We start from the raw sequence: 72,089 nt of genomic DNA, 5'->3' as shown, positions 1-72,089 counted from the left end.
TGGGTTTTTGAACCTGGAAGTCCTCCCCATAAGCCCCACCCCCAGCACAGGGTGATACCTAGTGCGGGAATGCCACTGAGTTTGGGCACTCGGTCTCTAAAACGTTCGCCATCACTGCTCTGGCCTACTGGCATTGGAGCCTCTAGCTCCCACTCCTTGCATGGTACAATCAGTCTGCTGTATCCACAGATTCAACCATCCATGGCTTGAAAATATTCAGAAAAACAAGAAATCCCAAAAGCAAACCTTGATTTTGCCATTTTATATAAAAGACACCATTGTATTATACCATTATATTTAATGGGACTTGAGCATCCATGGATTTTGGTATCCATTGGGTGGAGGGGTTGTGTCCCTGGAACCAAACTCCAGTGGATACTGAGAGCCCACTGTATAAAACTTTTTCCAGAGCCTTTCATTCCAAATCTATAGTTTGTATAAAGAGATAATTGAGTCTGGTTCTTTTCCAGTCTTTACTAGATGATGCTTTTGCTGTTGTTGTGTGTTTTTATGTCTTTTCTGACTTATGGTGACCCCAAGACCCCCCCCCCCCATCATGGGGGTTTTGGGGCTGAGAATGTGTGACTCACCCCAGGTTACCCAGTTTGTGTTGATGGCTGAGCAGGAAACCAAGCCCTGAGTTTAATGCAGGCTCTATGATTACTCTAATTCTTCAACCTAGGAAAGACCATAACAAATATGTACATTATAGATATATTTCTCTTATCTGTGTCAGATATTAACTGCCACTTCTGCAAATAAGCTTCAAGAGTTTATTAATCCTTGGGTTTATGTAGACCAGGTGGGATCTAGGTAGCATATGCCTGGTTCATTTCAGAGTGCAATTCACGGTGCTGGTTAAGGCTTATAAAGCCCTATATAGCTTGGATCCAGGCGATCTGAAAGAATATATCTCCTGATATGAGCCTGCCAAAATTTCAAGATCCTCAAGGGATGGCTTACTTCTATCACCATCACAGATGTATTTGATAAGGGAGAGAGCCTTTGAGGCAGCTACTCTCAGGCTATGGAATTATTTTCCATGGGAGGCTAGAGTAACGCTCTCTTTGTTTTCCTTGGCTACCGCCACACTGCAGAATTAGTGCAGTTTGACACTGCTATAACTATAATGGCTCCATCCTATGGAATAATGGGATTTGTAGTTTGTTGTGGCACTCGAACTCTCTGACAGAGAAGGCCAGATAGCTCACAAAACTACACATTCCAGAATTCCATAGCATGGATTCATGGCAGTTAAAGTGGTGTCAAACTACTGTACATTAATTTTACTCTGTAGGTGCAGCCCTTCTCCCAGCAGGCAAAGGCTCTTGTGTTTACCCAGGTTTTTGGCTTTAACTGTTTGTTGCAGGAGCTCTTTCATTTGAGGCGTGCTGTATTTTTTTGGTCATTATTAGTATATTTTAATTGCTTTTTAAAACAGTTTTACAGATTGTTTGTTTAATTGTTTTAAAAACTTTATATTATCCATTGTTTTAGTTATATCTTATTTTAATTTATGTCGTCACTCACCTTGCATCCTATATTGAAAAGTGGGATATAAAACAAATAAGCAAATAGGCAAAGGGATGATAATCTTTCATTGGTTGTTAACTTTTAGCTTTGCATAGTGACAGTCCCAATCTGTCTTCCAATACATAAAACATTTATTCACTGGAAACTGAAAAAGCCTTTGACAAAATATATTGGCAATTTATGGCCCCATACAGACTGCCAAAATAAAGCTGCTTCGGGTCACTTTGGAGGTATGCTGTTTAAATGATGAATGTGTCCTAAGAGTCCAGAAGCTGCACCAAAGCTGCGCTCCAGTCTTTAGGACTAGATTGTGGCTTTGGTGCGGCTTCCAGACTCATAGGACACATGCAACATTTAAACAGCATACCTCCAAAGTGACCCGAAGCAGCATTATTTTGGCCTATCTGTATGGGGCCTATGTTTGTTACATAGGATACATTTGTTTTTCCTCAAGAAGATGTGAACTGAGTTTGGGTTCTGTATTGACTTGTAAGATGTAGAATATTTACTTATTAAGGGTTCCCCTTGCTCTCACACACACCTTATTTGCCTTTGAGATAGTCACTATGCAAGGATGCCTACTTCCTCAATGATATTTTATTTATGTTTGGAACATATGATTTGCAATATTAGACAAAAATCAAGGCTTTGTACATGATTCTTTACAACTGCATGATATATTATAATATAGTCTGTTATTGTTTATCTCAGTGCCTTGGTCAGCCATTCACTATTAACTGGATATTCACTATTTACTATTCACTATTTGCAAAAACGGTCAAAATCTTGACTGATGCAGGCGGAAACAATACATCACATAAAGTAATTGTTGATAAGTAATTTTGGTGGTACTGAGATGTTATTACTAATTTATAAATACTAATTCCCAAAGATATCCCCAAAGATATTTCTCATATGATTGAGAAAAAGCCAAATAAACTGATTAATGAGATTATCACTGGATCCAGATTTTTAAATTCGAGTCTTCGGGGAAAAATTAACAAATTCAACCATAATATTATATGTCTGATAATATGTTTTATGAGGTGATCAGGCAACTTGAGGACAATGTTCCTTGAGGACAATGCAGCTTAGTGTTACAGTTTACCAAACGGCAGAATGCATCATTGGTCCTATTTAGTTTCATGTACTACTCACTATGAATTTTATTTAAATTGAATCCTTCTTTTTGGAGTGTGCTGGAATCCTCTTCTCTACGTAATCAGCACTTGGGTCTACATCATTTTCCACTTGCAGCTTCTGCAGAATGACAATGTCTTCATTTACAATATATGTTGGTATGCAGGTGCAGATCTGCAGCTTTGAGTACATAAGAATCTTCTCCACATTTGGAAATAGTTGCTGAGTCTACGAAAAAGAAGAAACGTGTAATATTGATCAATATTCATTGTTGATAAATATCAGTGACAATCTGAGCATTGAGAACAATTGGAATGATGAGTCCTATTTTGTTAAACCAACAAATTGCAACTTTGCCCTCCATAGCTGCAATATCTATGGATTTTAAACTCGAATTTATTCAGGAAAAAAACTTTGTAATTCACAAAGTTTATTTACGAAATATCTTAGAATGTCTTCTAACTGCTGGTGCTCTAATTCTCCTCATGCATCTCTCAAACTTATGATCTGGTTATACACACTGGCAGTTTCCTTTTGGGGAATGGTTATCAGTTAAACTAATTTTATTTTGCAACAGTCTTTGAATTTTAGAGATTTAAATGTAGTCTTGAATTTCCCACATGTTGGAAATTAACTTTTAGCCACCAGAAATTGATTCTCCGTGCCCTCTAAGTGGCTACATAATACCTATGCTGAAGCGCTGGGAAGGAAAATGCTCAGCTTCTAATATTCCTTGGATAAAGGACTTCATAAGACTTTCAGCATATGGAATATAGATGCTAACTTTGCTTGGACATATACAGATATACCTCAGTTAACAAAGGAGATGTGATAATGGGCATGACTTCTTTAATAGAAAATTTGGTACTAGAAACAGAATAGCATGGAACAAACAGGGATCGGTTCAAATACCTCAAAAAAAAAAAGAAGAAGAAGAGCAGTTCAGCATATTTCAGAAAACCTTTTTATTCAAAACTAACAATATGCATATGTGAAATGAACCAACCAGGTTAAGTAAGACATGCATAAGTAAACCAAAAATTTTTTACTCTCCTAGAGAACCAAAATACCTCCTCTTTTCCTTATGTTTTCCATTTTGGTGGCCAAATCTATGGTTCTGTGCTTTAAAAAAAACATCCTGGGAGTAGTTGGTGAGGCAGGCTAATCTTCTCTCCCCCCCTTTTCTTCTGTTTTGTTTTTGCACATGTTCAGTAAGGAATTCTGGAGTCAGCTGCTGCTTACCTTGCCTGTTGTAGGCAAATTTCACATAGCTATGGTAGGATCTGCTAAAGCAGAATCTTGTTCTTTCCCGGCTGAAGTTTGGGAATGTTTGTTCACTGCAGAGATACAGCTGCAAAGTCTGTTTCTCCAGCCCTCTGTTACCATCCTCCCAATGCTAATCCTGGTAAAAAAAACTTTCTAGCTGGACAGAGGACAAGGAGAAAAAGGGGAGAGAGGTAGTCGTAAACAACCTTCATTTAAAAAAAGCTTCTTGGTCAGACGCTCTGTTCTGCAGTATTTATGCATTTTATCATCTTTTGTAGAAGTTTGCAAATAAATAATAGCATGGCTATCTTGGTTTTCCTTCTTCTTCTTCTTTTTATTATTATCTCTCTTACAGTAGTTCTTGGATATATTACAATTATGAGGAGCCCCACAGACACCGTCTCTGCCCGCAAAAGTGTTCTGTACAAGCTCAAAACCAACGTATTAAAAATCAATCTATTCCTTCCGCTGAGTAGGCCAAAAGGAATTAAATGAGGAACATAAGGCAAGTGAAATAAACTCGTTCACAATCAGCCCTTTCTACAACATGAAGTCATATCCACACAGGAGAGGCCTCCGGATGAAGGGATCATATTTTCCTTTTTGGTGTGTACACCGAAGGGAGAAAGAGAGAGAGAGAGCGAGAGAGAGAATCCATCTTATGAATGTACAGACTTTCCTTCTGTGAGGTTAACAAGTTAGCCCATGCTGATCACTTCTGGCCAGGTATTAATCACGTAGCAAGGAAACAGAAGCACAAATATGACTGTGTGTGGTTTTTCAGGAGACGGGTGGATGGGAGGCGAGGAGGATTTCTTGGGGGCCCCCCTTCTTTATTTTTTAAGTATCCCAAATGCTTTCTGTCTCAGCCTTTCACTAACAACAGCAATAGAGCGATGGAGAGAGCTCTAGTCTGGTTAGCTGGCAATGTTTGTGAGGGAGAGCTCATCAAAAGAGTAAACTGTTCCCTTTCACTTTGTTATGACAAGCTGGAAGCATGTCTGCCTTTGCAGGTCGGGGTGTCTGTGGATGTGCGATGTGGTGCCTTTGTTGTGGTGCAGCGGCTGGAATAGAATTACACAAAGAAAAAAGTGTGTGTATATGTGTGCATATGTGTGTGGGGGGAAACCAAGTTTAAAGTGCTGGAGTATTTGTATGTGGGGAGAGTGTGCATGTCGAGAGGGGAAAGAAACAGAGAGAGGGAAGAGATTTATTGCTTTATGGCTCACTCAAGAAACTTGGAAGAGCGGTGGGCCCAGAAGAGGGTGCCACAGCTCACAGTCTAACATGTGCCGCAACAACATTGCTACGATAAAGTCAGATTGCCCTATATGGAAGCTGTTTGATAGACTCGACTGTGCTCCCTCGCTCTTTTCCTCAAAAACGGCACACTCCAGAGGGAAGCCAAAGTCTAGTAACTGAGTGTTAATTATGTCTGAGTGGATGCTAGAGAAAAAGAAAACCATACACTGTATCAGCAGAGAAATGGTTTCGCTGTGAGGAAACTAATGATGCTTTTATCAGGAACAATATAAAGATTGCTTTTTTACTAGTGTGTGTCCCACAGGGTTTGGACTATGAGATATTTCTGTATCTGGCTTGAGGTTCCTCTGAGCTTTTACATAATCAAATCAATACAGCTATGATTCACCCTCTGGCAAGAACTGCTCCTTGCAAGTTGCTGCCGCTTCTTTTAGCGACTGAGGAGGAAATAAATAAATAAGGAGGAAAGGAACTTATTACAAATCCGTAAACATTGATTTGTTTGGGCTTAGGTTTGTACTTTCTTTAATTGCTAGGGAGTGAAAAAGAAAAGAGAAAAAAGAAAAAGAGAAGAGGGTGAAGAGGAGAAGATATACAAGGCCATGATCACTGGTCCAGGGATGTGGCTGGATATCAAGCGGAGAGGGGGAAGCGGAGAGGGATTAGGAGTTGATGGAGTGACATGAAGCAACCGGATGTATTGTCCAGACATGTCAAAGTCAAAGACAAGGACAAGAGCACTGAAGTCATGGAATAAGCCAATTCCCTGACCACGCATAAATATCTAATATCCTTTTGGTCCACAATCAAAGCTTGTCAAAGGGCAACGGATGAAAGGAGGATTCCTTGAGCGCAGGCCTGATTTACACAGGTCCAGATCTCTTACCAGTCCTGTATTCTGTATTTGTGCCAGGATCCCTGACCTGTTACACTTGCCTCTGTCACCCTCTCATTTCTTTTCCCTATTGTTTCCTCCTCTATGTTGAAATATACGCTGCACTCTCCATGAGGCAGAGACATCTCTCTCTCTCTCTCTCTCTCTCTCTCTCTCTCTCTCTTTTGCTTAAACCACTCTGTCTGGTACTATGTATGCTGACAGGACAATATTAATGAATAAAGAATAAACATAACAGTCCAGAGTGATTTTTCTGTCCTTTTAAGAACATGGAAGCTTTAATAATTCCTCAAAAGAATTAGTTGTTGTTACTCATTACACTGTTTAAAAAGTAAAATTGATACATTCCATAGTCTGTTACTCAGTACTCTTTGGTGACTTTCTGATGCTAATAGAGGATGGATTAAACTTGAAAAATCCTGTCAAATTATTCCTAAAAATGTTTAAAGTAAATTTAAAATTTAAAAGCAAAATTTAAAACTATTGTGAAAGCATTGCTCACTATGCCAATAAAATAATGCTCACTAGCATTATAAAATAACGCAACTACACCTACTTTAACATAATTACACCCTTGTTGCAAAAAGGGAAATGAGTAAATCCCATTAGAGGTGGGCTTCCAGACTCTGTCTAGGCTGCTTGGGTGGCTTCCCTTACAGATAGGATTCACAATGGAGTTGCCTCTGTTGTTGCTCCTTTGTAAAGCTTCACTGCTGGAAGAGTAAGCAAAGAATGGTCTGAGGATGGGAAGAGAAGCTGAGATCATAGAAACTCTTGATTCAACAAGTATGTCCCTTAGGGACAACTTTCTCCAAGGACCTGTTCCCACCCGCACATGATGTTCAGAGGGAAGGCAAATACCTGGCTACCAACAAGATGAAAAACAGCTTGCACTCAGAAAGAACTTCACAAAGAATGTTGATCCTTACCTGTTAGGTCTTTTCCTTTGTTTTATCTCCATGTCTTCCTTTTACCTTTATCATTCCAGGCATCTCAAGCAGTTTGTTACATTTAAGGATGAATTTTCTCCTATATTCTCTCTCTCTCTCTTTTTCTCTGCTGGATCATCTCTCTCCAACCCCCACCCACCCCACCAGCCTTCACCCTCTTTACTCCAGCCCCATTTTTGTTGCTGCTGGTATAGAAACTGAAATTGTACAGCAAAGCTCTGTCTAAATGACATCTCCAAGGATGTTGTTGTCTTATTTTCCCCTGGGGTGACACCTCTGTCAAGCTTGCAAAGAGAAAGGGAGACAGCAAAACAATCACATCTTTTAATTTGAAAGAAAGTTCCATTCCTTCCCCCCAAGATTTTTATTTCTTTTGCAAGATTTGCACATTCCTGTCTACATGGAAATTTGGACTAGCTATAATCTCTGAGGTGGTGGGTAGTGTACTATGCATAGCTTTACATACAAACGTAATATACCTGTTAATGTTTTAGTGGGTCAGTTTACCCAGATGAAAACTGGGATTAATAATCCTTACCTCCTGTGAGTGAATACAGTGAGGTTTAATTAATGTTTGAAAAGCATGTGGAGATCCTTTGATGGAAGTTGCTTAAAAACTGCTAAGTAAGTACGATGGTCCCTTAGGCTTTGTAATTATAAGAGAGAAAGGGAGCATCTTGATGTGATTTTTCTGTTTTCTCCCCTTGTAATGTATTGGTAATAGTGGCTGTTTTATTTTCCTCCATAGTGAACTTAAAAACAAACAAACACAAGTGGCCCATGAGTTTTACAAAATTACAGCTGTGTAATATTTTTCTTAGGATCACAGAACTGTGAACTTTTGAATTCGCCAGAAGTTTTTCTCATGGTAGGTGATACCAATAATAATAATAATAATAATGAGGAGAGGAGATGATATGACAGTAAGACCATTACTCCATTTTTCTCAGGTTGAGCATTTCGCCATCTTCTCTATGTAGTGACCCTACCATTTCCTTCTTCTTCCTTTTGCTACAGACATACCCCAAAAGCCCTTTTTATTGTCCATAACTTCTCTAGCAAGCCTGAACTCATTCTGTGCTTTAGCTTTTCTAACTTTCCCCCTACATGTGCTAGCTATTTGTTTGCACTCTTTTGTGCTTCCCCCCCCCCCTTCAATTTCTTATTCATGTCCCTTTAAAAATGTAGTTTATTGAAAGTTGTTTAGTCATCCATCCTGGTTTTTTGAGACACCTCCCATTTTTCTTCCTCATTGGAACAGTTTGAGATTCTGCCTTCAGTATCTAGCAAGAAATAGCAAGTACATTTCTATACCGTTTATACTACTGTTATACCAAGTGAATGTGGGTCTGAATTTGGATCCAGAGTGGACCCAAGGTTCAATGAATTCAATGGGATTTGGCATGCATATGGGTCCAGGCTGTTGTAATGCTTGGAGGGCGAAAGAGGGCTGAAATGCCACCCACTTTCTGTTCTTTCCTCTCCATTTCACCCATCCTTCCCTAGCCAATGCCACTCTTGCATTTTCTCTCTAAACTGAATGAGGTGGTGTTCATTTTCCTCACCAAAAAGTCAATGCTGGGATAAAGTTATGCCCAAACTAAGCTAGTCCTAGGCTTCCTACATGCATATGCTAGATTAGTCACAATGCTAGCACAAGGTTAGGTTGCTTTAGGCTAGTTCTAGGTTTCCACGTGCTTAGTCTAGAAGGGGTTTGGATTTAAGTCAGCTTCAGTGTGCCTAGTGTTAGTATAGCTGGCTCTGGGTCAGCTGGGAGCTTGCTCTTAGTTTGGTGTGCAGACGTTAAATTTGCAAGAGTGAACTGGGATGATTGTAAGACATATCCATGTTAATAGGGTGGGATATATGGGTATCTTTTTCTTTTCTTTTTCAAAATAACACTTTAGTTAAAGAGATACTGCGTTTTCAGAACAGTAAAGTATTATCACTTTTCTTCCTCCTTAAATGTACAGTCATTGCTACTGTGACTGCTGTGTTAAATGTGCATATGGAAAAAGCACTCTTATTTTTTCAGCCATTTGTCCCATTATTATTTTGGATATTCTCCTCCACCATAGTAACATGCTTTTCTTTTTAAAAGGAAAAAGAGATTGCACCATGTTTAGGCCTCTGAATTTAGTAAATGTAATTAGTCACAGTGATGCCTGTGAAGTTTCTTTAGCTTTTCACCAAGTAAAAAGCTAAAATATATAACAACTAGTAAGGCAGAACTGATGAAGAATGAAAACACACACTTCATATGAAGTTAATAAGGTGCACAGTCTGACCACATCTCACCATAAGCCAAAGGATCATGTGAACCAGTGAGCATTTCAAAACAAATCAAGTTTTCTTCCCAGCGGTATTTTTCCTTTGTTTTTGAGATTAAAAGGGAAATCTATAATGTGTATGCCTGAAAAGCAAACATAGAAAAACTACATCCTTCAAAAAGCTTCCAATCCATAACTCACAAGGCTAGATTAACCATTATGCTAGATGTGCTATAGTGTAGGGACAAACTGAATGTCCTTGCAATTATGTTATTAAAAGCATTAGAAATGGGAAGGTGTTCTTACAAAGAGGCATATTTAAAAACTCTCTACACATTGGAACATGGTGGCCTGTACCCCACCTTGAGAAGGGGTGGGAAAGAAATAACAACAGCAGCAACAACAACAATAATAATCCTCATCCTCTGGTGATCTAAGATGCAATAAATGCAGTTTACATTAGTATAATTAATTTTTCTAATATTGCATAAAGAGGTTCTCAAGTATCCCCTTTCACAACAGTTTTAACAGGTTGCCCAATGGTTTCCACAGGTTTCTCGATACAGCTCTGTCACCAAATCATATAGTCATTGATTATTTCCAAGGGTATGCTGAGATAGTTCCTCTGCCTCACCTCTCAGTTGGCCTCCCTTTACCTTTCTGGACCTCCATATAAACATGCTGATGGAATGTTATGTTATGCTCTGCTAGCATCAAACAGAATCTTAGCCATGGTCAAAACTCTGCGTATGTTGTTTCTTGATGTGACCAAAAGGTAGGATAAAGGTATAAAAGACAGAATGAGAAACTGATTTCTTTGGGCAAACCATATGCAGAATAGGAGGCTATCTCAAATGAAATACTAATTTTTCCTATCTAGGAGCTTTTCGTATCCATTTTTTCACCTGTGCCTACTCAAAATTCTCCTAGCTCAGGGTTAACTTTTCAAGCCAGATATCACCTAGTGCAGTGATGGTGAACCTTTTAGAGACCAAGTGCCCAAACTGCAATCCAAAACCCACTTATTTATTGCAAAGTGCCATGTCCTTCTGGCTTTCTAGTAACAGACTCTGGCAAACTCTGTGCTGGGGCGACGGCACATGTGCCCACAGAGAGGGCTCAGAGTGCCACCTATGGCACGCGTGCCATAGGTTTGCCATCACTGACCTAGTGTAAATGATCTGGAGAGAGGGAGACAATTGATGTTATCTGCTATGAGTATATTAAATCCGATAAAATGGTAACGTTTAATGCATGGAGTTGGGATGCTTGGCCTCCCAACTTCCATTATCCCTAATGACTGGCCAAGTTAGCAAGTTGATGGAGGATGAGGTCCAGCAATATCTAGGGGTAGTCACATGTTCCCCATACCTGGGAAAACAGAAAACACTTGCTATTTTATTATTATTATTATTAACCTTTATTTATGAAGCGCTGTAAATTTACACAGCGCTGTACATGCAATCTTTTTAGTTAGACGGTTCCCTGCCCTCAGGCTTACAATCTAAAAAGACATGACACAGAAGGAGAAGGGAGTGGTGACGGGAAAGGGTAAGAGGTCCAGCAGTTCCTCTCAACCTCCGAGGCCTGGACCAAGGCAGATGGACTGAAGGGAGGGCTTGGCTTCAAAATGGAAGGTTAATCATTATCCAGGGAAAATACATACTCACAAGTAGGATAATACATATACAGTACATAGCAATACAGGAAATGGATCGATAAACAGCCAACAACAGAACATCAGATAGTAAGCGACAATTATGCGATGCCTGGGAAGGCTTCTCTGAATAGGATGGTTTTCAACTCCGTTTTGAAGCTGGTTAAAGAAGTGATGGCTCTTGCTTGTGGAGGAAGAAGGTTCCAGGAGTGAGGGGCAGCAAGTGAAAAGGGGCGAATCCGGGATGGGGCAGAGGAAATCCTGGGCTGGGACAGGAACCCTTGACTACCAGAACGGAGGGCCCTGGTGGGAAGGTGAGGAGAAAGAAGGTCAGATAAGTAAGGAGGGGCCAGTCCATGGAGGGCTTTGAATGTCGACAGCAGGAGCTTATACTGAATGCGGAAAGGGAGAGGGAGCCAGTGAAGGGATGCCAACACAGGAGAGATGTGGTCAGAGCGGTGGGTGGAAGTGATAATGCGTGCAGCTGAATGCTGGACAGAGATTAAAGGACGGAGGTGAGAAAAAGGAAGCCCAGCCAGGAGGACATTACAGTAATCAAGTCGTGAGATCACTAGGGCATGGACCAGGATCTTGGCAGTAGAGGCAGTGAGATATGGTCGGATTTTGGCAATATTGTACAAAAGGAATCTACAAGCCTTGGCTGTGGTCTGGATCTGAGGGATACACGACAGAGAAGAGTCAAAGATAAAGCCAAGACTGCGGGCTTGCTGGACTGGTTGAATAGAAATGTTGTCCACAGAGACAGAAAAGGAGTGTTGAAGGGTGGGCTTAGGAGGAAAGACAAGAAGCTCCGTCTTATTTCTTATTAGTCAGTAAGATCTTATTCAAATTGTTCATTGCTGATATTAACAATTCACAGCTTGAAAATCTTATGGGGTTTTGATTTATAACTCCCAAGCTCTGCCCACTTTCCATCAAAATGCTTTACACATTCAGTTTCTAAGATCACCACATTTGTCCAGTAAACACATAGTTGAAACTTAGTTCAAAGATAACTTCATAAATACACCTGGAAGAACCTTCAGATTTTTGAAGGCAGTGATCCAATTAGATTATATTTAATCATGTTGAGATCTTTGGAAAGAACACCTGTACTAATTGACAGCAAATGCAATGCCAGCAAGAAGACTAGTGCTAATTCTGGTTGGGCCCACTCCATAAGGTGCAGCTGCAAATATTCCATTTATCTGGTTGGGGGTATCTGGAATCTATAGTCCAAAAAAAGTAAGTCCCCCCCCAAAAAAATTTGTGCAGTAGGACAATATGCCTGTGACCAGATGCCCTGCTCTTTTCATTTATACATAAAAGATTGTTGAGAGCACCAGATTCAGCAGCAAGCGGCAGACCTGGGAAGAGGCAGCATTTAGCGTTTCCACACTATTTTATCAGTCCAAATAATGTGTCCAATGCCTTTTGCCTTAAGATGTTACTAAAGTGTAAGTATTTGTAAGTAAACCTACTCCATTTTTTTTTTAAAATAAAGAAGACTAAGGTCTAAAAGAACACCGCAGAAATAATCCAGTTTGAGACCACATTAACTGTCCTGGCTCAATGCTAGGGAATTCTGGGAACTGTGGTTTTGTGAGACATTTAGCCTTCTCTGTCAGAGAGTTCTCATGCCATAATAAATTTGTTCCCAGGATCCCCTAGCACTGAGCCAGGGCAGTTAAAGTGGTCTCAAACTGGATTATTTTGGACCTAAGACTGCTTTATTTCTATGTAAGAATCTGTTTGTGTGGTACTGGTGTGGGGCTAGTTGTTGCTCACCTTCTGCTAATGAATGCTAGCTACCCTGCTTGTGAAATACACTGCCTTTTCTCATATTTACCAACAATATTGCTAAGGTATGCATGGATAGTTCAGTAAAAATCTTCTCTGCCTGCTAAATTTGATCTTCTCCCTTCCCCTGTCACCATTTAGTGCCACCAAATGCATCTGAGGAAGTAGACTGAAGTCTACAAAAGCTCCTGCTGCCAATTTCTTTCTTTGAGTTAGTCTCATGGGTGCTCTAAGATCTCTCTATGTACTGATTCTACAGACTAAAACAGCTATATCTTTTAATTCTACAATTTAGTGATGTTACATTTTACATCCCATATAAGCCAATGAACCTGGGTAAAATCATGGTGACAAAACAAGAGGTTGTTGTCAAGTCAACTCCGAGTTACAGTGACCCCTTGAATGAGAGATCTTCAAATCACAGTATCATTAACAGCCTTATTTAGGTCTTGTAGACTCAGCGCTGTGGCTTCCTTGACCGAGTCCTTCCATCTGGAATGCAGCCTTCCTCTTTTCCTACAGCCTTCTAATAAGTCATGTTTTCTTGTGATGTGTCCAAAGTACGACAGTCTCAGTTTAGTCATCTTGGTTTCTAGGGAGAGTTCCGGCTTGATTTGCTCTAGGAAACATTTATTTGTCTTTTTAGCAGTCCGTGATATTCATAGAACTCTTCTCCAGCACCACATTTGAAATTAGTTGGTTTTCCTCTTAACAGTTTTCTTCATTGTCCAGCTTTCATAACCATACATAGAAATGGGAAATATGATGGCATAGACAATCCTAATTTTAGTATTCAATTATGTATATTTACACTTCAAGGTTTCGCCTAGTTCCTTCACAGCTGCCCTTCCAGGTCCTAGTCTTCTTCTTAGTTCTTGATTATAGTCTCCACTCTAATTAATGGCTGAGTCAAGGTATTGAACTTCTTTGCCTGGTTTAAAGTTATGTAAATCATATGATGTCATTATAACATATTATAGTTGCTTAAATTAATATTATTTTTTGCTTAGTACTATACTTGTACACAAAATACCCTGAAGGCACCAGATCCCATCTGATTTTGAACACTAAGCAGGCTAAGGTATGATTAGTATATGCACAGGGAATCAATGAGGAATGAAAGATGTTGTTTCAGAATGGTAAATCACCTCTGAGTATTCCTTGCCTAAGAAAACCCTATAAAATACATGATTTCCCATAGGCCATCAGGCAACTTGAAGGCATATATGCACATATAGTTATACTTTTTTGTATTACAACTCCCATTGGCCACACTAGCTAGATGGTTTGTGGCAAAATCATAATCACGACTTGGCAGGATAATAGTGACGCCCAACTTTGGCAACTTCAGCAGATGACTGCTTGCTAAATGATAGTGTACATGTCCTATGCAGCCTGCCTTATGTCAAGAAGCACATGAAAGAATGATGTGAGGGTATGAGAAGACATTTATTTTCACACTTTCCTTGCACATTCAAACAAATCAGAGAATAGACTTTTAAAAAAATCTAATAAGGCTTTACACTCCTTGGGGTAGACAGATACGGGGCAGTAAACCAAAATAAGGAAAGCAATACATTAAAAAAGCCCTAATAAAAAAATCCCATAGGAAGGAAATGAAAACCACCCTTCCAACTTCTGAAATAAATGAATGAATGGACAAATGAAAGAAAGAAAGGAAGTTGGGCTTTCCTGGAAATGACTCTACAAGCTAAAGGCACATGGGACTGATGCTTGAACTGTTTTCTAAACACGTGTGTGTGTGTATTTCACCACTTTTTCCCAAAGCAGTAAAAAAAGAAGAAAAAGCCCAAATTCCTGCACTATAAAATTCAAATCCAAGGCCTGACTTTCAAGCAATCTTTAATTTGGAAGGTTTAGCTGGAATTGCCAGATGTCTCTAATTTTCAGTTATTTCTCTGAACTTCAAGAGTTGCTCCCTATTGCTCTACCTGGTAATCTTGAAAACTGCAATGTGCGGCCATGGTTTTGGAACTGTGTAATCCCAAAACAAGCTGCACAAGAGACACGATAGTTTCACAAATGTCCTTAATTTTGAGGGGAGATGTTGTCCCGTAAAATGCAGCTCAGACAGGGAACAATGCTACGACAGCATGTGGAAGAAGGCTGCTGCCCATTTTTGTCCTCCTTTGAAAATCCTGTCATACAATAATGTTTTGTTGTAAAAGCAGAACATCAGTGCAACACTGATGTTGAAACAGTTCTTGGGCTCAGATAAATTTAGAGGTGAACTGGGTTTCATCTTCCCCCTCTATCAGAAGAAGACATTAGAAGAAGAAAAACATACACTATGTATTTCAAAAATAGATAAAGATATAGGCTGGAATCCTGTCAATCCACTGAATCATTTCTTGAATGGTGACCCAACATATAGGTAAATCCAAGTCATTCAGTGGTTTTTCTCTGGTCAGGACTAACAATAGCCAACAATTTTTAAAAAACAATGGGATTGTATTTGTCATGTCTTACCTAAACAGCACTTAAATGTTTTTTCACTACAGAGACTTCTTGATTTCTGGATCAACCTGGATTTCAAAGGAGGTTTCTTTTTGTATTGCTAATGGACTTTAACAGCCCCCCCCCCACCTACAGGCCCATAGCCAAAGAGGAGGAATGGCCTCTGCCAACATGGATACCCCTCCACACTGCCTTAACTGAGAACAACTGTAACAACATCTTGACAAAATGTAGGACTATGACTCCAACATCAATTTTTCTTTCTCCTGTTTGACTTTTGACACTTTTGCTGGATGAAGAAACCAGTGGAGCTCTGAAAGCTTGCCTCATGCATTTTATGTCTTTTGGTTGGCCCCGTAAAAGTATCACTGTTTTGTGGATTTTGGGTGTTAATGTAATAGGATATAGGCTATGGTGTTCAGGTCTCTGCCACTTGCAGAGATGTGAAAATTGTTAGGGTATTCCACAATGAGCTTTTTGGTAAAATGTAGGCCATGACAACCTGAATACAAGTCAAATCCAAAACCAGAACATTTCTACTGCACTTCCAAAATAGCAGATCAAATTTTACCTCCAAAATTCTAGGGTACTATTCCAGTCCAATCCAAAGTTATATTGCTCATAGCTATATGCCACTGCAAACATTCATTGTTGTTATTGCTGTTGCAGTTGTTATTGTTGTGTGCCTTCAAGTCTTTCCCAACTTATAGTGACCCTAAGGCAAACCTGTCATGGGCTTTTCTTGGCAAGTTTCTTCAGAGGATGGCCACTGTCATCCTTTGAGTCTGAGAAAATGTGACTTGCCCAAGGTCACCCAATAGGATTCCATGGCTCAGTGGGGATTTGAACCCTGGTCTTCAGAGTCATAGCCTGATGCTCAAACCACTACACCACTTCGGCTCGCATAACCATGCATAGCAAAATATAATAAAAGAAACTATTATATATGTAATATATAAAATTGCATGATATACAGTAGTATAAATCCTAATATAGATCATATAAAAGGATTAAGAAGAAACAAAAGCTTAGGAACAATTTAGAGTTTCTAAAAAATAAACGTCTTGCAATTTCCCATATTAACTTTCCAAAGTGTCATACTTTCTTACTATTAAATTCAAACAAAAAATTACTAAGTGGCCAACACAATTACCCCTGCATTCTTTTGTACTTTTAGATACTGATGGATTCAGGGTTTTAATTCTGATTTTCTTTCCTGCAGTTGTAAACAATGCAATAAAATAAGAAATATATGCCCTCTTATCAGATAACAAAAAATGTACCGTACTATGTTTTGAGTTGGCCAGCTGCTGCATCGTGACATAAACTGTGACATAGACATCTCTAGGACCAGTGTGTAGTGAACAGCACAACAGATAATACATTAAATCTTCTCTGCAGCCATTACCACAGATACACAGTCAGTCAGCTATAGGGATGTGGAGATATCACCCTTCAGGAAAGGAGTTGAAGGTGTGTGGGCGCGTTCAAGTCTTCTGTTGACATGGTGACGCCATGAATTTTTCACAGGTTTTCTATGAAAACCCAGAGGCTGTTTTGCCAGTTTCTTTCCTCTGAAATATAGCCTACAGTACCTGATATACCTTGCAGTCTCCCATCCAAGAACTAACCAGGGCTGATCCTGCTTTGTTTCCAAGATCAGATAGGACCTTGTGTCTGTAGAGTATTAGGGCTGCTTATGGTTGAAGACACTACTCTGAAATTAAACACATATAGAAAACCTATGATAAACAGATTAACGGAACAGTTTGAAATTAGGGAATTTTTATGCTTAACAATCATAGCTTGGAATATGATTTTTTTTACTGCACTACGGACAGAGCAATAATTGTAGCAAGGATCAAGTTTAAAAGGTCATACAAAAGATAAAATGTTTGCTACAGAGTGGTTTCCATTGCCACTTCCACCTTGGATTTGGGGGAATTGACACTTTCAGTTGCAGCCAGGAAAGTATATTGAAGAAATCCAGTTTGGTACAGTGGTTTGAGAGTTCTGGATTAGCAATTTGGGAGAACAGAGTTTGAATTCCCATTCAGCTATGGAAATCCCTTGGGTGACTATGGCAAGTCACATTCACTCTCAGCCTCAGAGAAAGGCAATAGCAAACCTCTCTGAACAAATCTTGCAAAGAAAATCCCATGACAGGATCAGTTTAGGCATGCTACAAGCTGGAAATGACTTGAAGGCACACAACAAAGTATATTGAATCATCCATACTTCAGAGTACACATTTTGGCTATGAAAAACATGTATATAAAAGACTTGTAACAGCAAATATTCATAGAAGAGTATCAAGGAGATGACTCTTATGAATCTTGACCTCATTATTTAAAATGACCGAAACCATTGCTACCAGCACAAACCTGCTGTGTTTTGTTTCAAGCAATATTCTTTATGCAAATCTAGTAGAAATCAAGATGGATACATATCCTTCACAGCTCTTGGTATAAAGATGGAAATGCAGAGGCTTCATATGTCTGACGATGTTAGGTGAAGGACAACAAAATGTGAAGTAAAATATACTAATGGAGCCAGTGTGGTGTAGTGGTTTAAACACTCTACTATGACTCTGGAGAATAGAGTTTGAATCCTGGCTCAGCCATGAAACCCACTGGGTGACTTTGCCCAAGTCACAGTCTCTCAACCTTAGGGGATGGCAGTGGCAAACCCACTTTAAAGAAACTTAAGACCCCTTAGGGTCATCTTAAGTCAGAAATGACTTGAAGGCACACAACAACAAAATACACTATAAAGTGACAACGAAGTCAAAATAAAACAGCAGATGAAAAACAGTGCAAGATAGTGTCTGTTAAAAGATGTGAGTAAATAAAAAAGTAACATTGCCAGATGCAACACAAGCACACACTATTAAAATGGACATTCTGGGTAGAGCATTCCCCAAATGAGTTGCCACTATCACAAAAGCTGTCAAGCGGCAACAGCAACTATCTGATAGCCTATAAAAAAAAGAGAGGAAGGCAGAACTTAGGAAAGTTTCTTTTTATGACTATAGCTCCCAGAATCCTCCAGACAATAGGAAAGTTTCTTTTTATGACTACAGTATAGCTCCCAGAATCCTCCAGACATCATGGGCCTCCAGTGGAAATGACTACGTTTCTTCATCTAGAATAAGTTGCAGACTTTCTTGTTTAAAAGGGAACTAGGGGTTAGCCAACACTGGGCAGACACACTCACCCCCAGTTCACCCTGTATCCACTACAATCTGTTTACATGATGTATGGCTTGATTCACAGCAGATCAAGCTCCCTCTGGTCTTAATCTGTTTTTAAAAGCCTCACAGTTTACTCTTGCTTTCCCAAGGAAATCTGGAGTTTTCTGAGTGTGGACAGCCAGGATTGGGCTGGATTTGGGTCAGTGCTGCCTGCCACTGGTGGGAAAAAAGGTCTTCCTCCCTGGTAAACCGGGTTCACTGCCACCACCTTCCCAGGTAAGGACCCCTGCTCCTGGCAGAGTCCTAGTTTCATGTTGTTTGCCTGGCATCAAAATGAGGTTCCCAGCCACATGATCACTCTACCCCCTCCTTGGTGATTGCTTGGCTGGGTGCCTCATTCTGACCTCAACAGAAGCAACATCATCAGGTAAGCTCTTCTGCTAGGGAACTACTTTTGTGGTTGGTGAGATAGTAGCAGACTCCGATGAGACAGGACACCAGTGCTGATACACGGTTCAGATGACCAATCATCTAGATAGCAAAGTGACTTTGCCTCACTGTTGTGCCAGTGTGTGTGGCACTCACATAGCAGATGTAAGGCACTTGTGGCTGTGTCCAGATTTGTTCATCTGGTGTAGATACTTCCTATGGCCCTGTTTAAAACAGCCTGGTTGAGAACTCAGGGTAGAACTCTGAGGCTGAGCTGGAGCCTCAGCTCAAAACTGAGCCTGGCCCTCGTTCTGCTCTGAGAGCTCCAGCAGAGTCTGTGGCCTCAAAAGAGACTCAGCAACCAAACTTCCTAACAGCAGAGCTTCCAGGCACAGAAGACATACCTACCTTCAGCCAGAGAAGGTCTGAAAGGGCATGCCTCCACCAGTGGAGGACACTTTATGAGAAACACCAGTTAATCTCAAAACACTTGAGCTCATGAGAGCTGATTATATAAACAAGGGAAGGACACCAGACTGGTTATCAGATTGAGTTTGTTGGTGAAAGCATGCTTGTTCTTGACCTTCTCTTTGTCTTCTTGGCCTGGATCCCTGATTCTCAGACTACCTGATCATCTTGCCTCTCTGGAACCCTTGAGCTTGAACTGTTTGACTGCGCTTCTCTAGAACTCTTGATCTTGGACTGCCTGACTTCTCTCTTGGATTGAGACTTGAGACCACGGACCTTTGGTATGGGACTTTGCCTTTACTTTGGCTTTATTTTCACAAGCTCTGTGAGGAGTTACTTTGTTTATTGTTTAGACTGTGGCTATCAGCTATTTGGCTGCTTTCCTGGACAAACAGGGTGGACAATTTGGAAAGGTGTGACTTCTCTAGATAGGGCCAAGTCATAGGAGTTTATTACATGAGGAAAATTAGAAATTTAAAAGGGTCAGTTGTTCATCATATCAGGCACAATTGCGCAAATGGTTTTCAAACAACGTTGCATACAAACTGCTTAGAATGATACAAGAAAGTGACATCAACCAGGAAATAAGCATTTGGGGAAAAATATCGGAAATTCATTTCCATTTCATTCATGAATTTGCTTTTTTTGCACAATTGTGGTAGTGCGAAAGCGAAAGGAGAGGCCGCATGCCATCGGGCCGGAAGAGGAAGAGCCCTCCCCTCCCTCCTTCCAACTGTCATCTTCTGGACTTAGAGGGAGTGAAAGGACAGGCCCAACACCATCGGGCCCGGCCTCGATTAAGAAAAAGAGCCCTCCCTCCAGTTCATCTGCCTTGGTCCAGGCATCAGAGGGAGAGAAGAATGCTGTACCTGACCTTTCCCCCCCCCCCACCATTCCCTTCTCCTTTTGTGTCATGTCTTTTTAGATTGTAAGCCTGAGGGCAGGGAACCGTCTAATTATTATCCCCTCTGTTGTAAGCCACCCAGATTCCCAGTGATTGGGCGGCACATAAATAAATCCTATTATTATTATTATTTGAAGTTTATTCATGGGATTCTCCCTGTTTTTGTGTTTGTTGCCAGATTTCCCAAGGTTCTTTGGGGCAACTTTACTTCTAGTGGTACGGAATAAGTAAAATAATGCTTGTTTGAGTCCCACCGTGCTTCTCTCTCTCTCTCTCTCTCTCTCTCTCTCAATTTCTCTCTTTCTCTCTCTCTCTCTCGCTTCAGTTGCAGCGATCCCCAAAGTCCCCTTCAAGGGATTTTGGACTTCAGCTCCAAGAATCCCCAGACTATTGGCCAACATGGCTGAGTCTTCTGGGAGCTGGAGTCCTAAATCCTTTAAAGGGGACAGTTTGGGGATCACTTCAGCCTTCCCTGCAAGCCAGAGCTTTTAAAGAAACAGCTACTGAGGCAAAGACAGAGCAAGTGAGATAGAGAACAGGCTGAGTTCCCCCTTGCTCTTTCCTGTGTCTGTCTGTCTGTCTCCTGCTTCAGCTTTCCCCACATAGCCAGGGCTTTTAAAGGAACTGCTGTTGAGGGAAGGCAGGGACACAGAGAAAGAGAGACTTATTGCGGCCTATAAGTGAAAATCATTTGCACATTTGGTCACTTTTTCGGGATGCACACACTTTTATCATTATTGGGATGGAGGCACATTTGGTCCCATTATGTGAAAACCATTCACGCATTTGTGCACAAGTGCAGATTGATCTCAGATTCTGCACAGCATAACAGCACTTTGTGTGTGAAAACCATTTGCACAATTGTGAGTTAATGATAGGTTCTTATCATTTTACACTTCCAATTTTTTTCTGTGTGATAAACTCCATAGGATTGTAAGAGGTGTCTGCCCCAGACAACAAATTTTGGCTGTATTGAATGGGAAGGAAATTGATACTTATTACAATTATATCCTTGGTGAAGAGGGAAGGCACATATGCATTTTCCCATTTCATGTGCCAAAATAATTTGACTGGCCTAATACTATGCTCTTTGATTTTTGGAGTTTGGGTACCAATTGCCACTTTGCTTCAGACAGCGAGACATCTTGGGGTGGCCCTTTTCATAGAATCACTGCTGCTAAAGGCTGTTTGAATGAAACTATTTTAGGACAGCCTTTCCTGTGAGAAAATATGAATTAAACAGGTTAAAAGGCAGTAGAGGTAATCAGCACCATCTTCAGCCTATTTCTCTTCAGGTATGTCTCATTGACACTAGCTCATTTCTTCCCCATCTGGAAGCCAAACTGCTACTTTGGGTTGCTCAAGCATTTATGTATAGTCAGTACCTTCTTACTATCCTAATTTGGCAGGGACAATTCTGATTAATACTCCGTCATCCCACTTTTTCAGCTACTTTTAAAATGTCCCAGTTTCTCTCTCCTTCTACTTTCCCCTTTCTCCCCAGCTTACTACAACAAGTGGAAATTGATTTTGAAGTGCAAAAGTAGTTTACACTCCGTTCACTCTGCAGGAGCCAGAGGAAAGTTCATGGTGAAATTCTGCCCTTTCCAATAGGCTCAAGGCAAATGCAAATTGCTGTAGCCTTTCCTGGTTTGTTGATTCTTCCCCATTAACAATTTTTGCCATCTTGACCACACACTGATGTTGCATGGTCATATATGTCCCAATGCTCATCTGTGAAATTTTAGAAGGTATGTGAGCTACATCACTCATACCTTCAGTATGAGCGAGCAGAATCACTGGGAGAATTCTGGAAGCTGTGATCCATAAATATCAGTACTTTGATAGTCCTTTTTGTTTGTTTGTATAGAGCCATGTGTTTGAGTCAGGATTAATAGTGAACCTCCCATAATGCTCCTGTGAGAGCCGTCTTTTCTTTTGTTAAGGGATGCCCCTGTTGGGTGGGTGGATGGAGCCTTCTTGGCTTCCCTATGCAGCCAGCAATCAAACCTTTTTTGTTGCTGTTGCTGGCTCCTGACCTTTTTCAAAAATATGTCAAAACGAGTCCAGACTCAGAAATCATATTGCATATAAAATGAATGACAGCTCCTAGAGTCACCAAGAGAATCAAACCTTCGTTTGTTTGACCATTAAAAAAAACCTTGTGAGAGTAAAAGTTGTAGGGTAATAGATGAGCTCCTTGACCACCATCAAAAAAATAACAAATATAATGAAAACAACAGTACCATATTCCCTGATAAACCAGTGCCAGAAAAGCTCTTGGGGATAAAGCACTTTTTTTTTTGTCAGTCCCCAGCTTTTACCAATTTAAATTCTTGGCAGCATATTAAAAAAGAAATGCAGAAGGTATTTGAGACTGCAATCCCTCAGGTACTAAATCTAGTGTTTCCTGGCAATAGATGAATGTTGCTGGAGTTAAAACCTAGCAGCACCGCAGCACCAGATCTCCATAGCTGTTCGTATTTATACTTAACAGACAAATATGTCATTCTTTCACTATCCTGTTACACAGGCCATTTTTTTCACACTCTCCCCACACACCCCTCCTACAGTCCTCCGTGTCTTTGATAATAAGAAAGGTTATAGAGACTTGTGGCCATGGCTGGGGCCAATTTGTTCGCTCAGCTCAGCAGAATGTGCCCTCCGCACACCAAGCTTTCTCAACTAGAGGCGTCCAATTCGCACGTCCCAGGCTCATGCTTAACTTTCAAAAATATGTCTTGCTGACCTCTTGGGTAGTACACTCTTCTGCTGCTCAGATGTTTTGCATTCAGTTAGCTGTGCCTTTAGATAAATACAACCCAAAGAGGCCCTGATCAGGTTGGCTTGATTCTTGCATCTAAAGCCAACAGTTTGGTTTCAAACTACTATAGCACATTCATACACTGTCACAGCTATTTCTCATTGTTGTAATTTGGGTTGGCAGTACATTGAACATGCACAAGCTATCCCATAATTTGGCATCATAGAGTCACAGAGAAGGGAGAGATCACAAGGGCCATCCAGTCCAACCCTCTGAGATGCAGGAAGACACAACCAAAATACCCCCAGCAGATGGCCATCCAGCCTTAGTTTAAAAGCCTCCAAGAAAGGAGACGCCACCACTCTCCGAAGCAGCATATTCCACAGTTGAATAGCTTTTACTGTCAAGACATTTTCCCTAATGTTTAGGTGGAATCTCTTGTAGTTTGAATCAATTGCTCCATGTCCTAGTCTCTGGAGCAATAGAAAACAAGCTTGCTCCATCTTCAATATGACATCCTATCATGTCACCTCTTAACCTTGTCTTCTTCAGGCTAAACATACCCATCTCCCTAAGCTGTTCTTCATAAGACATTGTTTCCAGATCTTTCACCATTTTGGTTACCCTCCTCTGGACATGATCCAACTTGTCAATATTCCCCTTGAATTGTGGTGCCCAGAACTGGTCCCAGTATTCCAGGTGAGGTCTGACCAAAGCAGAATAGAGTGGTACCATTACTTCTCTTGACCCAGGCACTACTCCTCTTGATGCAGCCTAGAATCCCCATTTATTTTTTTAATGCATTCCTTCTACATATAAATACATTTTTAAAGAAAGAAGGTGGTGCAAGGAAGAGCATGATACCATAGTAAATAGCACAAGGTCCTATGATGTGGCTGCAATAAGTCAAATGAAAATTTTCAACAGTACAACTGTCAACTATCAAATCTAGTCCTTCTGTAAGCTTACAGACATGTTTCTGGTTGCTTCTGGAACCTTATAGACTCTTGGTTCTTCCAGTTCAGTTTAGTTCTAAAGAGTGTCCTGGTGGTAAATACAGAATAGCAGGGACTCATGGTCACAGGCCCAAGAGTCACATCAGTTTGTATTGGCAGACCACTTCTAACAATTTTCACTTTCACCAGGAACAGAGCTGCAGAATTATAGCAGTTAGATAACACTCTAACTGCCATGGTTGCATCCTATGGCATCCTGAAATTTGTAGTCTGGGGAGGTACTACAGCTCCCTGGCAGAGAAATTTCATGAAATTTCAAGTCTCAGGATTTCATAGGATGTAACCCTGGCCATTAAAGTGATATCAAAAAGCTATAATTTTAAAACAATGTAAGCTGCTCTGATAGCCTTTTGGCTGAAGAGTGGGGTATAAGTACAATAAATAAATAAATAAAGTACCCCCTCGCAGTTAATTACAACAAGGATAGCTCACAACAGTGTAATATTACTGGGAAAATCACATCCACATACCTGCTAAGCCACTGCTAGGGTTACAACTAGGGTTTTCAGTTCTCCGGACCTGCACCTTTTCCTGTGGTTTTCAGGACAAGGGGGAGGAATATCAAGGCTAGATAGATAGATCACACATTTTGACCCAAATCCTGTTGTTAGCCCCAGCTAGAGGAGAAACATTGAATAATTGAATTTATTTGTGTGTTGAGTCATCCTTTCCAAATTGATTGAATGGATCTATTGTAGTTGGGATTAACTGATAGGGTTCCGGCTAATATATATGTGTGTGTGTGTGTGTGGCCTCCCACAGGTACTATGGGAAATCGGGTATTCTATTCAAAGTACAGTTTGGAAAATGTTCCATGAGTCCTTAGAAGCAATGTTTACAAAGGTACTAAAAACAGAGCTGGGAAAAGCCTGTGTGCGATTTCGTTGTTTGATGGAAAACTGAATTTTCAACCAGAGAAATCGTTTCTTGTTTGTACTAGACTTGACTAGATTATTTCTTATTTAAATAATGTTTTCCAGGCAGTTATGATTGATGCTTCATGTATCCTGCTTAATGACATCACCAGGATCCCACAGAACTCATGTTCTGGCCCTGAAATCTAATGGCCTGGGGTGCTCCTCACCTGGCAGCCCTAATTGCAAATGGCCTCAGAGGAAAAGAGGAAATCTGTGGGAGGATGACAGATGACAAGTCCTTGCAAATCAAAATGTCACAGTACTTCTATCACTAAAGAACTTACACCAGTGGTTCCACTATATCACTGGTACTGACTACAGTAATGGAAAACAACCTTGTAGGATTTCAGACAGACGTGTCTTCCAGCCCTTCCTAGAAGTGCAGGTGCTTCAAAATATGAACTTTTGCCTTATTCATGCATCTGAAGCCAAATTATGGTTTATTTGCTCTGTACATGTTGCCCCTAAATTATCAGAGAAACATCATGTCCTGAGCTCTGAATGTTGTGGAAATGTCCCAAGTCTAGACCTTCCTAGAATCAGATTGTCTTGAGCCACATGGATCATAATTTCATGTTCTGGTGGGCAAATATGGAAGGATCATATTATATTCATAGGGGTGAGATGAGCAGGATGTGGCAGCTTAATATATCCTCTCTGCCAGCAGTTGGAAAAGTTACTGTTTTGAACTACAGTTGGCCCTTCTTATACATGGATTTTTTATACATGGATTCAAGCACCCACGGTTTGAAAATGTTCAAAAAAAGTATAAATTTCAAATATCAAACCTTGATTTTCCATTTTTTATAAGGGACACCATTTTGCTATGCCATTATATCTAATAGGACTTGAGCATCCATGGATTTTGTTATCCATGGGGGATCTTGGAACCAAACCCCAGCATATAACAAGGGTCCACTGTATATCTCCTGGAATCTGGGAGACATGCTCTGAAAAAGTAACTTCCCCAAGCACTTTACTCTCTGCCTCATATCTAGGTCCTCATCGATTAAACCCATTTGGCTGCCTGAATGTGAACCTAATAATCAGATCCTGCTTAAGCTTGTGCTTCCTCGGTAATTGACTCTTGCATATTGATTAAGATGTTGATATGTCCCAGCATTTCTCAGTGGTAATGCAGTTGAGAATGGGCCTCCGTTCCTTGCAGCTCTCTCTCGGCACTCGCTGTACTGCTGTCACCACACTTGCTTTAATGGATAAAGCTGTCATCCCTAAAGCTAGAATGTCTTGGAGGCACAAAGACGAAATTAACTGTTCAATAATTTATGGGACATGGAAAAAAAAACTTTACCCAACAACTTCAATTGATTGCAGTAAGTGTTTTGACTGCACTCCCCTGTTTTGCATAAAGTCAGCTCCTTTCCAGAGCCTGTCCCCCCCCCCCCCCCACACACACACACCACTTGAGCAGAAGCTTCTTGGCTGCTTTCTCACTAAAAGGTGAAGCGAGCCTCTTGCTTGCTCTCAGCAATTTTTCTAGGACAGGGGGCAGCTTGATTTTTTCTTCTCCTGCTTTATGACCCCAGACAGGTTTGCTCAGAAAAGCAGACCCCCTAAATTAAATCAGGCCAGGTCATGATGAAGCGTACCATCTACTGTAAGTAGTACTGTAAGTAACATCCAAGAGAGATAGAAAACATGAGGGACAAGAGGGTAGGAGGAGAAAATGGGTTGAGTCCTATTGTTAGGCAGAATGAAACAGTTGCCACAGGCAGCAGATGCTAAGAAGTTCAGCAAGATGTTGGTTGTGATTGCTGTGTACCATGTGGATTGCTCCATGCTCCTAAGTTAGCCTGCTGCTCTGAGATAAAGTGGAGGACATTGTTCCGTTGCCAGTATTGGGAACAGCTCCATCTTCTGATCCAGTATTACTCAAAATGGTGGTCCATGGGCTGGTGATGGTTGTCAGTCCCTAGTAATTTTCCAGAAAAGAAATAAACTACTGTGGACAGTGGACATAAATATGGCAGCAGGTCAAGCATATTTTGGGGTGGGGGGGAATGCTTTCCCCCATCAGATAGTTGGAGATGCACTAATTTACTCCAGTCAGTCCAGCATGAGTGCTAAGATGTGACTGGAAACTTTAGTGTCTATTTTCAGATAACCATAGTTCAGTGCCATGTTCAAACCTGAAGAACGGGTGGTTAATCTTAACAATGGATTCCTGAAACAAGCCAAAGCCAATGAGGGTTCCTAAAGATCATTAAGATTAACTTTGCTGCTGTGTGCCTTCAAGTTGTTTCTGACTTAAGGCAACACTAAGGTGAACCTCTGCTCAGTTTTCTGAGGCTGAGATTTGTGACTTGCCCAAGGTCACTCAGTGGGTTTCTATGGCTGAGCAGGGATTCAAATACTGGTCTCCATAGTCAGATTCCAACACTCAGAGCACTACTCTAAACTGGCTCTCTAAGATTAACTACAGTTTAGGATTTTAGAGCTGATGCTGAACTATAGCTAATTGTGAAAGAAAAATGAAATGTTTCAATCTACTCCTTAGGGCCTTGTAGGAATTTGAGAGGCAAGGGAGCAAAAATCATTCACCACTGTTTAGCATTATGCCTGAATGAGGCCTAGACACAATAGCATAATTTGCAGTGTACAGTAGTGTGGACTGCACCAGCTCACTCCCCAGAGGGGGGTGTCACCCAGTGGAGTAGTACACCCTGGAGGGAGTGGGCGGCTGCGTTCCTGGTTCAGCGCAACCATGGCTATATGGGACTCAGAAGGCTGGGGGATATGGTGGACAGCTGCCTTTTGGGTCTCATGCCTCCATGGCCACATGGGACACAGGACCCAGAAGCCGAGGGGGCTGCTGTGAGGGCTGGGTGCACGACCCACCTCACTGCCTTCGCGCCATTTATCATGGCAGCGAAGTGGGGCAGTGCCCTTCGACCTTGCCCCTGGAAGCCCCACCCCCAGAAGCCCCTCCTTCCCTGAGACACTACTGCGTGGACATTTAAATTTTTTGCCTGATTTATCAGATTTGATTCATCTTAACCCATCTGTCATTCATTTAACTGGGTGACACTGCCAGTGCCTTACTGTAACTTCTCACTGCCACATTTCTCTCACCCAGTATGTGCAGCCTAATATCCGGGGCCAATTTTAGAAACCATAGAATCAGTGGCTCAATAGTTGAAAACAAACAACAACAACCCAAAGGAACTCATACCAATCATTTTAATTTGCTTTTATCTCTTCTAGGTACTGCTGAATACACTTGGAGGGTTCTCTCCAGGAGGAAAACACAAGAGAAGCTGCATTTCCTGCCTTTATAAGCTGTGCTTTCATTTTCTCTCTGTTGAGAAGCTTCCTCTCACTGATGAGACAAGAAAGTGAAGATACATTGATTTCCTCTCTCTCCCTTGCTCTCCCTTGCTCTCTCTTCTGCTTTCCTGTTTGGCATGGGTGATGAGGGCATACCTCTCCAGAGTCAGTGGTGCCCTTCTCAGCTATTTAGTGTACAATGTGTGTCCAAAGTTTATGACCTCTTTTAAAATCTGGGAGTGCTAGAGCCAGGAAAGTTTTGATAACATACTTAAAATCAAATATTTTCCTTGTGTTTTGAAATGTCTCATCCAAATGTTGGTACAGATTAAATCTCTTCTCTCTGTCACTCTCTTTTGGCAAAGGTTGAGGTTTAAGGATTTCTCTTTCAAATGTGAAGGAAACCCCCAATTGCTGTAAAAATTAAAATTACTTGTAGAATTACTGTTTGCTCATTCTCAGAAATCCTTCCTTCCTTCCTTCCTTCCTTCCTTCCTTCCTTCCTTCCTTTTACTGTTTTAAGTCAATCTCTCTTTTTCATATCACAGAACAGATCAATCCTCTTGTTATTTACAATATAAGGAAAACCACCCCTGGGAAATCAGCATGTGGGTATGAAAGTTGCAAGACCCCTCCAGCACCGAACTGCAACACAACAATTCAGGAAACTAGAAAAGCAATGAATATAGCATATACGGCTAAGTACTGCTGCAATTAGAGTTCGCCATCAGCAGGAAGCAGACACACTTTGTATGAGGACAAACAGCACATTTTCCTGTCCTAACAGTCCCAAATAGGTTTTCATCCACGTTCTTGAATTTTGCCACAACATGTTAGGGGAGCATGTTTTTCATTGCCCACAGAATGGAAGAATTTGGTTCATTCAGCTTGTGCCAGTCACCTCCTCCCCCAAACCGCCTTTTCTGAAAGGACACAAAGGGTCTTTTTGCACAATCAACCAAAGAGTAGAAGAAAAACTTTTACAAGTCATGATGTCATCTGCAAAGTGTTTCTTTTGCGGGTAATGAGATGCAATGAAGGTGTTTTTGTGCAGTGATGTAACCACTGACAAAGCAGTTGCTTTTTAAGTATAACAAGCAGCATTTACTCATTTTGCAGTGACATAGATAGTTTCCATATGTAGGGGAGGTTCTCATCTTAAGACCATTGCTCTCTATGACTGCATCTGCACTGCGGAAATAATCTGGTTTGACACCACTTAAATTGCCATGGCTCAATGCTATGGAAGTCTGGGATTTGTAGTTTTGTGAGATATTTAGCCATCTTTGTCAGAGAGCTCAGGTGCCACAACAAACTACAAATCCAAGGATTCCATAGCATTAAGCCATGATAATTAAAGCAGTGTCAAACTATTAATTCTGCAGTATGGCAGCAGCTTTCAAGCCATTGGTCAGCCTTTCACCCATGTCCTCACACCCATCCTGCTCCCCATCACAGTCCAGCTTGATCACCTTGATAAGCTAAATGTCTCACCTCACAGTAAACTTTGCTGCATACCCGTTTGCTCCTTTTTGTATAAATCTGCGACTGAGGGGCCCCAGCAATCCCTCTCAGAAGGCTGTAATTTGCTCCTTCATTTAAAAAAGACCCATCAAGGTATTTAAGTACAGAGCTTCCTTCGAGAAGCAAGCAACGTGTGCTGAATTGCTCTCCCTCAAATACTCTTCCATTTAATTGGTATAAAGGAACTCCCCTTTGGCTATGTACTCCCTTGAAATCTCACAAGGACCCTTGCTAAAGAGGCATAGGTAAATATTTTACACAGTGCACAGTGAATTAGGAGCGGAACCACCATTAGGCAGAAATTGAACCGCGCTGCGGATTTCATCCCTCACATCCCACTATACCAAGCTCAAAATGGATCCCATGGTACACAGAGGCTTCAGTCCCAGGTGTCACCTTCCAAAGAAGGTGCAGTTCAATTTCATTTAATATTGCATATGTTTCCATTAGCATGAGTCAATTGCTCTCCATTCTCGGTTTAAGACTCCCCCTTTCCTCTCAGTTATAGCTTTGCTTCTAAGCGGCTGCCAATCCACACTGCTGTGTTTTTATGATCTAATGCCATGGCACCTTGGATCCCATTGTTTTCAAACCTGACATCCGTACTGCAGATGTGCTGGTGCAGAGATGTCTGTTTGTATCAGATTATTGGGAGAGAGGCAGGGAGATTCCTTTAAGGCAATGGCACTGGTGGGGAGGCTGGGGGAGAGAGGAGAGAAAAATTCTCCTGTACAAGTTGAGTCTTTCTTATCTGGAATTTTTGGGACCAGAAATGTTTTGGATTTTGGAATGTTTGCATATAAATAATGAAATATTTTGGGGATGGGACCCAAGTCTAAACATTAAGTTCATTTTAGTTTCATATACAGCCTGAAAACAACCTGAAGGTAATTTTATACGGGAGACTCAGCATGGCTTAGTGGTTTGAACACTGTACTAGGACCAGGGTTCCAATCTTAGCTTGGCCATGTAAACCCACTGGGTAATCTTGGGCAAGTCACACTCTCTCAGCCTCAGAGGATGGCAATGGCAAACCCCTCTGAAGAAACTTGCCAAGAAAACCCTGTGATATGTTTGCCTCAGGGTCCCCATAAATCAGAAAACATATTGAAGGCATGCAACAACAACAATTTTATACATAATATTTTAAATAATTGTGTGCATGAAACAAAGTTTGTGCACACTGAACCATCAGAAAGCAAAGGTGTCACTATCTCAACCACTCATGTGGACAATTTTGGATTTTGGAGTATTTCACATTTTGGAATTCTGGATAAGGTAAGCTCAGCCTATAAACAGCCCAAATAGAACTGAGGGGATCATTTAGACTAGACAGATGGGTCTACCAGTGGCCAGAACCTGGAAATGTTATTAGCTTGGACTACAACACCCACATGGTTACTAGCTATGCAGATGGAGGATTCTGGGAGTCATAGTCCCAAACACCCCTAAATTCTCTATAGTCTTACGATATCCTGGAGGAATGGAAAAGCTGCCCTTCTCCAAGAAAAATAAAATGAGGGTAGCTGAAAGCACCATCTTCTCTATCATTTGGCAGGGCTGCCAAAGGAAGAAACAACTTGTGATAGGCGAGCTAGATTTAGGTCAAGTCTCCATATTCAGTAAAGTGTTAGTAAATCCATTTATCTTTAACATGTGGCAAGTGGTAAAGAATATCTTACATAATCTTATTGCTTCATAACATTTAGGACTGAGTCATGTAGCTGTAAACAAGTTCCAAGCATTTTAGAACAGCTTCACACTTTATAGTAGGCAATGCTCATTCCTTACACCAGAGGTTTTATATGAGTGTTTCCCACAAACGGCAAAAGTGTCAATGACAGATGTGTTGGGTCTGGATGAGAATGTTTCAGTTTGAACTCAGTCATGTAGCACTAAGAAACTTCTGGCAGCTCAGGGCCACATAGCCTAACCTATCTCAGAGTTCATGCTAGGATTTGATTTTTTTAAATGGCTGATTATAAACTGACCACAGCATATTGGCAAGCTCAGTACTACTTTTAGGCAAAATGGGGCAGTTGCCTCAGGCAGCAGATGCTGGGAGGCAACATCTGGGTGTTAGATGAGAAATCGTAACTGAGAGGTAGTCTTCTTGTTCTAGATGTTGAGGAGAATATTGCCCCCTTGTCAATACTGGGGGGGAAATAAATTGTCAGTCCAGCTGGCTTTCATTCATGGAATAAAATGGGGAGCCATCTTGTTCTTTTCCTCAGTAGCAAAATAACTGGAGCTGATCCTGGATATTTATAAGGCCACAACACTAGACATGTGTATTATTTGCATCCACAATAAAAACGGGACTTCCTATAAAGATAAAGCAACTTCTTTCTGCTGCAATGTGAGAGCAGATTCTTAATGTCTGTCATCAAATTTCTGTACAAAATGGATCCATGGCAATTTCACAGGAAGTACCTGTGCTGCACTGGACCTTTTTGTCCATTCCTGGAGGCTTCCAGCACTTTGCATTTACAAGGATATGCAAGTTTCCACATGTATCAATAGCATGATGCAATTGTACATAGTAGTTACAGGGGATATTGATATGCAGAGATCCTAGACTCATCATTTCTGATGTCTGGATCATCTAGACATCATTTCTGATGTCTGGGTCATCTAGATTTTACTGTTCATCACCACAGATCCAAGTAAATAGAGAATTCCTACTTTTCCCCTGGAAGTTACACAACACTGGAGGCACTTTGTGCTTATGGACTAGGTTCAGGAACATTTGTTCAGATCATTAAAGGTGGACCAGATGTTTGGGTGCACAGTCCTATCCTTCCACAACTGCTATGGACAGGATGCATGTTTGCCACAAATCAGGGGTGGATAAGCTCTGTGGACCTTCATATGTTGTTGGACTACAATGCCTGGCCATTGGCTCATGCTGATGAAATGGCCACAATTTCCCCACCTCTACAAGAGCCCATTCCCATGTGAGTTTACACTACAACAAACTTTGTCTGCAAGGTCTGTACTGCCTTCCCAGGACCTATTTGCTTTGGACCAAAGAAAATAATATATGAGAGATCCATGGAACATTTATTTTTAATGGAAGAAGGTATTGAATTGGCACTAGTTTTGGAAAGTTAATCTTTCCTTGGGAAAATATGACCTGCCCTCTGGTGCTGGTCTTTATATCGCTAGGTAGAACATAGAACAGAGAGCCAGTGTAGTGTGGTGGACTACACCCATGGAGACCAGGGTTCAATTCCCAGCTCCACCATGAAACCTCCTGGGTGATCTTGGGCAGGACACACTCTCTCAGCCGCAGAGGAAGGCAATGGCAAACCACCTCTGAACAAAACTTGCCAAAACCCCCCCAAAACCCCTTAGGGTCACAATAAGTCAGAAATAATGTGAAGGCACAGAACAACAGAGAACAGAGAGCTACTTTTAAGATATTGCTACCTCCCTCTCTGTGGCAAAAAAATAGCTTTTCTGGAGATGCTTTTAATTAGGAAAACATCATGAGGCAAAAGGGTTAACCCAGGGGTAGGCAACCTTATTGAGCCAGGGGCCGAGTTGCTGTCCCTCACACAACTGGGGGGCCGAAGCCAAAAAATAAATAATTAAATAATTTAAAAAATAAATAAATATATAAATAAACCAGGACAAATGTAGGACAAAATTTTCAAATGGAAGACACTTTTTTTAAAAAAAATGGAGGACACGTGAAAAAATTTGCTGATTTTTTAAAAAATGTTAATATAAATGCATGTTTCTGAGGCTTCTATAGACAATTGCCCCCCAAAGGCCCCGGCGGCAATCGGTGGCAGGACTGGGCTGGGGCCGGTCCCAAGGCCTCACCAGGCCGCATCCGGCCCGCGGGCCGCAGGTTACCTACCCCTGGGTTAACCTCTCATCCCACCCTCCAGTATTGTGATTCCAATCAAGAATTGTCATCCTTCCTCTGTGACCACTGTTCCATTACTTTTAAAGGTGAAAATCCTAATTCACGTGTCTCAGATGTGCACAGTTTGGCTTCAGAGAGGCATGAAAACAATTATAACTTTACTGATTCTTTGTGTGCTGATATTTACTTAAGCGTCATGAATGAAACAGTGAAATCCAAACTACATGAAATGAAAGTTGTGTTCACATTATTAGCAAAAAATCTAAAAGAAAGTAGACCCTACTCATCGCTTTTGCTCATCAATTATTTAATCCCTTGTTGTTATGTTTTTTTAAAAAAAAGCACTGCTATTTTGTTCTAAATCCAGGAATATTTTTTAACATAATTACAAAGTAACTGGATCCAGAGTCTGGTAGAGGAGCCAAAGGCATTATAAAGGGGGAAAAATATTTTATGTGGGGAATTCCTCCTCTACCACCCCACCCTTCGAGGAAGTATCAAATTAATTGCACAGCAATTCAGAGTTCCATGCCTTCTGTAGCATCATGATTTTAAAAATAATTAATCAACAATATAGGAATTTCATGGTCCAGTCCTAACAGTAAACTCTCATCTCTGTGACCAAAACATGGAATCAAAATAATTCTTCTTTTCTGGCAAATAGAAGGGAACAACCAGTTCCATCCCTGCTATTGAGGAAGGGATGTGAATCTCTTAGTCTCCCTCTCATTGCATTTTTCTGAATCTCACTTGCATTTTCTTCCTGTCCTTGTTTTGTATTGGATTGCAAGACTGTTTTTAATACCATCATTGAATTCCTAACCCTATGTTGTGGCATATTTCTTAAGGTGCACATTTATTTATGTATTTTACTTAACATACACTTTTTTCCAATGCTCAAAGTATGTTTCTGTGTATATATTTGTAATTGTATGCATTTTTAGCTATGCACTTTTTAAAGTGGGCATGTTGCTTTGTGTGGGTCCAAAATGCCCTGTCGGCTGCTAAGTGGTTGATTAGGAAAAAAGATAAAAGGGGGGAATGTGGGATTCATTGCCATTCCTCATTTTAACTCCATACTTATTATAAATGCAAGCTTATAGTCACTGGAGCTGGAACCTGGCTATGGTGGCCTATTCATGCCAAAAATCCCCCCTGTCTTCTCCTAGGGCAGGGACAGCGGGACTTACTGCACTACAAAAGGAAGCTGAGAGACAGCAAGATAGAAGCAACTTTATGTTTACCTTCCCACATGCCACAAAGCTCTTCCCCTCTACTGCTGGGGGGAAACCATAGTAAACATGTGCCTTTTGTCCTGCTGGAAAAATCCATTTGGCAAAAGCTATGCATTTATGACCATTCTGGTGCAAGAATAGAAGTGCTACAACATAGTGCAGGAAGATAAGCATAAGATGCTTCTGTCTCGCTGGCTCTTATCTATCTGATTAGGTCCAGACTGGTCTCACTTGGTTGTCTTTGCATTTCCATTTGCACCTCATGTGTGAATCGTTATTTCCTGGTAGAGAATATGGAGCCTACTTACAATGTATTTCTCTCAGCTCTACAGTTAGCCCTCTGTTTTCATGAGGGATCCATTCTAGACACACATCCCCATGAAAATGGAGACTCGTCTATATTCTGTTGTACAGAAAAGAATGGAGTACATCCCCATGAGTGCACACAGGGCATATGCCTCAGGTTGCACCCATTGAAAATAACGGAGGTCACCCCTCCATGAATATTCAATATTGCAGACCTCAAGTCCCTGAGAAAGGAGGGGTGACATTTCCTTTAACTGTCCAAAGAGTTTTTAAAGTGTGTGTAGGGGGGTCAGTTTTGGCAGGCTCATTGTTATTCATTTCACCTACTTTTAGATGCAGTGGGCCCTTGGTATCTGCTGGGGCTTGATTCCAGCCCCCCACCCTACCCCGGTCGTGGGTCCCAAAAATCCATGAATGCTCAAATCTCATTTTTGGTTGACTGGCCAAACCCAAAGGGTGCTCAGCAATGGCTCCTTTTCATCCTGGAGAGAAGTGACCAGTGGCATCCCACAAGGTTCCGTCCTGGGCCCAGGGCTATTCAACATCTTTATCAATGACTTGGATGACAGAATTGGGAGCATACTTATCAAATTTGCAGATGACACCAAATTTGGAGGAGTAGCTAACACCCCAGAGGACAGGATCAAAATTCAAAATGACTTGAATAGACTAGAAAGTTGGGCCACAGCTAACAAAATGAACTTCAACAGGGAGAAATGTAAGGTACTGCATTTAGGGTAGAAAAATAAAATGCACAGATATAGGATGGGGGACATCTGGCTGAACAAGCCTACGGGTGAAAGGGATCTGGGAGTCCAAATAGACCACAAGTTGAACATGAGTCAACAGTGCGATGCGGCAGCTAACAAGGCCAATGCGATTTTAGGCTGCATCAATAGAAGTATAGTGTCTAGATCAAGGGAAGTAATAGTCCCTGTCAGGCCACTCTGTTCTTCTCTGGTCATGCCCCACCTGGAATATTGTGTCCAGTTCTGGCCACCACAATTTAAAAAGGATGTTGAAAAACTGGAGCCTGTCCAAAGGAGGGCGACTAAAATGGTGAAGGGTCTGGAAACCATGCCTTATGAGGAATGACTTAGGGTGCTGGGGATGTTCAGCCTGGAGAAGAGAAGGTTAAGAGGTGATATGATGGTCCTGTTTAAATACTTGAAGGGATGTCATATTGAGGAGGGAGCAAGCTTGTTTTCTGCTTCTCCAGAGACTAGGACCCTGAGCAATGGATGCAAGCTACAGGAAAAGAGATTTCACCTCAACATTAGGAAGAACATCCTGACAGTAAGGGCTGTTCGACAGTGGAACACACTCCCTCGGAGTGTAGTGGAGACTACCTCCTTGGAGGTCTTTAAACAGAGGCTGGATGGCCATCTGTCGGGGATGCTTTGACTGAGAGTTCCTGCATGGCAGGTTGGACTGGATGGCCCTTGTGGTCACTTCCAACTCTATGATTCTACGATTATATATTCTATGATTCACTATATAGAATGGTGTAGTACAGTGGGCGAGACATTGAATGTGTGTGTGCGAGAGTTGTTCAAGGAAGCCACAAGTCTTGGAGTCGCTGATCCCCCCCTCCTCCTCTTCCCAAACCTTGTATATGTATAATTTACACATGTACTGAGTTAAATATTGAATTTACTTAAATAAAACTGTTCTAATTTGAATGATGTTATTTCCTTATAAAATGTTAAAATAGAAATATACATGTGTGAATGAAAATATATATATTAAATAAATAAAATATTTTTATTCATATACTAGGTTAAGTGGAAGGGTGTGTGTGTATGATGTCCACATGTAGATGTAAAGAGGGATCCCAAGGGTAAAACATTTGAGTACCACTGGCATAGTAAAATGGTGGCCCTTATATAAAATGGCAAAATCAAGGTTTGCTTTAGAGATTTTAAAAAATATATTTTCAAGACATGGATGGTTGTATCTGTGGATGCAGAATCCACGGATATGTGGGGTTGACTGTATTTGCAGGGAGAGGGGAAATTAATTACTTTCCCTTCCAATTGTCATTCAAAAATCCTGGAAAATGGAAATATGCTGGCCACCTCAATTCTTCATTTCTGGCTCAAGGAACTTATAAACTGAATGACAAGATGGCTCATAACTAACCATCTTCTAAGAATTGCCCTCAATCCTTCACTGCAACAATCACATGTTTGTGAGTGACCTAATCTAACTGTGAAGTTTTTAGAGGTTCTAATTTCTTGAGAAACTGATCTGACATGAACGTGATTTCCTTCAATAACTTTTCCTCTTCTCTTGGGAAATTTATGTCTGCTTTGGATTTTTTTTTAATCTCAGATCTTTTGTGAACAAGAAAATAAAAGATATATGTGCTTCTTACCCCTGCCCCCAACACTTTCTTGGTCAGTAAATTACTCTGAGCATCTCTTAGAAGTCCAGTTGCCACTTTCACTGACCTCTTATTTCTAATATTATGGACCTGAAATGCTTTAACCTAGGAGGACACCTTTTCTCTATTTCTCACTCTTAATTTTCTTGTGTTATACACACACATACACATTGCATTTAAGCATTCTCCATTCTTGTCTGCACTTTATATAAGAGATGTTGTATTTTTTCTTATCCCTGACCCTTGTATTTCTCTGTGTGTTTTCTTTTTCACTTCCTTACTACTTCCAAGTGCTGGCATTTCAGTGCTGTAGGTGGCACTATTCCCTCTAATTCGGTCCTTCTGAACCATGGCCCCACTGTGATGTTAAGAGTAACGGTGACACTTTCTCAACAAGATGTGAAACTGGGGTCCTGAACCACTTGTGTTCATTAGAAAAAGAGAGAGGGATGTATTTCCTGATACATTTTGCAAGATTGGGTATCTTTAACCCTCTGCCCTGGCAAAATTCCAGCATGGGTGATTACATCCTGTCTTTCTGAATTCCCTTGCATTTAGGATGCACTAATTTCCACAGTCTATCCAAATGTGCACAATTTCATTGTCAAGGAGTGTTAAATAGTGGCCTGTGTTGTTACTCAGGTTAGTCTAAATGTACAAGGTGTGGGTATGTGCACTTGGTGGCATGTTACTGTCTGTTTCATTCTGATTAATTAAATATACATAGTTTTATGTTTTTGTTTAAGTCATCTGTTTTGGAAAGGCAGACAGATAAAATTAATATATATTTCTCTTTATATATACTTATCATTTTCATTTAAGCTTTCTCCCTTCCTATTCACATTAGCATCAATAAAGGGGGGGGGAAGAGAGGGGCAGATTGAATACATGCATGTAAATATAAACATAGATTTATTGGGGAGGGGGTACAATTGTATGCACAACCTGTATAATATCACAACTGTTACCTAATCAAGGCATTGTACATAATAATCCTAGACATGTGGGTTGTGAATCTTATACCCTTTATTTCATTGTCATTACAGTCTTGCCAGAAGTGCCTTAACTTGCCTACTTGCTCTTTGGATAGATCCAGAATGAGACCAGAAGCTTTGAAATGGGTAGTAGGTTGCATTTATTTACAAAGCTAACTCATTCGGCAGTAAAACATTTTTGACTCACCTCAATCTCAGTGGATTTAGCAATCAAGAGGCAAAGTAGAAGCATGGGCATATAGAGAGAAAGATTATTCAGATAATTAAATGAATTTGAAAACTTCTTGTTACCTCCGCAGGGGAAGTAACTATATCATCATCACAGAGATTGTTATGTCAGGAATTTCAGAATGGAAATAGAGATGTGCTAGATCAGACCAAATCACAGTGGCCAAATCTTACCCCCAACACCATCATGGAGGAGGGTATGTTGCACCAAAAAGGAGGCTGGGATTGCTGCAACATCAATGGTAGTAGAGTCATAGAATAATAGAATCATAAAGTTGGAAGAGACCGCAAGGGCCATCCAGTCCAACCCCCTGCCATGCAGGAAATCTAAATCAAAGCATCCCCGATAGATGGCCATCCAGCCTCTGTTTAAAGACTTCTAAGGAAGGAGGCTCCACTACACTCTGAGGGAGTGTGTTCCACTGTTGAACAGCACTTACTGTCATGAAGTTCCTCCTAATGTTGAGGTGTTCCTGTAGCTTGCATCCATTGCTCCAGGTCCTAGTCTCTGGAGCAGCAGAAAACAAGCTAGCTCCCTCCTCAATATGACATCCCTTCAAGTATTTAAACAGGGATATCATATCACCTCTTAACCTTCTCTTCTCCAGGTTAAACATCCCCAGCTCACTAAGTCGTTCCTCGTAGGGCATGATTTCCAGACCCTTCACCGTTTTGGTCCTTCACCTTTGGACACGCTCCAGTTTCTCAACATCCTTTTTAAATTGTGGTGCCCAGAACTGGACGCAATATTCCAGGTGGGACCTGACCACAGCAGAATAGAGTAGGACTATTACTTCCCTTGATCTAGACACTATATTTCTATTGATGCAGCCTAAAATTGCATTGGCCTTGTTAGCTGCCACATCACACTGTGGACTCATGTTCAACTTGTGGTCTACTTGGACTCCCAGATCCCTTTCACACATAGTTTCATTCAGCCAGGTGTCACCCATCCTATATCCGTTCATTTCATTTTTCTGCCCTAAGTGCAGTACCTTACATTTTTCTGTGTTGAACTTTATTTTGTTAGCTTTGGCCCAGCTTTCTAATCTATTAAGGTCATTCTGAAGTTTGATTCTGTCCTCAAGGGTATCCTCCTAATTTGGTGTCATCTGCAAATTTGATAAGTATACCCCCAATTCTGTCATCCAAGTCACTGATAAAGCTGTTGAATAGCACTGGGCCCAGGACAGAACCCTGTGGGACCCCATTGGTCACTTCTCTCCAGGACGAAAAGGAGGCATTATTGAGCACCCTTTGGGTTCGGCCAGTCAACCAGTTACAAATCCATGTAACAGTTACGTTATCTATCCCACATTTCACTAGCTTGTTTGCAAGAATGTCATGGGGAACTTTGTCAAAGGCTTAACTGAAATCAAGATATACTGCATCCACAGTATTACCGTCATCTATCAAGCTGGTAATTTTATCAAAAAAAGAGATTAGATGTGTCTGGCATGACTTCTTTCTCTGAACCCCATGTTGAAATTTTGTGATTATGGAATTGCCATCTAGATGTTCACAGACTCTCTGTTTAATGATCTGCTCTAGAATCTTTCCTGGTATTGATGTCAGGCTAACTGGACGATAATTGTTGGGATCCTCTTTTCCCCCCTTTTTGAAGATGGGGACAGCGTTTGCCCTCCTCCAGTCTGCTGGGACTTCTCCTGTTCTCCATAGAATCATAGAATCATAGAATCATAGAGTTGGAAGAGACCGCAAGGGCCATCCAGTCCAACCCCCTGCCATGCAGGAAATCCAGATCAAAGCATCGTCGACAGATGGCCATCCAGCTTCTGTTTGAAGACCTCCAAGGAGGGAGACTCCACTACACTCCTAGGAAGTGTGTTCCACTGTCGAACAGCCCTTACTGTCAGGAAATTCCTCCTAATGTTCAGGTGGAATCTCTTTTCCTGCAGCTTGCATCCATTGCTCCGGGTCCTAGTCTCTGGAGCAGCAGAAAACAAGTTTGCTCCCTCCTCAATATGACATCCCTTCAAGTATTTAAATAGGGCTATCATATCACCTCTTAACCTTCTCTTCTCCAGGCTAAACATCCCCAGCTCCCTGAGTCGTTCCTCATAGGGCAAGGTTTCCAGACCTTTCACCATTTTAGTCGCCCTCCTTTGGACACGCTCCAGTTTCTCAATGTCCTTTTTGAATTGTGGCGCCCAGAACTGGACACAATATTCCAGGTGGGGCCTGACCAGAGCAGAATATAGTGGCACTATTACTTCCCTGGATCTAGATACGATACTTCTATTGATGCAGCCTAAAATCGCATTGGCCTTGTTAGCTGCCGCATCACACTGTTGACTCATGTTCAACTTGTGGTCTACTTGGACTCCTAGATCCCTTTCACATGTTGTCTCCTTAAGCCAGGTGTCTCCCATCCTATATCTGTGCATTTCATTTTTTCGCCCTAAGTGCAGTACCTTACATTTCTCCCTGTTGAAGTTCATTCTGTTAGCTCTGGCCCAGCTTTCTAGTCTATTCAGGTCATTTTGAATTTTGATCCTGTCCTCTGGAGTATTAGCTATTCCTCCTACTTTAGTGTCATCTGCAAATTTGATAAGTATTCCCCCAATTTTTTCCTCCAAGTCATTGATAAAGATGTTGAACAGTACTGGGCCAAGGACAGAGCCCTGTGGGACCCCACTGGTTACTTCTCTCCAGGATGAAAAGGTGCCATTGTTGAGCACCCTTTGGGTTCGGCCGGTCAACCAATTACAAATCCACTTAACAGTTGCCTTGTCCAGCCCACATTTTACAAGCTTGTTTGTGAGAATGTCATGGAGAACCCTGTCAAAGGCCTTACTGAAATCAAGATATACTATATCCACAGCATTCCCTTCATCTACCAAGCTGGTAATTTTATCAAAGAAAGAGATTAGATTTGTCTGGCATGACTTGTTTCTCTGAAACCCATGTTGACTTTTTGTGATTATGGCATTGGCTTCTAGATGTTCACAGACTCCAGTAATGGTGCATCAGGCCTCATTATGAAGTCGTGCATACATGGATTCATTTTCTATGTAGAACTATACTTACTGGCTTCTTCCTAAACAGGAATGAGAAACCTCCCAAATTCTCATATATTTTTTTCTCTTATCAGGGACAGAGGATGTTTAAAAGCCAAATACCTTTACATACCCTACACAGAAATGAGCAAGCAGAAAAACACTTCTATGAAAATGTGCTGTGATTTTCAAACAGGAAAGTTCTTGCACTGGATAGTACCCCCGATTCAACAAGCACAGACCTGAGCCATGCTTTGTTTTCATGCTAGGAAAATTTACCAAATTGTTAAGTATAACTCGTGCCATCCACTTTTCTTTCTGGGCCCACCTACTCTGTCTTTGGCCTTGCTTTATACCTTTAGTTCCACCCACTGTTGGAATGTTGCATGCAAGACCCATTCAAGTTGTTATTTAGTCCTCAGGCCAAAAAGGCTCCCTCCTCCAGTGTAAAAATTAATTGGAGAAAATATTTGCACCAGTTTCTCAGCTTCAAATTCTAATAATAGGATTCTTTGATGCCCACAGGAATAATTAACAGTTCTAATACCAACTCACTTCAATCCAGCTAAAGTGACTAAGAGCTCAAATCATGCTTATTCAGTAATAAATAATAAGTTGTGTTTATGACTGCAACCTATGTATTCTTGAAAGCAATGGGACTTCAGTAAGTAGCAATTAATCTGCTCCAGTAGTTTCAACTGAACTTTCAGTGTAATTCTATGCACCTTTCATCAGAAAGAAATCCTATGTACTTCAGTGGGGCTTACCCCTACTGGATATGCATAGGTTTGTATTTCTTTAATCTGTTTAATGTTTAATTTTCTTTTTGTCCTGTTATTTCACGTTTGTATCTGCTCCCATTAGTATCTACATGGTTAAGTTCAGAGATGATTCAACTGTTGAAAGACTTCCCCACTGTTGACTAAACAGGGGAGGTTTTGCTTGGATTATTACTTGGGTGTGCTGGAATGTCATGAATTCTCTGATATGCACATAAAGCTACTACAAGTATGGGTTTTCCCATTCATTTCACTGTGGGGGGAAATTCATACTCTTGGTGTATGTTCTTATTACACCCATGGAAAAAAACATCTACTTGTATGAGAGTACTGGCTGTACAGTGGTTTCATTAACTTCTACATGACAGTGTATGAAGTAACCTAATTGAACTCAGTGGGACAAATCTCCTAATCCAAAACCATAATTATTAGAAAATAACTGCTGTTCATTTCAGTGGGACATGCTTTTAAATAGGAAAAGGAGAGTGGCTGTATTTTCAGTTTTAAGATGTTTAAAGGCCAACATGTAAACTTGAAGATGACCGAAGTGCCAGCTTTCTAAAGTAGCACTCTATAAGTAGCTGAAGAAGGAAGATGAGTGATGAGACGATGCTGACACTGAAAACAACCGCTGAGCCAACAGCTTGTGTTTCAAGTACAACTTCTCACTTCTGCTCCACAGTCCAGTGGCAAAAGCCTCCTTCCCGACAACTTCAATGAAGATTTAAAAATAGTGAGCCACTCTATCTTACCATGAGACCCCTGCAACCCTTAAATACCCGTTTTTCAGCACCTAGGTGTCTGTCAAGATGTTTATACAGGGGTGGTGTGATCAGATGCAATGTCTAGACTTCTTTTACATCATGGAGCCTCATGTTACATTGTATGTATCTGGAGATATTATAGGCAAACTGTGTTTTTAGCATTTAAAATAGAACATGGGAGTTAAAATGGAAGAAAGGGTCATGATCTAGATCAAAAGTTTTACAGTGATTTAATTAATAATACCCATGGGTGCATTTAATGTTGTAGCTCTAATATCAACTGTCTGGCCAGTTTTTGTTCTTGATTATAACCATGTATACATAGTGGCTCCTGGTTCATGTGAGCCTTTCAATTTTCTTTTGTAAATGGGAGATAAGGACAACACTTTAAATCAGATGCTTTATTTGTTAGAAAGCAATATGTCAAGACATTGAAACAGGCGTCAACGTTCATTAGGGGTATAATTATTTTGAGCCTGATAGGCATGGAAGTGGGAGAAGTGGCTGGAACGAGAATGAAAATATTTATCTAAGCTTGGGCCACACATCCAAATAGACAGATACTATACAACACTATGTGTAGTGCACATATATGTACTCTATGTTTAGGTCCTTTAGAGCACAATTGTACAGGCAGACTTCTGTTAGTAGGGGTCTGAGATCAGCCAGAAGATTAGGATTCTGCTGCTGGAGGGGATTTCTGCTGGCAAAAAAGGCTGATGTCCCCACCAGACTCCCTACAGCCGCCACATCTGAGTCAAGATTGCATTCTTAGGCTGCAAGCCTACATGCATTTACTAGTGAATCACAGAGAACTTATTTCCATGCAATCTCACATTTCTCTGTCCTAACTTTACTGATTCAGCTTGATGCTATGACTTGGTGCCCCATAGAATCAAGCTGAATCAGTAAAGTTATTCTAAAAAGAATAATAAAATCAAAGCACAGCCTTAAAAGCATAAAACTCCAAAAATACAACCATATAACATTTTTGCAATGGTTTGACTAGCTAAAGAAAATTTTAAAGGAAGATGTTTTGACAGAGCAAATCAGCCAGTAGGAGATACCTTTAAGGATAACCATATTTTGATTTGACAGTGAAGCACCATCAAAGGACACAAGCAGACCTCCCTAGAAAGTCTACAGTGTGGGTGTCACTGTGTAGCAGACCAGGATCAGCAGTATTAGTGTCCTCACCTGGGTAAAACGCGGGCAGAGCAGAGCATTCTGAACAACTCTGGGAGAATGGGGAAGTATATATAGAAGGCACTATGTATAGTGTACTCTCCAAAGTGGTGGATTCTATAAGCACTTTTGGCAGGAATGTGTTACAAAGCACTTTGCCTTCACCCCTGCCCACATGTACTATGATTTATCTGACAAGAGGCTTTTTACTAAACTCAAAGTAACTAGAAATGAATAAAAAGGACCTTCTAGACACAAAACAGCTGAAAAGTTGGTAGATGGACAACAGCACATTGAAGAAAGGCCTGGTCTCTGAATTTATTAATTGTTGTTGTTGTTTGTGCCTTCAAGTCGTTTTCCACTTATGGCAACCCTAAAGCAAACCTATCATAGGGTTTACCTTGCAAGATTTGTTCAGAAGAGGTTTGCCATTGCCTCCCCTGGAGTCTGAAAGCACGTGACTTGCCCACGGTCACCCAAAGGTCTGTAGTCGAGCTGGAATCGAACCCTCATTTCCAGACATGTAGTCTGACACTCAAGCCACTACATCACACTGACTCTCTGGTATGAATTGGCCCCCTCCTATCCGGAAGTCACAAGAGGACTTTCTGAGTAAAAACGTTAGCAGTGTCAGGCCAACACTGCACTTGCTTGCCATATTGCTTGTTAGATGGGTTTTATTCAAAGTCGAGGGCCATTTATCCAGATTGCTCCTCATGATGATTTCCATAGTTAACCAATGCATAAGCAGTTTCAGCCTGGCTTCTTGCAATTGCCTGATGCACTTCTGATGCCAAAGGACTGCCCCATGATTCCACAAGGGTAAGTTCCTATAATTTCACAAGGAGTTGCTCCCTGGCCTGGGTTTTTGGCTTTGAAATCTCAGTGAAAGCATTACAGGTGACCTGAAAAGCTTCCCCTCCTCTAGGTCTTCTGTTTTGTGATATTTAAGTCAAAGTTAATTGCTGCTTGCCCAACCTGCTACTGCTTCTGGTCACCACCTTGGTGCCTGGTATAAGAAATAGCATTTAAAAAAAACAACCTTAAAAACATCAGAGGAGCAAATATCTCTTCTTTCTCCTCTCTGTCCCTCTAAAATTTGTTTAGAATGATATAAAAATTATGTCTGTTCAGCCTGACCTTTTTGAGTGGGGCTCTCAAAAGAGGTGACATTTTCAATATGCAGCTATCGGAGCTATTAATAAAGAGTTTGGTCTTAAATATTTTCCCCCATTAATGAAAGATTGAAGGGAAAGTGCCTAATGAAGACAATGTCATCTAGGTAAGATCCATTAACAGCGATTATGACAAATAATAACAAAAATATTACTTTTTAAAAACTCCAAAGGGGAAAAAAATCAAAAGGAAGTGGTTTAGTTTGGGATGTAATTCTTCACTAACTTTCTTCTCAGAGGTTGCAAGAAGTAATTTCAGCAATTTTCTACCTGCTGCAAGAAAGCCTTTGAAAATCATGCAGTTTTTGAAGGCTATTTGCAATTCAGGACTTACTCTATGTAAAATTTGTGCATAGTTCTGCGTTCAAAGTGGCCTTTTCTTGATAAGAAAAAGCATTTTTTTGGCATGGAAAATACTATTTCAATGAAGGAATATTGATTCGTGCACAGGAAATGTTTTTGCACAGAAAAAAAACTGTAATTAGGGATGTGTTCTATGAAAAATTGACACATAGTGGTTTTTCATATAAAACAGCATTTTCTGCATGGAAAATAATATTTCAATGTAGAAATTTTAATTCCTGCACAGAAAATGTTTTCTATGCAAATAATAGAATTTTACTAATTTTAGAATGTCCATCTTATGACCCCCCCCCCCCAAGTCTTGAAAACAGACTTGAACGGATTTAAATATAAGGGGCAACTTCACACATAGTACTGTCCACGTGACCATCCTAGTTGCCAACCATATTCACCTTCCAGCAATGTGGGGGTTCTTTTGGTAGCACTGGAAAAGTACTGCAATGTTCAGACTGCCTTCTTCCACTCTGGCTAGTTTGTTTAGTAGCTGCATTGTGCTCGGGGCATCCTAGGCCTTAATACCTGACCCCAAAGGTCCATGGGGCCTCATGTTTTTCCATTCCTTACTTTTCTTTTTTAACCGGAGGAATCTTACCTGCAGCATCTCCCATTTGCCCACCAATTTTCAAACCCCTTGAATTTCAGCAGTGATACTTTAACACTCTCCTGATTTCTTGCTTATTTTTCTGTCTGAAGAGACTTAGGGCACATCCAATCCAATTGAAAAGTCCCAGATTTTGTTTCTGTTCTTTCCAACTTTATACTGGATTAAAATAAACTAATTTGGGTACCTGGTGTTAAAGTCTCTGATTGTACTAGGAGCTGACAAAAAAATTTCTGGGATAAACAAAACATGTGTGGATCGTCAAAATAAAATCAGATCTGGGACTTTCTGGGACTTTTAATCAGTCTGGATGTGCCCTTAGCAACAGTGCCTCAAAAAGACCTCTCCTGTTTTCAAATCCTCTTTTGAAATGATATATCATTAATTTTTGCCACACACACCCTTTTGCTTCTAGGAAGTCTTTCAAATCTTTACTAGAAATTTTGTCGTTGGAATTGGGACAGCAACAAAATATGCATGGTCATGTACCATGATGTGTTGATGACGCCTCTTTTTTGTTTCTAGGAAGTGCCTCCCTCTTTTTCTTAGAGTTTTGCCTTTTAGAATTGAAACTGGACACTGGAACGGAGATAACAACCAAAAGCACTCTTTCTAGTTTAGAGACATCTGCCATGATTTCCAGATGTTATGGCTGGCTCTCCTTGCTTCCACGGAATTCCCTGGTTGGAAATATGACTTGAAACTTGGCACTGCAATTTAAAGGGCAATCTAAGACACTCTGTCAGATTTTCAGATATCTGCAATGATGTCTCAGTATGTTATAGCCACCACACATAAGACATTATTATGTGAGAGTGTTATTTGCCCAGTGAGTTTCATGGCCAAGCTGGGAACGGAACCCCGATCTCCAGAGTCACAGTCCAGCACTCAAACCACTATGCCACATTGGCTCTCCACTCCCTGCCTTGTTCTAAATGGCATGACCAACCCAGTCACATCCTTTTACTCCTGCTTTTTTGTGTGTGCCTCTTTTTGCTGAGCAAAAGAGCCCTGGCAACAGCTGGGAATGTGTGGAGATGACTGCTTTGGCTTTAAATCAAGTTCACTTTTTAAATAAATGAATAAATATCAGACTTTCTCCTTTACCAACAGCACTCACCTTGAGATTTGTCTCCCTTGCAAGAGACCTGAAGAAATTCAGTAACTCCTTGAGACTTCATCCTGTGCCCTGAGACCTGGCAACTATAGTGAGGTTGTAGTTTTCTTCTTGCTGACAAATCAGACTCATAGAATTATATTTGATTTAGCTCCTGTTTTAGCATCACCTCTGCCTTTTAAAAAGGAATGGGCTGAATGTCATATGATTGACTACAAGTGTAAATCAAAACAGTGAGGCAGGATGAAGGATGTTTCATAGTATGGTGCTGTCAGCTACAAATGAGGAGAACATTTTTTGCTAATACTCTGACACTACAGTTATTGTTGGAAGTATTTGGGTTTGTGTAGTTTTATGTACTCAACAAATCACTTTGTGCCTTGATATATTTTATTGCATTTTATTTTAGTTAGGGCCCTTCATTATCTTTATAATGTGTTTTGACGAGTGTGTAAGATTCCGGATACACATTGCCCGCACAGTTAGTGTCTAACTCTAACCAGTTAATCTATGTTTTAACTATACTTTCAGCAGTGTTTCCTTTTAAAAAATTATACTATAGATGGACTGAAGAGCCTTTGACTAAACAATAAAGATTGATCACTGAGCTCTGTGGCTGCACAGGTCTCCTCAGCCGCCGTGTGATATTGCTATTATCCCATACTGACTCTCACAGTGCTGCGTGAAAAAGTCTTTCACTGTCCTTAACTAGTTTTAGCACATGCTCATATAACTGCCAGAAGTCAATGGCTTCTTCTTCTTTTTTCCAGACCATCACCTACTATAACCCTGGACTTACATCTCTCCCAGCCAGCATGAACCTGGACCAATAAGTCAATGGCCATTATAGCTAGGGAACTCTGAGAATCATAGTCCAAAAAGTTATTTTTCCAAATTTTTGCTTAGACCTGACAAAAACCAATGAGGAAAATGGAGACGTAACAGTGCTAGGAAGACGGAGATCTCTAAAACCTTGGTGCATTCACCTTTTTTCTGAACTGTCCCAACTTGTTAGCTAATTAACTTTGAAATGAGAACTTCCACAATAGTAATTCTAATTAGAAGACTCATGAGAAAGATCAGTAGCTTCTTAGAATGACAAAAATGAAAGTGGTGATCCCATACCTATGTGCCTGGGAATATTGTGGTGCTTACATCTGAGTAGACATCAATACTTTTGCAATGTGAGTGCACATAGCCTGGCATGGTGTTTCCTCACAGAAGTGGACTAGACTACATGGTTAAAAAAACCCCTTTCAAATATGATAGCCCACATATGGAAGCCTTCTTGAGTAGAAGAGTTTCCAGTAGTTTCCATGTGGCAGCCCTGCAATTAAAATTGGCCCTCAGGCTTTTTCTAATGACATCTTCAATATTCTCAACAGCTATCTTGTTGTGTGACAGCGGCTTTACAGCATTAACTTCACCAGGCAAGGACCAGTGAAGTAAAATTAGTCATGTATGTAAATTATAATCACGCTGAATAGTTGTATGTGCTCATTTAGCCATTTTAACAGTGTGTGATGTTATCCTCTCGGCAGGACTAATAAGCATTAGCCATAATGAGGTCAGTGAGTCAGTCAGGCATTATCATGGGATTTAATTGGGACACTGGTCTCTGCTGAAGTGAAAATTAATAACTTTTGTCAATGTTCTGGTGAAATGTTCTGTCTTATTAAACTACGAGGGTCAATTAGAAAGCATTATGTAATAAAGTCCCCAGCAGCAGAACTCAAATTGAGTTATACCACAGTCATTATTCCAGGGCGAATGCATCTGAAAATGGAAAACCAGAATGCCATATGGAAGGATCGGGTTATATTTACAGGCCTGGCATGTTAAGGTTTCGACAAGAAGGAAACAATTAAATGTAATACGCAAATAAATCAGAGTGCCATGTTTGTGTGCCAAGAGCTTCCAACAGGCCGCACATGGTCAGATGTGACGAGGCAAAATGGCACTTGTTTAATAAGGCTTCCTTCAGTTCTTCATCCCCATGGATCACTCAAACGACTGAAAATCTGGGACACACCTGGAAGTTGGAGCCCCTTGCACAAATAAATAACAGTTGATTGTATGCCTATTAAGGCACAAAATTGCTTTTTATTAAAGTGCCATTATAGTGGTACAACAAATTAACAAACTTTAAAGCACATTTTAACAGCCGCCAATATTCCCTGTTCAGTCATGTTTCCTGGTACTTCAAAATGGGCAGCATATTGTTAGGGAGTTATAAAGTCTTTGCTGGTGTTGGCATCTGAACATAGCACAGTCAGCCAGCTAGTAAAGGAATATAAGAGGGATATGAGTGCTTTTTCTCCACAATTGTGACAAGCTCAGATGTCAGGCTTTCTCTCTGACTCTTCTGCCCCCGCCAACTTGCTCTTAGAAGGTGAGCCTGAGCACAGGCACAGTAGACAGGCAGCATGGTGCTGAATTGCTCTTTAGTTTAAACGCGGCACAGAACGCCTTCCCTATTACGGCACAAAGATTGAGAGGATGTGTTTTCATCTCCATGTGACAGGACAATGCTTGGACAAAGTTTCCCTTTGTTGACATAGAGCTCTGTGATCTCTACCTGCCATATTGTACAACATTGGCAGAAAACACCACAGGAACCTCCTTTCGACAGTGCTCACCTGCTCAGAAGAGTAAAGCAGTTGAAAGCAAGGTAGAACAAAATAAAAGCAACAATTGAGGCAACAGGACATTGTTTTGGTTAAAATCAGTTCAAAATCGGTGACTCCCCACCTTGGAAGGTTGGAGCCAGTTCCCCCCTCTCTTTTATTATAAAAGGGGATTAAAACGGTGTGAGGTATTTGTGCAGCTATTGTTCCCCTATTGCCCATGTCTGCTTTCCCACAATGCTACATTTAGAAGATTATCACACTGGGGTTAAAACGTTCCCCGGTGCGTTCTATCGGGGGTGCGCGGGGATGTGCACGGAGCGTGACGGGAACGCTATGGGGCCCAGAATGCCAGTTTACTGCACACTGGAATGCCGCCTTTGCCGCTGGGCGTTCCCATCACGTTCCCATTGAGTTCCAGGGAACGCCATTTCTGGGGACGCTTTGAAACAGTTCCCAGAAATGGCGCCCTCTGGAACTTAATGGGAATGTGATGGGAATGCCCGGCGGCAAAGGCGGCATTCCAGTGTGCAGTAAACTGGTGTTCTGGGCCCCATCACGCTCCATGCGCACCCCTGTTAGAACGCACCGGGGAACGTTTTAACCCCGGTGCGATAATCTTGTTAGTAAGGACTGTGGCAAATTCAAACTGACCCAATTCATACATCCAGTACTAAGGAATATATTAGATTGTCATTTATCCATGGTCTTTGGCATTTCCTGACTGCTCTGACTAGTTGCTGAGATTAGACCAAATATTAGAATATGATCTTAAATATGGGCATTGTTGGGGAGTTTATCACCAAAGGAGATTGGGAGTTTATCCTGTGAATATCCTGGAAAAATTGTGTAATTACGCATAACAATTTCACACAACATCACACAAAACATTAAAGTGGTCACAAAGAAGCATTAATGAGCATCTTTTTACTTTCAGGATTTCAGCGACAATGCATTTCCAATATCACTTTATTTGCGCAATTGCATGTGATAATCATTCACACAATTACTCACTATTTCCAGTTCATTTGCAGGATGTTTTAAATGCATTTTAATCTCTCTTTAATGTCCAAATCAGGATAAACACCTCAGAAATTAGCATTTCGGGAACAATATGCTAAAATGTTTCAAAATTCATATTAACTGAAATCTTTTGGTGTAGATTTTTAAAAATGCAGGTTAATGTGAAAAGAAAATGGAGCAGATTCATGGGTGAAAATCTTTTAAAAGTGACACAAACTGGAAGGAGACTGATATACTCATCTCTATAATTCTGTGCAACTGTGCAAACATAAATTGGTAATGGAAGAAAATATTTCCAAATGGATATGAAAGGAGTCCTGCCAAACCTGGATATAGCCATAATGCTACCTAAATGCAGAGATATTCATATTACACACACACACACTACTCACATGTAAACATATTGGCTGTTGCCTCTTATAAGCATGCATGATATGGCTGCATCTAGTCACCATCATTTACCATTTGAAAATAATTAATGTTGCATCATTAGGAGCATTCCCAGCTTAGGGAATATTCCTCATAGCACGGCAATGTTAATTACTTTCAGATGGTAACATCAACAGCATAAATACACACACACGCAGACACACACTCATATGTACTTCAACTCGGTGACATATGCCCAAACTTCCCCCAGACATAACCCACACACACACATACTTCCTATCCGTTTTCAAGTGTGGGAGCCACCAGAGCACTCAGCTCCACTTTGTGGTTTTCCCCTGGTTTTGTAATGGTGCTAGAAGAGTAATGTCAGGGAATTTGTTGCTGTTGGAAGGAGTGAGTGGTTGGGAAAGTGCTGAATCTTTTCTGTTTTTTCAGTGACAGTGTGTAGGAGGCCTCAGTCAGAGTCCAGTGCCAGGGTTACAGCCTTTGGCTTCCCACTTGAAAAGCTTTGCATAGTGCTGGTATTTTGTCTGGGGGTGCTTAATGTTCACAAAGAAAAGACCATTTAACCTTTGGAAGGAAGGAAGGAAGGAAGGAAGGAAGGAAGGAAGGAAGGAAGGAAGGAAGGAAGGGTCTGTGATGAGGTGCAATCTGTCATAGAAAAAGAAGTCTAATCATTTTTAAAACAATTTTAAAAAGGAATAAAAATTGTGAAATCTCTTTGATGATATTCAAAGAGACCTTTTTTTAACTGTATGAGCAGGAACGTTTTAAATTCTTAACTCGCTAGTGCTCCTCTCCCACCCTAGCAAAAACCATTTTAATTCCATAATTTAGAAGACCTTGGAAAGTAGACAGATCAAACTGCAACATAATTAGATATAGGACACACAATTTCTACAGTGGTTTTGGTCTCTGGTAAGCAAGGAAGGTGTCTGTTCAAGATCATGAAGGGAGGACGGATTCAGGAACTCCAACTCTGTTTAACCGTTCAGGGAAAAATAGTTCTCATCGTGACATGCTCTACAAGCAGAATGTCTGTCTAACTAGGTGGTGATATCATTGTGGGATGCGTGTGTATGGGTGTGGCACCCTTACAAAACCAATGAAGCCTTTTGTTTTCAGGCTATCCCTCCTTCATAGCAATGGGTGCATAGTTCTGAATTCGAGTTCTACACCAGCCATTGCAATTTCGAGCTTGGAAGCATGACACTTTGGACTATGACCCCAGATAGCCCCAGCAAGCATAACCCTTGTCCATGCTGACTGTGGGATTTGGAGAGTTGTATTCCCAAAAGACACTTTCTCTGAACTCTGTATGGTTGCCTGCACACAGGAAAAAACAGTGCTTATCATCTAACGCAGAGTTTAAGGTAGCAGAAGGAAAGACAGTAGGTAGACTTGTTCACAAGTTCTTTATTGATGTCTCTGTGTGTTTTGTTTTTGTTTTAAACGAACAGAGAGCGCAAGAGCAAACAGCAGTATTGGAACATCTGCTGTAAAATCCTGACTGGCTTGTTCAGCTGAGTTCAGCAACAGCACCAGCAGAAGAGTTGGCAGGTGCCACCACTTTTCTTTCTTTCTTTTTTTGCTGGAAACTGCTGAAGATAGATTTAGGATGTAAATCAGAATCATCCAGACAGCTATGGATGCTTGTTATCTTTTCTCTCTCCCTAAAGTCCATGCTATGCCTCCCAATTTTCCACAAAATATCAAAATGTCTGCACATTATTCTGTACTTTTTACCTGAAATTTTGGGAAAGCCTTGTTTATTCATCTTGAATGTGCTTTTGCAGACATAAGACATACTAAATTCAGTGGGAGTGACTTCAGTGCAAATGCGCATTGCTTTGCAACCCAGATTCTTTAAAACCACACAAGGAAAGGCAGTGCTATGAAGTGGGGTTTCATTAGGCTCTTAGTTTTGGAGAGATCTCAGCTGTAGTCACAGAATTTGCTGCCCAAGACAATTCCCCCATCCCAAGGTGGTCCACACTTTCCAATTTCCACATACAGAGGCTGATGAGACTGGCAGTTTGAACTCATTCAGCATCCCCTCCCAAGGCACCTTAAGGCAAGAGGAAGGCAACATGGCACACACTGCCCTGTCTTCCAACACAACATTGGTGAGTTTTGTCCCCTAGCACCTGCCTGAAGCATCCATCATACTTTACACAATACTCTGGCTCCCAACTTGCTGGGAATCTTGGAAATCTTTATTTCCTTCCCTGTGGAAATACACAGGGACTTTTGTCTATGGACTTTTTTCACACGGAGGAAACTGGAAGGTTATACTAGTGCCAATGCAGGGTCATCCAGGGCAGTAGGGACAGGTTCTCAGCTGGTTTTCACATGACGCTGCACACAATCAGGACAGACTCCAGACAGAAAGTGAGGTGAATCAGGAAATGAGCAATTTCACAAAACTACCGTGTTTGCATTTCCATTTTACTTGCAAATTCACTCTCTTCATGTAATGACAGCCATCTGAAAACAAAGCCTCCAGATGCCTCCTGTTCCCAGGATCTCTTGCTGTGCCAGGGAGAGGGAGAAAGTCTTGTTCTTAAAGGGATACACACACATCTCTCTCGTCCGGCTGCTCTCCTTCCTCCCGCAGCCTCTAAGGGAACAGCTGGTGGGAGAAAGCAGAGAGAGGACATTTTGGCATTCTTCCTGGACAGGAAAGAAAAATGGAGGACATGTCCTGGAAAAGGAGGGTATCAGAGAGTATCAGCCCTCTGTGGAATCAGGCAGGTTTGTGGACCAGCCCCCTCCTCTTTCTTTCTCTAATGTATGTATGCATGTTTGTGTTTGTAGTTTTACAGGAGTTTGCAAAGGGAAACCTCAGCCTGCCTTCCTCTGAAACAGGACAAAAAGGATTTTCCTCAGCCTGCCTTCCTCTGGAGCATGTGGGTGTGAATGCACTTGTGGAAACAGTTTGGAGCATGCTCAGAAAAGGTATTTCCCAAACTAGCAACGGGGATTTGTCCTCATCCATTTGCTACCCAAATTTGCATTGGACCCCAAATAATGTGGTTTTAACCCTTTGTTGTGCTCTGTGTGTGATAAGCATTAGCAAATTGGCTTGCTTTTCCTGGATGCCAGCACTTTCACCATTTTCGGATTGGCAGCACATAGGTCCCCGTGTGAAAAAGTCTCATATGATTAAAATGCTCCGCATTCCAGTTGAACAGAATGCAGTCCAGCCACATGCGATTTGAAACAGTTTGGGCTATATGCCAGGGACTCCTTGTATTCCACAGAAAAAGGTTTCACAGTTTCTAATGAAGTATTTGCAGAAATCCAAAGAAATGCTAATTATTTGCACATGTAGCCATCCATCTGATTCATATGGATTTATGGATGTGCATTTTTTGGCAGAGGAAGGGTGAATAGATGCAAATTTGCACAGGAAAGTGAAGACAACTGTCAATGCAAATGTGTGAAAATCTGCAGCAATTCAATAATACACTTATATAGACTAGCCCTTAGAAAGGGAACAGAGCCAGAGTGGTTTTAGCATTGGTATGACTTTGGAGATCAGAGTTCGGTTCCCTGCTCACCCATGGAAGCCCACTGAGCGATCTTGGGCAAGTCACACACTCTCAGCCCCAGAAAACCCTGTGTCATCATAAGTTGGAAACTTGAAGGCACACAACTGTTGGGTAAAATGTCCCTTTAAGGAGAGTTAAAATAATTTCTATGGCTGTAAATGTTAATACTAGGTGTCAACCCTAATGGTATCACTACTGTATATAAGAACTCTGGAACCCAGGACAGGTGGGTTGAAGAGAGGAGTTGGTGTGTTGGAGTTTGTAGAGTGTGTTTGTTGGAGGAATGGATTTTAGAAGACAGTGTATGTTGACAGAAATTAGAGCTTCGGTTGTAAATACTTTTGCAACAGGAAAATAATATATATTTTGCAACAAGAAAATAAAAGCCTCCAAAGACTTTAGAAGAAGTTGACTGTGGCTGTGCCTTATTTCAGATTGGTCAGTGCTTCATTGCCAAATACTGCATGCTGGCTTGTGCTTCTGCACTCTACTGTGAGCTACCGTTGAAGTCAAGCACCTGAGATGGTGCTGAATGTTGGCACCTCTGTTTGGGCCTATTTTTTGTTTGTTTTGGTTGCTGCACACCTGCAGGACCCAGAGGGGAGCCAACAACAACAACAACACTATCTTTGAAGGCCAGCATTTCTATGAACAAGATACAATTGTCATAAAATCTGTTCTCACATCCTTAGGGGAAAAATCATTGTAAGGTTCTCCCTGCTCTCTTTATCACATAGAAAATGTTTGAGCGCAGACAGTCCAAAATAAAGCTGCTTCAGGTCACTTTGGAGGTATGTTGTTTAAATGATGCATACGTCCTAAGAGACCAGAAGTTGCGCCAAAGCCATGCTTCAGTCCTAAGGACTAGAGCGCAGCTTTGGTGCAGCTTCTGGCCTCTTAAGATGAGTGTGTCATTTAAACAGCATACCTCCAAAGTGACCCAAAGCAGCTTTATTTTGGCCTGTCTGTTTGGGCTTGTTTAATTATAAAATAAGCCATATCAAAGTTGTTTTTCACTTTCCGGGCCAATAAAGAAGCATTAACATTCTGGGTGGCTCGGCCCTGACTAAAAGTATTCTGAAAGGAAGAAAGGAATTCTGACAGGGCATGTATGATGATTAAATTTCTAAAGTGCACTAACACTAGAGTTTGGGTACTCAGGTACTCTGCACCTCCTAACCACAGGAGTGTGTGTGGTAATGTATCTGTGTACTGTGGATGTATGAACAACAGGCATGTTGGGGACCCTTCTCATTGTGGCAAATGTTCCCCATTCCATCACTAGGCTTCTTGACAGACATTTGTTCAAACAATCATCAACTGCCCCTGCATCACTCTGGGTCTTTTACCATTTGCTCAGCACTCGGGGGGCTCTGCTGGTTTCACCATCTTTCCCTCTGTACCCTCTTTGAGCAGCAAACATAGCCGGCAGGCTGCGGACAGCAGGACAGCTCGATCCAATAAATCTGAGACCTGTCTAGGTGCTTCATTTATCAAGAGGCCTAATTTACCCAGGCCCTTTAGACTAATTGCAGATTTGCAAAAAATGCTGAGAGTGTAGAACAGTGCATCGTGAATGTCCCTTGCCATATTTCTGCTAATGTGTTTCATCTGGAGTACATAAAGAGACAGGGATGCTGATTTTAGACCTAGCACTTTGGGGCTAATCCAGTTAAATGATTATCCCTAAAAATGTGCAGTGATGTCATTTTCCCTATAGGACTCTGCTGGTTGCCTTGTTTGCTTTGTTGTGAGAAATATGTGATTCTCAGCTCATTTTCAGTATACTTGATATTCACAATAAATTTCCCCCCTCCTAAACCATTGCTCTCTAGTCTCTTCCTTGGTCTTCTTTCATGTCAGCCTTGTCTTGCCCAAATCATATTGCTGTCAGGCATTGGCATGGACCACTATCACTGCACACTAATGAAGACCATTAGTTGCCTGCAGTTTACAATACTATCCTCTTCTCTGGTTCAGGCAGAGAAGCTTTACTACTATGACATTTCCACTGTCAATTTTTCTGGCTATCTGAATACTCACTTTCTTTACTCCTGGTAGACGATCCTTTGCTCTTCTTACCAAGACCATTTTGAAATGCACTTAATTCTGCCTATGCATACAACTAAAATTCTCTCTGTGTTGTTAATTGCCATTAAGTCCTGGCTTCCTTGATTGAGTCTATCAACCTATAATATGGTCTTTATCTTTTTCTGATGCTTTCTATCCTGCCAAATATTATTGTCCTTTTTAGTGAGTTATGACTTCTTATAATATTCAAAGTATGACAGTCTCGGTTTAGTCTTCTTTACTTCCAGAGAGAGTTCAAGACTGATTTGCTCTAGGACCCATTTATTTGAATTTTTAGCAGTCCACAATATCCGTAGAACTCTTATCCAGCGCTAAATTTCAAATGAGTTGATTCTTTTCCTTTCAGCTTTCTTTACTCTGATTTTGGTATTCATTTATATATCTTGACACTTTGTGATCTTGTCTAGTTCCTTCATTGTTGCCCTTCCAAGTTCTAGTTGTCTTCTGAGTTCTTAACGGCAGTCTCCGTTCTGATGAGCCAAGGTATGGCAAATCAACTATTTTAATGTCTTAATTCTCTGCTATAAAGTTGTGTAAATTATCTTTGGCCGTTATTTTTATTTTCTTAATGTTCAGCTACAAACCTGGCTTTTTACTTTCTTCCTTAATTTTCCTCATTAACAATGGATTCCTGAACCATACCAACTTCAAACGAGGGTTCCTAAAGATTAACTTTGTTCTTTTGTGCCTTCAAGTGGTTTCCAATTTATGATGACCCCAAGGCAAACCTATCACTGGATTTTCTGGGACTGAGTATGTGTGACTCACCCAAGGTCATAGAATCATAGAATTGTTGGAAGAGACTGCAAGGGCCATGTAGTACAACCTCCTGCCATGCAAGAACACACAATCAAAGCACCCCTGACAGATGGCCACCCTCTGTTTAAAAACCTCCAAAGAAGGAGACTCCATCACATTCCACCACACACACTGGAAGTCCATAGGTAAGAAGGGATTCAAACCCTGGTCTCCAGAGCCATAGTCCAACAGTTAAACCATGCTGGAAATATTTATGGCAGTTATGGAAGGGAGGAATCAATCTTGCAATTTACAAATGCAAAAAATCAAAATAAAAACAACAACAGAAACACTCCTCCCAAAAAATAATTGAGACCAAAAAAACAATTGAGGCCTCTGACCATCCTACAGGTGAGGAGAAAAATGTTGAGGTTTGTCCTTCTCATGTGTGAGAACAAGACAAGGATTTGTAATGCCAATGTGTGAAGCATCCATAAAGGCACATTAGATAAGTTTTGCATATCTGCAGGCCAAAACCACTTATTCATGAACCTTTGGCACAGAAAGCAATATACAAAGACAATATATACAGGCATGATCTAAAGTACATATATGTATGGACTAGCTCTCAAATCTCTCTCTCTTTCTTTCTCATACACAGGCCTCTCCATGCTTTTCCACTACAACTTAAAGCTGGTCCTACACTGCAAGATCCCTGAACACAAGCTAATTTGCTCCTCTGCAAAAAGCAAGTTGCAGATACTCCCTAGGCCCCTCTGCAATTACAGCTACAAATACCATCCCTCTCCATAGTTATTTCTTCCTCTTCTGGCCCTTGGCAGCCGACGCATCGCCTGCCTGCTCATCCTTCCTCCTGCTCTTTCTGTTGATCTATCAGTTCTATCATGGTTGAGGATGCAGAAACACAAAGGTTTCTCTAAAGGATAGCACATGTATATATACTCTTTATCCCCAGTGCTCTTCTTCCACCACTGTGTGGTCTTCTACAGATAAAGAGGGATGCATTGTGTCTGCACAGTGGGGAGGCAGTTGTGGCTCAGTCTATGGCTGGGGCAAATGAAAAATTCCTTTAAAAACCCCCACAAAACCAAAACCTCATTAGCATCACCAGAGTAGTTGCTCTTCAGAATAGCCGCTAGTGGGCACTGAAAGGAGAGTGCTTGTTAGTATGAGAACAAAAAGATACTCTCTCTTGTATTCTTGCATGTACTGGAATCTCAGAGTTCTGTTCTTACCCAGCCTAATGTCTTCCAGATGTGTGGAATCAAAATACTAAATAATAATAATAATAATAATAATAGAATGATGATGATGTCTATTTAAAAATGCCCATTTCAGTAAAGGGTGGAAAAGCAGACCTGCATAATCAAGAATGAAACAATATAACACAACCCTGTGATACTCTAAAAATAAAATCCTCACCATCTTACTAGTCGCTACCCATCTTGGCAATATTAAGCACACTCAAAAGCTTTATCAGATGAATGAAAATCTTCAGCCCTTTCCAAAAAGTGGGTAGGATCCTCCTTCAGCTGGAGGTGTAAATGAAGATTGTTCCACAAATGCGGAGCCAGATCCACTCACAGCCTTGTCACAGCCATGCACTGTGTTGGTGGAACCACCAATAATTCTTTCCCTGTAGATATTAAATTCCTAGATAGTACATACCATGCTAGTTAATCTGCCAGGTACTTGGGGCGGTTGAAATACAGGGCCTTAAGTTGTTGTTGTGTGCCTCCAAGTCATTACTGACTTATGATGACCCTAACGTGAAACCATCATAGGGTTTTCTTGGCAAGTTTCTTCAGAGGGGATTTGCCATTTCTGTCCTCTGAGACTGAGAAAGGGTGACTTGCCCAAAGTCATCCAGTGGGTTTTTCTGCTTGAATGGGGATCTGAACCCTGATTTCCAGAGTTGTCACCAAATGCTCAAACCATTATGCTGCTCTGGCTCTCATGGCCTTAAATACCAGGACCAAAAGCTGTAATGACCCTTGGCCTGAACTGGAATCTACTTGTGGAGAGATCTATGAGGGAAGAGACATGAGTATTTGAGAAGATGACAACCCAAACAGCATTGTTTTAGATTAAAACCAAAGGAATGAGAAAGCAGGTGGATGAAGCTGTCAGTAAACTATTACACTAGTCCAGGCATGAAATAACCAAGGTACCTCTTCTCTACTTTAGAATTTTTTTTTATTAAACTTAAACACAAACATATTTTTATATGTGACTAAGTGTGCCCACTCACAACTGACGTGTGATCTGCAAAGATGAGTGGTACACATGCTTTGCATAAAGAAGCCAGAGATCACAAGTCTAATATATGACAACCCTAGTTTTGTGTGTGTTGGGGGGGGGGTGCAGGTATCCAACAATTCCACTATTCTCTCCACATATGTTTTTGTTTAAATGCCTATCAAAATGAAATAAAATTGATGTCTAAAAGGGTCTGAACATTAATTGAAGATGATACCTAAATTTCAAAGAAGAGATCCACAGTGCAAGGCCTGTTTTGAGGTTGAGATTCAATACTTGGATAGATCTTTTAAATTTCAGATTAAAGCAAAGAATAGATTCACTATCTCATTGATGTTGGAGTGGCACCATTGTCATGGCATGTTGGCCACTCATGAATACACCACCGATGTTCATGTGCTAATATATAGAAAGAGTGCTGTTGACCAAAATGTGCATCCTATGAAATAATTCCCAGAAATAATGCTATGCTGCCTACGCAGATTTAGGAGGATTATTCCATAGTATCAGAGGCAATTCTTAGAGTCATTATTGCCTTTTTTAAAATAAGAATTGGTAATTTACTGAATTAAGAGTGAATTAACTTCCCTACCTCTAAACCAATAGTGCTGTTCTAGGTTTGCAGGTCAGCATTGCCCCTTTAAAAATGAAGATGAACAATTGGAGCTATTTTGAATAGGATGTTTTACAAGTGAAGATGAACTGCTTATACTGTTGTTTTCAGCTTCTGCATGGAGAGTTGAGCAGCTCAGCACAGTATTTCAATGAGCCAGCAATCCAGAAAAGTCCTTGTGGTTAATTGTAAGGCTCAATGGTGAAATGCATGCATCACATGCAAAAGGTCCCAGATATATTCCTTGACATCTTCTACTAGCTAAAAAGACCCCATGTTTATAGACTTACTATATGGAAACAAAATCCACAAGTCGCAATGCCCTTTTTGGGGGCCAACTCTAAAGCATTAAATACATTATGCAAGCTTCTGAAGTTTCACTGGCTTCTTCATCAGAGAACGATGTTTAAAATCATACAAGAGAAAAATGGTGATGATGTTGGAGCCATAGGCCTCCATGCTTCTGAGATGTTGTAAGTTAAGATCATACAGAAGGATTTTAATGCAGGCAGAGGTCACTCCCTTTATTAGCCATGTGAAGACTAGAGACAAAGGGGAATAAAAGGCAGGTAATAAAATTAAAAGTGCAGCTTCCCTTGCTAACTGCATAGAAAAAGTGCTATATAAATTCTACTACTTCTGTTGTTCAAATAGTTTCTCAGTATATGGGCTCATTGTATATGCCAGCCATAACACTAGCATTGCTCCTTAGTATGTAGAGCATCAAGTGGTCATCCTGTGCCATTCTGGAATTGTTATGGTGAAAATTACATGATGAAGTGGCTGTGCACTGTAGAGCCAGCACAATGCAGCAGTAGCCATGCTGCCATCAAACTGCATTATTTTACAGTGTAGATGCACCCTAGGACCCTGGGGACCAGGGTTCAAATTTCTGCTCAGCCATGGAAACCCACTGGGTAATTTGGGTAAGCCCCACTCTCTCAGCCTCAGAGGAACAAATCCTCTGAATAAATGTTGCCAAGAAAACACTATGATGGGGTTGACATAAGTAGGAGTTGGCTTGAAGTCACATAACAACAACAATGTGTGCTGTAAAAAGAGAACTGAATGATTCAAAATAATGGGAGCTGTAGACGTTGCAAGGATGTTTGCAGCCCAGTGCTGGATGTTTCATTATTTCACTGATGGATTCACCTAATGTGAATTTGGAGCCGTTTCAGATCAAAGAAGATAAAACACCAGGAAATCCTTATTTTCCCTTGTCCCTCTCCCTCCAAAATAGCTGTAAATAGGCCTGCGATTAAGACAGCCTCAGGAATTTGGCACTATAAATGCACACCAGTCTTGGAGAGACATAATTTCATTTTTCACATCAGCTTCTTGGTACATACACAGGAACTTGCTTTAGCTATTAAATAGTGTATATCTAGGCATGCAAGAATTCCAGAGCTTATCACTGCATACTAACACAGCAGCTTAATGGACTTTAAAACTTTAACTTGCAACTCTCTCTCTCTCTCTCTCTCTCTCTCTCTCTCTCTCTCTCTCACAAAATCCATGAGGTTTGGCTTTTTTCCCCAGGATTTAATAGATAGTAAACTCTGGCAAAGATGCAGAGAGGGGGAGAGGAGAGAACTTATGGAAAGCCATTTAGTGAAGTCATATCTGTATGTGTATGTGTATTCAAGTTATCTGTTGACTCATGGTGACTCCATGGATTTCATAGGGATTGTTTAGGTAAGGAATACTCTGAGGTTGTTTTGACAGTTCCTTTCTCTGAAATATAACCTACAGCACCTGATATTCATCACTGGTCTTCCATGCATGTAGTAGCCAAAAATGACCCTGTTTAGCTTCCAAGATCAGAGGGGAATTTGGTGCCTTTAGAGTAATTAAGCTCTCAAATACTTTAGAATTATATAGCTGATTATTTTTAGTACATCTCTAAAAATAATCAGCTATATACAAGTATGATATGGGTGGGTTCCAGACCACCAAAAAGTATGTGCTCGGCATGTACTAGAGTTAGAAAGGGGCGTCCTTTCCGGACACCCCTAACCCTAGTACATGCCGAGTACATACAAAATGGCAGCGCCCATTCTACATGGGCGCCGCCATTTTGACGCAGCAGACACTTAGCATTTGCACATCGCAGCGCAGAAATGATGCTGCAAGTGTGCCATTAGCGCCTTGCGGCGTCATTTCTGCACCAAAAAAGAACCCGCTTTTTGCAGGTTCTTTTTGCTGTGTCAGGTAATCGCGCGGTTTGTCTGCTGTGGTTCCCTGACGCAGCAAACACCGGCGCCGGCAGACTGCCCTTTTGGGCGGTCTGTAAAGCACCTCAGTTAATGAAGTAAATGGGTCTTTAATAGAAAATTTAGTACCAGAGTACCAATAACATGGACAGAATAGGAAAAAGAAAAAAAAAAAAGAACAGCTCAAACATGTTACAGCTAACTTTGTATTCAAGACTAAAAATATGCACATGTGAAATGAAACATTCAGGTCAGGTCAGCCTTGTTTTAACCTCCAATTGGTACTTGATGTATGACATTTAATGACAACACTGGCTGTTTTAGGACTGGGGATGATTCTGAAGTGGCAAGCCTACTCAAAATACCCCCCAAACCTCCAGTTTTATTAGGTAGAAAAGTCCAACCATTTTCAATGTTATGTGTACTCTTGAAGTTGTCTTTAATGGGCTATATAAAATCATAAAAGGACAACCCATTTTTAATATATTACATACAATTATGTAATATAATTTATAATATATTATATGCAATAATTGGACGGGAGCAGTTGAAGGGGAAAAGCTGGCTTACCTCTGAGGCTTCCTGATTCATGGGGACCTTTCATGAGAACCTGGTGACTACACCACTGGTGCTCACAACAGCCCAACAACTGATGTGGGGTCCACACTGCCCATCTCCCATTGTGAGGAAGGACCCACCATAATGGAATATTTGTGGCTGTAAGACACACTCCATTATTATTTTCCCCCATTCCATTGCAAATGCATGTGTACAAGTGCACAGATGCTCCACCAAGCAGCTGCCATTTGCTTCTGTTCCACCCAGCCACTAGGCCATTGGACGCCCCACACAACTGGCTGTTCAATTGCATGATCAACTGTCCATATGATGCACCGGAGTGCCCAGTGACACATTGGGACAGCATGATCATGGTGCTCTTCATGTATATACCACATTCTCCCATGTAACACCATCTCCCCTTGTTAGACTGATAAATTTGTTAATGTTTTTATTAAAACCATTGTATTGTTGGTAATCTGACAGGTTTGTTGTCATTTTGCCCCATGAGATGTGAAATGGTGCAACTGAACATTCATGCCCTTGTGTTTTGCAGGTGGGCAACAATGGCAAAAAAAAAATTATGACCAGCAATGGTGCCAGTGGCTTGCCTATCCCAAGGCACCTGCTCTGATTGCTTTTGCCCCTCTCCCCATCTCCACACTGGTGCATAGTCTGAACACCAGTGTGATAGCCTGCTTTTTCCATTTTGACCTGACCTGACACTGCAAAGATCTTTTAAAATAAAGTGCTGGAAAATATTTGAACAAAAACATTGTTTGTTTTCATCAAAGCAAAGTTTGGAGAATTTTCTTCAAATGGATTACCACCTCAAAGGGTTCTTTAAAACAATGCTTGCAAAGTTTGCTTTCTGCCTGTGGAAGAGTTTGGAAAACTTAATTTCCAACCAGAGAAATATCTTCTAATTTGCATTAGGCTTGGTGTTTATTATTTAAATGGCATTCTCTGAGCAACTGCAGTTGATGCTTCATATAGTATGCTTAATTACATCTCTAGGGGCTCTCCTTAGCTCTTGGGTCTCAGCCCTGACGTCTCAGGGTCTGGAATATGCCACCCTGGCAACCTTCCTTGCAATAGATCTGACAATGTTATTTATTTCTCTGTGTGTGTATGTGCCTTCAAGTCGCCTGTTGACTTATGGTGACCCTATGAATTTGATAGGGTTTCCTTAGGAAAGGAATACTCATAGATAGTTTTGCCACTTCCTTCCTCTGAAATATAGCCTACAGCACCTATTATTCATGGGCTGTCTCCCATCCAAGCATTTCTAGGGCATCTTTTTTAAAGTTTTTATCTACAGGTCCAAACTCTTTCAAGGATATTGTATAAGTGTAAAGTGCCTCCATCATATCTGTTTAAGTTATCATATTTATTGAAACACTGAAATATGAAGAGAAAGGAATAGTGAACAATTTTGAAAAAGATCAGCATTGGCACATATACAGCTGGAGGGTGTGTATATGGTAGATATAGTATGCAGAGAACCATCTTTATCTGGAATGGGGTATTTTTCTAAAGGGGTTCTTCATTTCACCACTTTGAATTGTCCAGATTTTTTTTTATCACATACATTTATCAGCACTGTGGATGAAATAAAATGGAATAAAGATGGGTTCAACAGCTTTATAGAAATACTGCAGTTTGACTCCACTTTAACTTCCGTCGCTTCATCTTACAGAATTCTGGGATTTGTAATTTTTGTGAGGCACCAGAAGTCTTTGGCATAGAAGGTTAAAGACTTTGTAAAACTAAAAATTCCAAGATTCCATAGGATGGAACTACAGCACTTCAAGTTGTGTCAAAAAGCATTATTTATACAGTGAAGATGCAGTTTTAGGAGATTATCGCATTCAGTTTAAAGCAACTTATCCTTGACAGGATAAAGTTGCCTTTAATTTTAAAAGTGGGCGTTATTGAATTTAGCTGTGGTCTGGCAAGTGCAACCCATCTGCAGCTGGAATCCCAGCCACACTTATCCTATGACTTTTCAAAAACAGGAAATTGCCATTTTTGAAAAGCCGCTGTATAAGCGTGGCTGGAATTCAGGCTGCAGATCGGTTGCAGTTGCCTGGCCTTGACTGAGTGTGATAACACTGGCTTTTAAAATTAAATACAACTTTATCACATCATGAATAAGTTGCTTTAAATTGAATGTGATAATCTCCTTAGTCTAATAATGAGAATTGCTAACAGCCCTTGTTTCTGCACTGTGATCTGTATGTGTATAGACATGGAAGGTTAAAATCTAGAAGTCAGAGAAGAAAGCACAGAGGGAGACTGAGAGCCACCTAGATGAACCATTGCATTCCTGAGCACCCATCTTATATTACATTTTAATATATATTAAAAACTAAATTGTATGGTGGGATAACAAACAGGATCAAGACACTGGTTCACCAGATAGTTACCTTAAGAACACACTTTGATCATTTCTGAAGCTTCTGTTTTCCCCAAGAGAGAAGTTTCCCTTGGTACAAAAGAAATCCATACATCTAATATATACTTCTAGTTTGGTCCTGAGAGAGGACTACAGACCAGCTACAGATCTGTGAGGGCTGATGAATGGTGAAAAAGAAGCAGCACTTGTAAAGGTACTTTTATGAAGAATGAAAATATAGTCATGTTGAAACCACCCACAGGAGAAACAGGATGGTGTGTTGATTTGAGTGAACTAGGACTGGATTCCAGCCTAACAGGGTTCAAGTCTCTGCTCAGCCACGGAAACCCACAGGGTGACTTTGGGCAACTCACACTTTTCCAGCCCGAGAGGAAGCAATGACAAACCTCTGAATACATCTTGTCCTCAAAACATATGATAGGGCAATAAGAATAAGAATAATACAAAACTAAGTGATAATCAGAAGATGCTCCTGGTCCCAAAGCATCATCCTACCACTACTCATTTATGGATGGGTTCTATATGTCATATATTCTTGCTTCGTAAATGTATATTTCCAGGTTCTGAACAGAAGTGTGTAGGAGATAGATGAGAGAGCCATTATTAATAGATGGTTAATAAAGGTAGCTGAAGATCAGTGGTACTCAGACTTTTTAAGCTTGGAACACCCCCCCCCCCCCCTTTACATCTACATGTGGACCTCGCGCTCCATCACTCGACATAGTGTTTGAATAAAACTATTTTATTTTGTTAGTGTATTTTCATTCACACATTCATACACATTCATATTTTAACATTTTATAAGGAAATAACATTCAAATTAAAACAGTTTTATTTAAGTAAATTCAATCTTTAACGCAATGCATGTGTAAATTTCACACATAAAAAAAGTTTGGGACCAGAAAGAGGAGGGATCAGAACCTCCAAGTCATGCTCCCCTTTAGCAACTCTTGTGCCCCCAGGGATCCTTCCCCACTGTTTGAGAACCACTATTGTAGATCTATTTAACTGATAGAATGCACAGTGAAAGAGCAAGTGTAAGCTGTAAAAGCCAATGCTTTTGAATCCAGTTATTATTTTTTTGCCAATCATTGCTTTAAGGACTCTGTTAAATCACCTGTTTTTTGCCAACTGTGTTTCAATGTGATTGCTACAAACAATGCACCAGGGATAGAATTGGCTTGTCTAGAAATGCCTTCAGTGCTTGCACCCAACCCTGGTTGCTCAGGCGCATTGTTGATAGATATGGCAATTGGTATTTCTTCCTACTTTGTCCTCGCTTCCTTCCAAGCCATTTGCCCAGCTGCAAAGTTGGCTCAATACGATGCCTCTTTCCTCTCACATCTGCAGGGTGGGCACTGGAGAGTAGCAACACAGCACCAGCCTCAAACTTCTCATTAGTGTTCAGGGGCCAAAGTGGAATTAACATGACTGATTCCTTGAGTCCCCCTCCAAATGACAAACCCTGACGGCTGTATAATTTGGATCTTGCTTCTTCCAAGACTCTGACATAGACAGAACTTCAAGACTGAAAAGGAGCATTCTAGGGGGAGGCTAAAACTAATGGCTGACATTTTGAGCACACGTGTACATATATCAAGATGATCCCAGAAGAATATGTCAGAGAGCGGACGAGAGTAGTTTTTCCATATTAAGAGTAGCATTAACTTTCTGTACTACATCACTTCCCGTAGGCACCTCTGAACTCTGGAAATTTTTCAGGTAGCCTGCTGTGTCTCTAAAAGCAATTTGCATTCAGAGTTTTTTCCCCCCTTTCCTTTTTTTTTAAGTGATAAGAAAATTATGGCAATCTTATAGAACCTCGTCAGGCCTTGTCAGAAACAGCAAAATTAAGCATGATTTTCATTTGACAAAGAGCTGGAGGTTTAAATGTGAAAGCTTTCTGTCAATTGCCAGGAAAGATGCTCATGCGTGGCCAAATAATGCCACCTGATTCAAGTGTCTATTGTCTTTGGGTTTCGCTTTTGCTCTTGGTGAATTACCTATGTTTATGGAACGGGGGGATCCCAGGGTTAAAGAAACCTGCCTGCCCACTTTTTACCCCAGTAACAGAGAAATATACATGTTGTACTGAGCAAGAATGAAATTGCTAAGAACAACAAATCAATCCACCAAAACCTTCCAGCTTCCGTGTGTGTGCATACGGATGCCTCCTGGTCACCTGCCGACTTATGGTGACTTCGGTAATGAGGGTGAACTCCTAAGTAGGGTTCCAGAAAGTAAGCCCTGTTAAGCAGACTGGTATGTATTTCTAAACAAAGTGCTGTGGATCAGAAGACTTGAGAGTTTAAAAAAATGTTCTAGCTGTTTGGTCAGAGGCAAAAACAATAGTTGGAATTTTCTATCACCTTTTATTTAACATAACTTTACACAGTGGCATCACTGGCTAGGCTATCAGCTGGTGCAGAGGGTGTCACTCAGGAAGGGCATGTATTAGCCCCTTCTGCTTCTCTGTCCCTGGACTTCCTCCCCAGGGAGAAAGACCTGCAATGGAGCAGCTGCGAAGAGCTTATGTTCACCCCTTCTGCACCGTACAGGGAGAAGGGCCCAACCAGGTGTCACCCCTCCTCTGGAGTGTCACCCAGTACAGTCTGAACCTCCTGCACCTTCCCAATGATACCACTGACTTTATGTATATTGATCTAAATAACATAGGCTCTAAGAACCCCCATTATTCAGTTGTGAAGATGTGTATTAGGACAACAGCAAGAGTACCTGATTAAACCAATTACCCAATTGTGGAATGCCGTCCCCTTGATGACTTGAATGGGATGCCTTAGCTGAGAAGGCCCTCTCCCATATCTTCACACAGTGTATTGCCTGCACTGATGGGATGCTAAGAATGACTCCCCCCTCATCCAGTCCAAGATCTCAGTCCTTGGGCAGGAACTTTTAGGAAGAAACTCTAATGATGACCCAATTATTTTCATGAAGTTTTCTTAGGCGAGAAACACTCAGATGAGGTTTTTGCCAGTTCCTTCCTCTGAAATATAGCCTATGGCACCTGTACTCAATAGGAATCTCCCAACCAATACTAACCAGAGCTGACCTGGCTTAGCTTCCCAGATTGGATTAGATCAGGTGACTTTGGAGTATTTCTAGCAGTTGCTGTAATCAGGAAATAGCACGGCTTAAAAATATTTTCCGCCACTCACGTAACAGAAATTACAGGTGTTGAGACAGTTATACAAATTGAAGCACCCCAGCAGCAAATCAGCATTGTAAAATACAATGTTTGTCCAAATTTACATTGACATAACTCCAGTGTATTTCTTTTACAGTGCAGAAATGCAATATTTTTGGTCTTTCGAAGGAAGGAAGGAAGGAAGGAAGGAAGGAAGGAAAAATGTAGAAAAGCATAGTTGTGCGTTAGAAACTGACAGCTTCAAAAATAAGCATTTCAACACTAAATGCTAACTTCTCAACAAGAAAATAAAAATTTGGAGCCTCGGAATATTTTTTCTGATGGCTAGGGCCTTACACAGGAAGGAGATTTCACCTCCTCCATAATTATTTAAGAAATCAGATTTGTTTACTTAACAGCAGATTATGTGCTGGAAATATCACTGGAAGCAATGATACACTTACACTAATAGTGTTATAAATGTTCCTGTGTTGAGATAATATATGTAATTTACCTTCTATATATAATGTACTGTATATAGATGTATTAAAACCTACAAAGACAACTATGTCTTTAGCTAGTGCAAAGCAGACCTATTTCACTGATTTTAGGCATTACACAAATTTCTGTCAACTGGTTTGCCCTGAAACAGATTTGGCATTTGGCATTCAGTTTAGTTTCCATATAATTCTGGGGAAAACCTGAATTTTAATGAAACAATAATGAGTTCAAGTAATCAATGTATTCCTGTAACTTGGAACAACTAAGAATATTTTTGGAGCTATGGAATTCCACATTTCCTGTGAGCCTTGACCATTGTGAATCTTGAGACCAAAACATTCTGAGAGTCACTGGTCTGTGTAAAATTGATTGGAATCCATGGCCTATGGAAACATACCAGATTTGTAACAAAATGGATACAGACAGAGTACAGACCAAAGGCATTTTCTCCAGAAATATATCTGAGGTAACATTAAAATCTATAAACTCCAGAAGGAGGAGGAGGAGGAACCTGATAGTTCTATATCCCTAGTTCATGAAAACCATAACATTTCAAATTATAGTGCTATGTACACCTCTGTGACTTAAGCCTCATCTGCACTGCTGAAATAATGTAGATTGACACTGCTTTAACTGCTCAATACTATGGAGGTCTGTGATTTCTAATTTGTTGTGGCACCAGTGCTCTTTGACAGATATGGGTAAACATCTTATAGAACTACAAATCCCAGAATTCAATCACATTGAGCCATGGCAGTTAAAGTGATGTCAAACCTCATTATTTCTGCAGTGCAGATTACCCTTTAATCAATGGATTAAGATGGGTTTAATTCTGAGTAGCTGTACAGAGAATCATATTGGTTTATAACTGTACAAATGCATTTGCACAGTGTAAAACCTCAACAAAGATGTCCATTGAGCATCTTTAACTAAACAAAACCAATGCCCTCATGTATTTTAAACCTAACATATTCATTTTATTATTTACTTATTTAAATCATTCATAGCTCACCTGGTCATCCCATCTGCAACATATCCAAGGCATAGTCATACATACAAGAAATTGTTCTTTGGGCACGTAGAACAACTTGCAAAATAGACGTACAATAATTTTATAAAAGGCTATATTTTTCTCTCCTTTTCTCTTTGTCAAGTTTGGGAATATGTCATATTCCTTGTAATATTAGCAGTACAAACTAGGTTAACTAAAAGATATTTCAGGGTTCCTCAGTGTTGCAGAAAATCTTTATTAAAAGGATATTGGCCAGAATCCAGTTCTGTATTTCCATTGGCATCGACAATTCTTGTCTCTCTGCAGTCCCCTGTGCACCCTAAAATAGTTTTGATGGACTGGAAAACCCTCTAGAGCAGTGTTTTTGATGCACTATGAAGGACTTGAGCAGCAGCAGGAGGGTATGAGGCCGGCAGTGAGGAGAGAAGTGGCCAAGCAGATCCCAATCGTAGCTGCAAAACTGCCAGTATTTTAACCAGGGAATTGTTCTTCTCTATAATTTAGTGAAGGCACCTCTTGTAACTCTAAATGTCACTTTACAGTTGCAGTAACCCAACAAAGCAGTGAAATTAGTCATCTTATACAGTCAGCCCTTCTTATACATGGATTTTTTATTCACGGATTCAAGCATACACGGTTTGAAAATGTTCCAAAAAAGTATAAATTTACCTTGATGTTCCATTTTTTATTAGGGACACCATTTTGCTATGTCATTATACTTAATGGGACTTGAGCATACACAGATTTTGTTATACATGGGGGATCTTGGAACCAAACCCCAGCGTATAACAAGGATCCAATGTAGTTACAGTTGTAATGTACTGGTACTTTTGTTATTGAAAAATTTGTTGATTACAAATTTGTTCTTGTTGTGTGCCTTTGAGTTGTTCCCGACTTACAACCCTGTTAAGGCGAACCCTATCATGGGGCTTTCTTGGTAAGATTTGTTCAGAGGAGGTTTGCCATTGCCTTCCCCTGAGGCTGAGAGCATGTGACTTGCCCAAAGTCATCCAGTGGATTTCATTGTTGAGCTGGGAATCCAACCCTGATCTCCAGAATGTTAGTCCAACACTCAAACCACTGCACCACATTGGCTCTCTAATTATAAATAGCTACTTAATAAAAACTAGTTATTT

The sequence above is a fragment of the Sceloporus undulatus genome, chromosome 2, assembly GCF_019175285.1.
Source record: "Sceloporus undulatus isolate JIND9_A2432 ecotype Alabama chromosome 2, SceUnd_v1.1, whole genome shotgun sequence".
In the NCBI taxonomy this organism is placed as follows: Eukaryota; Metazoa; Chordata; class Lepidosauria; order Squamata; family Phrynosomatidae; genus Sceloporus; species Sceloporus undulatus.
This window is presented reverse-complemented; position numbering follows the sequence as displayed.